Genomic DNA, 64,958 nt, shown 5'->3' with positions numbered 1-64,958 from the left:
TGTCTTCTCCCAGCAGGCATGATTAAAGCCACATCCTGAAACTCAAGAGGAACTGGCCCCAGAATGCATTGTGGGTGGCACAGCAGGGACATAAAGAGCTTAGACACACCGAGACATCGCCTCCATTCCTGTCTATTCACCTCCTTCTGTGGGCTTCCCAGAAATGGAATTTTCTAGTTATTTCCTAGTACATTAAAAAATAATAATATAAAAAAAAGACCAGAAGAAGTCAAATAAAGGGAAAAAAATAGAAAAATCTGATGTTTTTTGAGAACTTTGTTGTAGGGACCACAGAGGTTTCCTAGTGAGAACTCACTCAGGGTCTGAGAATCTGAGCTTGCTTTACTCAGCAGGGCAGTCAGAAGTTTTCCTGTATCCTGCCTGGTCCCGCAGCCACTTACAAAATAATTATACAGAGGCTTATGCTAATTACCAATTCTATGGCCTATTGGCTCAGGCTTCTTGCTAGCTAGCTCTTACAACTTAAATTAACACATTCTTATTATCTATATGCTGCCACATGGTGTGGCATTACCGGTCTGCTGGCATCTTGTTGCTCCTTGCGCTGTGGCTGGTGTCTCTCTCTCCTCTTCTTTCTTCTCTCTGTATCTCTGTTTAGATTTCTTGCCTGCCTCTAAGCTGCCTTGCCATAGGCCAGTGCAGCTTTATTTATCAACCAATCAGAGCAACACATATTCACAGCATACAGAAAGACATCTCATAGCACAGCAGGGCTGCATAAGGGGATGATTTGACCACGGGCGTGGTTACCAGGAGTTTGGAAGGGTCTGCACTTGGCTGTGCAGTATGCATTGATCTAGCAAGGGGGGGGGGTCTTTTGCCCCACCCCTTGACATTGTTATAAAAAGCCCTTTTGAAGAGGCAGAAGGGGTCGTTAAGTTTTGATCCAGGTCCCCCCGAAGTTATCCTGTGTTTCTGTCTTTCTCCTCTTTGCTATCCTTCTATCTAAAAGTTTCTTATCCCTCTCTCCTCCTCATAGGAACCCTTTTAAAAGGAGAGCTGGCCTCCCATAGTTTGTAAAGTTGCTCATTCCATAGTAAAAGCAGATGCTATGGGCTGGGGACAGTAGAGCAGGTAAGGCACTTGTTGGGTCCAGGGTCATGCAATAATGGGGAGCAGACCACCAAAGTCTATTAAACCAGAAGCAGCAACCTTTATTTCAGAATAAAACAAAGGAAAAAAATCACCACGGGGCACAAAAGCTTATCAGCTGGCTAAGACCACAGCCAGTGTTCAGGATTCTGAGGCTGTGTGTGGCAATGGGGGCCGGTTCTGGCTGCCTTTTTATAGTAAGAGAGAAAGTATCAGACATGGGTGCATGCTAGAAGTCACGTAGAAACATTTATTAAAAGTTAACTTTGAGCCGGGCGGTGGTGGTGCACGTTTTTAATCCCAGCACTCGGGAGGCAGAGGCAGGCGGATCTCTGTGAGTTTGAGGCCAGCCTGGTCTACAGAGCAAGATCCAGGACAGGCACCAAAACTATACAGAGAAACTCTGTCTTGAAAAACAAAACAAAACAAAAAAAGTTAACTTTGGTCCAGGCAGTTGTTGGCTATAAGGGGCAAGGGGGTTAAAATTTAGGTTTATAATTTTATATTTCTATATTCCTGGACCCTTTACAGGCATGAGAATGTGAGTTTTATCTCTGGAACTCACATAAAAAAGCTGGACATGGTGCTTACATGTAATCACAGCAGTGGGGAGGTGGAAACAGGAGGCAACCTCAGGCCAGCCCAGCCCACTCAGTGAGTTCCAAGCCAGTGAGGGACTCCGCCTCAACAAACAAGGTGGCCACGCACCCATGGATGGCCCCACACCCACAAGCACATGGGCAACAGAAATTGGAGTCAGTGGGTTTTTTAAAATGAGGACACGAAGTTGGGAGAGGATGAGTGTGGATCTTGGAGAAGCTGGTGGTGGGGAAGGATGAAGTTAAATATAGTCAAAATACATTACAGGAAGCTGAAGAGATGGCTCAGTGGTTACGAGTACTTACTGCTCCTCCAGAGGATCTGGGTTCAATTCCCAGCACTTACATGGTGGCTAATAACCATCCATTTTTAGCTCCATTATTCAGGGACTACACTGCCCTCTTTGGGCCACCATGGGCACTGCATGCACATGGTAGACATACATACAGGCAAACACTCATACACATAAAATAAAAATAAATATTTTAAGAAATACTTTGTGTACATGTATGAAATTTTAAAAGAATCAATAAAAATATTATATTTTTAAAAAGCAAGGTGAGTGGCTACTGAAATAATACTCAAGGTTGGCTTCAGTAGTTACTTTTCTGCTGCTGTGACAAAACGCCATGACCAAGGCAACTTATCAAAGAAAGCATTTGATTGGGCGTATCATTTCAGAGGGTTAGAGTCCATGGTGGCAGAATGAAAGCCTGGAGTCAGAGATCAGAGCTTGATCCTCAGGCAAGAGGCAGAGACAGAACTGGAATTGACCCAAGTCTTTCAAAACCTCCAAGACCACCCCCTGTGACACACCTCCTCCAAGGCCACACCCTGTCCTTCCTAAGCAGTTCCACGAACGGGGACCAAGTATTCCAATATATAAGCCCCGTGGGGGCCGTTCGCATTCAAACCACTGCATTCCACTCTCAGGCTCCCATAGGCTTGTAGCCAGCCACATCATAATGCAAAGTGCATTCAACTTCAAAAGTCCCCATGGGTCTTTCAGTCTCAACAGTGTTCAAAAGTCCAAAGTCCAAGGTCTCTTCTGAGACTCAAAGCAATCTGCTAACTGTAAGTCCCCGTAAAATCAAAAAGCACATTACATACTTCCAATACACAGTGGCACAGAGTATACACCATCACTACAAAAGGGAGGAGTGGACCCTTGGTGAGGAACTACTGAACCTGAGCAAGACTGAAACTGAGCAGGGCAAACTCCAGACTCTATAATTCTGTGTTTGAAGTCAAGGGGCTTAGATAGCTCAGCTTCACTCCCTAAAACATGCTTCTCTCGGGCTGGTTCCACTCCCTGGGTGCAGCCCTCCTTGACAGACAGCCCATGGCTCTGACATTTCTAACACCTTGTGGTCTCCAATGCAATCCAGGCTTCACTTTCACAGCTTCACACAATGGCTTCTCAGGGACTCCACTGCCACATGCCTGGCCTCAGCACCTCTCCTTAACTGTGGAGGATGATCCAATAGCCCTTACTCATGTATGATCCTACAGCCCCTTACTCATGTATGATCCTACAGCTCCCTGCTCATGTATTCTCCATGACTCTAAACTTAGAACCACATGAACGACACTGCCATGCTTGGCTGCCCACTTGGGGTGGTGTCTGACCCCTTACATCACATTCTCATCACCTTCCTTTGTGGCTACTTTTTAAGAGCAGAAAATTTCTTAGGCCTTTTTCTTTTACAACTTGGAAACTCAGCTGGTGCCTGGGGATACCCTTCCTTTTTTTTTTTTTTTTTTTTTTAATTCTTTTTTGTTGCAGTTTTTTCGGAGACAGAGTTTCTCTGTGTATCTCTGGCTGTCCTGGATCTCACTCTGTAGCCCAGGCTGGCCTCAAACTTACAGAGATCCACCTGCCTCTGCCTCCCTGAGTACTGGGATGAAGGTGTGCATTGCCACCCCCCAGCCCCCACCTCCCCTTTATTCCTCTCCTTATCACTTTCGGCACAAGCCTTGGCTCCAGTGTTGAATTCTCTGATGCTCTTATCAAACTATACATTTTTTATTCCTTTTGGCTCCACTTGCTCTTTTTTGTTGCAGACATGCCTAAAAGTGATCACTAACACCCGTGCGACAGAGTCAGGATTAGGCTGTTTTGAAATCTCCACCAAAGAAATTAGTCCGTTATTTTTCAATTAACTGCAGGCAAATTCCTAGGACAAGAGTAGAAGGCAGCCACATTATTTGCCAAAATATCACAAGAATGGTCTCTAGCCCAGTTGTTAATGTTGTCCCTTTCTCAAACCTCTTGAGCTGGGTCTCCACAGCCCACATGGCTCTCAGCTCTACTGCCCTCCACACTCCTATTCAGACAGTTCATTGAACTTTGCTTATAGTGTTGAACTGCTTTTCCACCCAAAGTTCCCCACATTCAAAACAACAACAACGAAATATGAAAACACATGATCGGACTGTCTCAGTAGCCCACTCCTGGTACCTATTTCTGTATTAGTTACTTTTCTGTTGCTGTAGCAAAACACGATGCCCAAGGAAACTTAGAAAGCGTTTGATTGGGCGTATGGCTTCGAAGATTTAGAACCCATGGCAGCAGAGCAAAGGCATGGCAGCAGGAACAGCTGATCTCACATCTCGATCTTCAGAAGGTATGGGGTGAGTTGGGGGGCAGAAGGTATGGGGTGAGTTGGGGGGCAGAAGGTATGGGCTGAGTTGGGGGCAGAAGGTATGGGGTTAACGGGGGGAGGGGAGGGAGGCACAAAAACAGTGGAAACTTCAAAGGCTGTCCCCAGTGACACACCTCCTCTAACAAGGCCACACCTCCAAATCCTTCCCAAACAGTTCTACCAACTGCAGACAAAGTACTCAAACACATGAGCCTATGAGGGCCATTTCATTCCAACCACCACAACCTCTGTCCCCACCTAGGCACACACATGCACATAAGAGTGTATGTATACACACACACACACACACACACACATATACACTAAGTAAATAAAATTTAAAAAAAGAAAGAAAGAATACTAGATTGAACTGTTAGAAATTTAAAACATGGCTGGGTGGTGGTGGTGGCACACGCCTTTAAGCCCAGTACTTAGGAGGCAGAGGCAAGTGGATCTCTAAATTGGAGGCCAGCCTGTTCTACAAGTCAAGTTCCAGGACAGCCAGAGCTGTTCCACAGAGAAAACCTGTCTTGAAAACCAAAAAAAGCTGGGCGGTGGTGGCCCACGACTTTAATCCCAGCACTCAGGAGGAAGAGGCAGGCAGATCTCCGTGAGTTCCTTGGCCAGCCTGGGCTACAGAGTGAGTTCCAGGACAGGCTCCAAAGCTACACAGAGAAACCCTGTCTCGAAAAACCAAAAAAAAAAAGGGGGGGGGGATAAAAACATGATACTGAATTACTAAAATGTTGATACAAAAGGTCAAGGAACTATATTGATATAGAACCACACACATACAAAGGTGGAAATGGAAGACTAGATAGATAGATAGATAGATAGATAGATAGATAGATAGATGATTGATAGACAGGTAGATAGATAAAAATGAGAAAGCCAGGTGGTGGTGGCAGATGCCTTTAATCCCAGCACTCAGGAGGCAGAGGCAGGCGGATCTCTGAGTTCACGGCCAGCTTGATCCACAGAGTGAATTCCAAGACAGCCAGGACTATACAGAGAAACTCTGTCCTGAGAAAAAACAAAAACCAAACCAAACAAACAAACAAAAACCAGAGAGAGAGGGAGGTGAGACTACATCATCTCAGATAAACCTGTGCTGTCAGGACTTACTAAAGCTCCAATAAGGTCGTGACCTCGAGAACAAATCAGATGACCCCTCCCCCATACACACTCTGGTTTGCTTGTTTTTTTTTCGGGGGTGGGGGTGGGGAGACACATCATCTCTCTGTGTAGCTCTGGCTCTCCTGGAACTTGTTGTATAGACCAGACTGGCCTCAAACTCACAGGCCAGCTCCAGCCTCAAGAGTGTTGGATTAGAGATACTGCAGCCACCGCCAGGACAAGAGCATGTAAAGACTCTGGTAAGCCACCAGCCACGTGGCAAGGTATAGATTTATAAAAATGGGTTAATTTAAGATAAAAGAACAGTTAGCAAGAAGCCTGCCACGGCCATACAGTTTATAAGTGGAAAAAAAAAAATGTTGGATTAAAGACCTGGGCCACCCCCGCCCGGCATCAGATTACTTCTCTTAATGGGACATTGAGTGGTGGTTAGGAGGCGGCTCCTGGCATCATTCATGGGCTCCAGTCTGTGGTCATGTCTCTCCTACCCAACAGGGCACTGTTGTCCTCTGCATGTGCTGTAGGAATCCAGCAGAACCACTGTATCCAGGGTAAATGTTATGCCCAGATCGTGGGGACCCCAAAAGACCACCATAGAGACCGAATCATGTATGTAAAAACAAAGAGCCTTTATTTTCAAGCTCCGGGGCTTGGTCTGTCTGTCCCACGCAGCAGTGAGAGCTGAGAGCCCTGAGCTCAAGCAAGGTAGAATTTTTATCATAGCAGAGGTTGGGGTGAGGGGACATCCAGGGTTCCAGACCCTGATTAGCTGACATGTCTAGGGGTATCTGTAAAACAAAAATAAGTGTGTGCTAGACTTAGGGACATCAGGTCACCTTATCTAATGGTTGGAATGTTTGGGATGTCAGGTACTTCCCCTTAGATGTAGGCCCTCCCTGGGTGGGGTCAGTTTATGGCTTCTCCTGGGTGTTGCCTGTCAGTAAGCCTGTCACAGAAGCTGTGTCTGGGCCTCTAAGCCTGTCATGGCAGCTGTGTGGTCAAGCTGTTTTAGAACCCCTCTACAGTAAACATTAGAACAGAATAGTTGTTTTCTAGAATTACTTTGACCTTGAAGAAATCTTGGTGGAAATCAGTGATTGTTTTCTGTGATTTATACAGTTGTTTTCTGAGGCAGCTTTCCAGCCTTCACATGACTTTAGTCCCCTGCACGCCTGGAGCCCCTGGATTACTGGGTACTGCAAATGGCCACAGGAAGGACCAAAGTGGCTGGGGTGTGATGCTTTCCTCAATATATACTCTTTGAACGGCTGTTCAGGGTTCAGTCCATCAGAGGCTGGACCTTCCTGATGCCACATAGGCCTAAAAATTTCATCTTACAGTGGCCTCTTTCTTTGACCGACTCACGTGACACAGGGTACCTGACATGTATGCCTGAATTTGTTGTATGGAGTTCTACCTAGCAGAAAGGAAATGTGAGTGCAGAGGTGGCCCAACCTCTTAAGGCTTGAGCCTGGAAGTCACAAAGGCCTCAAAACCTGAGTTCTACCCCAGGATTCCACAGTGGAAGGAGAGAATTGATTCCAGAAATGTGTCCTCTGACAACTACACCATCAGCTCTACAGAGACACAGCAGGTTGGTCCAGGAGCCAACCCAGAAATGTGCTAGTGAGAAAGAATTGAGGAAACGGATGAAGAAAATGACCAGAGACATGTCCTCAGAGATCCTCACTATGCTGAAGGACTTCCATCTTCAGAACCACGCCCCAAACAAGCCCAGCAAAAACCACAGAAGCGTCATTTATAATTTACCATCCACAGGAAGCAGCTGGTGACAGAGTTGACATAAACAAGAACACACATTCACAGATACACACCCAAGCCTGAGAAAGCACTGGCGAGTCACTAGGTCTCTGCCTGACCCCCAGTTTCCTGGGACTGGCCTCAGAAGAGAAACTGCCGTGAGTTCTCAAGTCAAAAAATGAAGAAACTGGCCGGGTGGTAGTGGTGCACGCCTTTAATCCCAGCACTCAGGGGACAAAGGCAGGTGGATCTAAACAGAGAAACCCTGTCTCAAAAAGCCAAAAGAAGAGGAGGAGGAGGAGGAGGAGGAGGAGGAGGAGGAGGAAGAGGAAGAAACTGCCGTGTAGTGTTCCTGACACTTAATTTTTGTCTGGTGGTTTTTTTGAGACAGCGTCTAACTCTGTAGCCCAGGCTGTCCTGGAACTCACTAAGTAGTTCAGACTGGCCTCAAACCTGTAGACATCCTCCTGTCTCAGCCTCCCAGGTTTTAGGGTTATAGCTATGAGGAACCACGCAGGGCTCTGGTATTCTGTTTTCATACAAGAACATACCTTATGCCAGTTGCAATCATACCTGGGTCTTGGTAATGCCCAGGCACCGAGTTGGCCAAACTGTCCTGAAGACAACTGTCACTCATTTCCTGTGTGCCCTTGGCAACTTTCCTCAGTTCTTCCCTTTGAAATGAGGACATTTAGCCAGGCATAGTAGCACAAGCTTTTAATCTCAGCACTGAGGAAGCAGGCAGGTTTCTGTGAGTCCAAGGCCAGCCTGGTCTATATAGTGAGTTCCAGGACAGCCAGACCTATATATCGAGACCTTGTCTCAAAAAACAAAACAAACCGAACAAAAATGAAAGTGGGAAGATTGGGCTGGAGAGATGGCTCAGAGGTTAAGAGCACTGGCTGTTCTTCCAGAGGTCCTGAGTTCAATTCCCAGCAACCACATGGTGGCTCACAACCATCTGTAATGAGATCTGGCTCCCTCTTCTGGCCTGAAGGGATACATGCAAGCAGAACACTGTATACATAATAAATAAATAAATCTTAAAAGAAGAAGAAGAAGAAGAAGAAGAAGAAGAAGAAGAAGAAGAAGAAGAAGAAGAAGAAGAAGAAGAAGAAGAAGAAGAAGAAAGTGAGATTTACCACATTATGAATTTGTTCTTTTATAACACAGACATTCAGCCAGTACCAACCATGTGTCAGGCATAGAAATATGATAACGAACCAAACACAGTCTTGTTACCAAGTAAACCTCCCGCTTCATGTGGTTTCAGATGACTTAAGAAATCACTAATGGGGGGATGCAGGAGAGATGGCTCAGTGGAAAAGCTTCCCCCATCTTGCGGTAGTCACTGCCCTTGGAGAGGACCCTGGTTCGAGTCCCAGCACCCACATGGTGGCTCACAACCATCCATAACTCCAGTTCCAGGGCATCCGACACCCTCTTCTGACCTCCACAGGTACCAGACATGCATGTGGTCCATATACATATGTGGTGATATTTTGTTTGTGCTCTAACAAGTAAAGCTTGCCTGAAGACCAGAGAGTGGAGCTAGCCATTAGTTAACCATAGAGGTCTGGAGGTCTGTATAGACAGGAGACAGGAAGTGATAAGGTGGGCGGAGACAGGAACTCAGCCTCTTTTCCATCAGAGGAGTCGAGGAGGTAAGAAGTAACGGTGGCTGCTCCTTCACTTCTCTGATCTCTCAGCATTTACCTGGGTTTTCATAATTAACACCAGTTAGAATTCATGCTATATACATACATGCAGGCAAAGTCCCCATACATATAAAAAATAAAATAAATAAATCTAAAGGTAGATTTTTTTTTTTAAAAAGCTATGGGTTTTTTTTAAAGATTTATTTATTTATTTATGTATACAGTGTTCTGCTTGCATGTGTCCCTTCAGGCCAGAAGAGGGCACCAGACCTCATTACAGATGGTTGTGAGCCACACCATGTGGGTGCTGGGAATTGAACTCAGGACCTTTGGAAGAACAGCCAGTGCTCTTAACCTCTGAGCCATCTCTCCAGCCCAAAAGTAGATTTTTAATTACTAATTTTAGAGGTCTCACAGCCAGGCAAAGCATCTCCTAGCTCTGCTGTAGTGAACATCTCCGCTGTGACAGCCTAGGTCCGTTTTCAGGGACTCGAAGGCTACTTCCACCAGAAACACCTCCAAGCTGGGGGGTGGAAGGGGATGGAAGGACCTGGCCTCTGTCTAAGTATCAGGTCTGTCTCTTGTTGACTCCACCTATAGGATAGTCTATTCGGCTGCTTTAGACCCATTGATCAGTGAGCAAAGTCCTGTCTGGAACTATACACACAGGGTCACCTTGACCTGGACTTGCCTCGCCCTCGCCTCTCTCTCCAAGGCTAAAGATGCTTACCAGCCTCATGGCCAGACCACCAGACCAGAAAGGACTGGAAGAGGCGTCCCTCCTGCCCTGAATCCTTCCACCCCAGAAAGAACATGAAACGCCTCCTGTTTCCCTGCCTGCCTGTCGAATCTTCCGAATCTGGAACTCCTGATCTGTAAGCAAAGCTTGGCCATGCCCTGGCCATTGGAAGAAAGTTTCTTTCTTCATGTCTCCAGAAGAAGAAGAAAAAAAAAATCACAGTTCTCACCTCAAAGAGAGTAAGAGACAGTCTGTTCTAGAGCTGAATTTGAGTGGCTGAGGCTTGAGAAACATGAAGCTAGTTTACCTCATATTCCACGTTCCCAGTGGAAGCAGATTCATGACATTAATAGAAAGAGGACGAAGAAGTCAAATTGAGGCAATTAAAAAATATGTGGATAGGTTTTAAAAAAAATGGTCGGGCAGTGGTGGCGCCCGCCTTTAATCCCAGCACTGGGAGGCAGAGGCAGGCGGATCTCTGTGAATTCGAGGCCAACCTGGGCTACAGAGTGAGTTCCAGAAAAGGCACAAAGCTACACAGAGAAACTCTGTCTCGAAAAACCAAAACAAACAAACAAGCAAAAAAACCAAAAAAACCAACAATACATGGATGGGTACGTTGGAGAGGCAGGTAAAGCAAGATGGGGGAAGCTTCTCTATAGATCCAAGATGCTATCTGATGACATCCTTAGCTTTGGGGCTGGTGGAAGCTAGTGGTCTGCTAAGTTAATAATTCCGGAAGGTTTTGATCTGTTACTCACAGGATGTTAGTTCCGACACAGAGGTAGGCTGTTTAGGGGCAAACAATTCCACCTCCCCACATCACTGCAGCCCTTCCTCCCCTCCCCCTCCCTCCCGCCTTCCTCTCCCTCCTTCCTTCCCTCCTTCCTCCCTCCCTTCCTCCCTCCTTCCTCCCTTTAGTGCCAGAATTAAAGAGGTGAGCTACCCTTTTTGCCCTCCAGATTTTGTGTGTTTTGCCTGCTTTTATGTCCACGCACCACGTATATGCAGTGCCTGAGGCGGCCAGAAGAGGGAGCCAGATCCCCTGGAGCTGCAGTTAAGAGTGTTCCATGCTGCCAAGCCTCATGGTGCTGGAAATCAAGCCAGTCTGCTGGAGGATCAGCCGGTGCTCTTAACCACTGAGCAACCCAGCCAGCCCCAATCACATAAGTGGTAATCAGTTAGTCAGTCTTTGCAGACAATTTCTTTCCACGAATTCTAATTTGCATCCCCAACAATTGTCCCTTGGACATGGTTTTTTCTGTGGGATGAACTCCTAGACCTAAGCTGGTGGCACCCTGACCTGTCCTTCTGGACGTGACTTCTCCTGAGAGATTCTAGACAAACATACACCGTAGGTCCTGAGGAGCAGTGAAGCAGGCAGGAAATGCCCATTCCTACAGGCAGCCCTGAGAGACACCTGAGAAGGGAGCCATCACGGGGTATTTGGAAGAAGGGAATTCCAGAGGAAGACAACTCCAATTCACAGCTCCTCAAATGGATCAGGCTTGGAATGTTCTGGGACACCCCAAAAGGGATGTGCAAGAAGGGAGGGGTATAGCATACAGGGGAGGGGAGGGGAGAGGAGGGAGAGGGGAGGGAGAGGGGAGGGGAGGGGAGGGAGAGGGGAGGGGAGGGGAGGGAGAGGGGAGAGAAGGGGAGGGGAGGGGAGGGGGGAGAGAGGACGGGGAAGGGGAAGGGAGAGAGGGGAGGGGAGGAGAGGGAGGGGGAGAGAGGAGGGGGAGGGAGGGGAGGGAAGGGAGGGGATGGAAGGGAGGGGATGGAAGGGAGGGGAGGGGAGGGGCGGGGCTAGCCAGGCAGCCTAGCAGAGTGAGTGAGCTCTAGGGTCAGGGAGAGCTCCTGTGTCACATAACAAGGTGGAGGGTCTGTGAGAGGGACGGGTGGGAAAAGGTGCCTGCAAGTCTGACAGCCTGAGTCCGATCCCCTGAGCCCACAGGGCCGAAGGAGAGAAACTGACTACTACTACAAGTTTTCTGTGGCATGGGAGCCTGCACTCATGCTCATACATTTTAAATAAATAAATAAATAAAGGTTTAAAGTAAAAAGACTAGAAAAAAAAGTTCAATTGGATGTATGTCACATTCCATATGCCTGCTAGAAACACAAGAGAAGACTCCCAGAGAGCAGGTGTGAAACTCAGGGCCTGCACCAAAGGCGGAGATTGTGGGGCACCGGAAATTGGGGAGATATTTGCCAGGTGCAGTGGCACACGCCTTTAATCCCAGCACTGGGGGTTAGATCTCTGAATTTGAGGCCAGCCTGGTCTAAATATCAAGTTTCAGCCGGCCAAGGATACATAGTAAGACCCTGTCTCAAAAAAATAAAAGCAAGCCGGGCGGTGGTGGCGCGCGCCTTTAATCCCAGCACTCGGGAGGCAGAGCCAGGCGGATCTCTGTGAGTTCGAGGCCAGCCTGGGCTACCAAGTGAGTTCCAGGAAAGGCACAAAGCTACACAGAGAAACCCTGTCTAGAAAAACCAAAATAAATAAATAAATAAATAAATAAATAAATAAATAAATAAATAAATAAATAAAAGCAAATGAAGAATCTGGCTGGCTGGAGACCAGGACCACGTGTTCCGGCTATGGCACTGCTAGCAGCCAGGACGAGCCTCTAACCTAAGTTCACACAGCCGACAATGTGCAGGTCCAGGGTTCAAACCTCAGGCTTAGTTCAGACTTTCTAAAGATTTATTTTCCTTTTCCTCGTGTGTAGGTTTGTATGTTTGTGTGAATGCATGTCCCCATCCATATTGTGTCCTGTGGAGGCCAGAAGAGGATATTGGATCTCCAGGGCCTCTGGGACCCGTGTCTTCAGCAAGAGGGACTTACCTTCCACCTCTGGAGAGCAAGCAAGGGCAACATCCATAGGCTGTAAGGTTCTGGGAGTTTCTGGGACAACACTGACTAGCTCAGGAGAGGGCTGTTCACTCACGGCGCTGGGCTTTGTTAGATGGTCTCTGGCTCCTGGACGGAGCACTGTAGCTCAAATGAGAAATTTTCATTTAAACTATGGGTGTCTATGTAAACAAAAAATTTACATGTATTTATAGGTATTTTGGGCTAGATATTTAATTTGACTAGAAATTTAATATATTAATATATAAATATTAGTATGATTCCTTATGACTTTTTCCAGACATCCTTACTATTCCTTATTGTTCCACACTCCTCAATAGGACTACCTAAACACAATCTGAACAAGGCTGACACCAATAGACAGGCTACTGTGGATGGAGGGAAACTCATGAGGGAGGCCTCAACCCTACCAAAGAACAGTAACGATGCTGAGAACAGGAATGTCTTAGTTACGGTTTTCATTGCTGTGAAGACACCATGATCACAGCAACTCCTATGAAGGACAACATTTAATTGTGGCGACGGCTTACAGTTTCAGTTCGTTATCATCATGGCGGGGAGCATGGCGGCATGCAGGCAGACGTGGCGCTGAGAGTTCTTACCCTTCATAGGAAGGCAACAGGAAGTCGAGTGACCTTCTCATTGAGTGAAGCTTGAGCAAAGGAGACCTCAAGGCCCGCTCCCACTGAGACACACTTCCTCCAACCTTTAGGCCACACCTCCTAATAGTGCCACTCCCTTTGGGGGTCATTTTCTTCCAAACCAGCGCAAGGAGGACTAGTCTTTCCCAGGGTAGAGCACACCAATTGGTTATCCAATACCAAATAGTCAGTCCCGAAAACACATATGCAAGTAACATTATAGAGACTGAGACTGTCTTTACGTATTTAGGAAATCTATGAATACATATATGCATGTAACAACAATCACTGAAAAAGAGAGCAAGGAGGGCTGTGGGGGATTTAGAGGAAGGAAATGGAAAGGAGAAATGATGTAATTACATTGTAATCTCAAAAAGTGGAAGAAAATAACTCAGTGCTAGTATTTTATGTTATTACCACTTCCTGGATAAAGGACTTTTACAGTCCAGGGGGACACCATGGAAAACCCCTTCATTTTCCCCGTCTTCCTCAGAAACAGGGTCACACCCCTATCTTCTCAAAGAGCCCCGGAAAAAAAAGAAAAACAGGAACCTTAAATTTTTTGGGTTTCTTTGTAGGCTGTCCCGGATCTCACTGTAGACTAGGCTGGCCTCGAACTCAGAAATCCACCTGCCTCTGCCTCCCAAGTGCTGGGACTAAAGGCAAGTGCCACCACAGTCCCCAAGGAATCTTAATTTGTTTGATAGAAAACAGGTGAAAATATAAAACCACAAAAAGTAGATTGACATCCTCTGCGTTTCTCTTAGCTTGCTGTTTTGTTGATCCTTCCTGGTGGGGTTGACAGGGCTCTATGGAATGTTGGTTATTTCTAACTAGGTCAGCCCCCTTTTTTGTTAGACGACATTATCTTTACTGTGGTCAGGTCATGAATACTTACTCAAAAGTAGCCCTCCCTGTGCCTGCCTGGGCTCCTGAGCCAGGCAGCAAAGGTGTCCCTAGTGTGCATCCCTTTGGACTCCCCAGACTTGAGACGAAATTGCTTAAAATAAAAGGAAAGGTAGAGATTAGCTTGCTTTGATGTACACTTGGAAGGTTAGAAAAATTTGAACTGAATTGTGATATTATGTTCCCCAAAATATTGTGCACCCTAATAAACTTATCTGGGGTCAGAGAACAGAACAACCACTAGATATAGAGACCAGAAAATGGTGGCACACACACCTTTAATCCTATCACTTGGGAGGCAAAGATCCATCTGGATCTCTGTGAGTTTAAAGCCACACTGGAAACAGCCAAGCATGGTGACTCACGCCTTTAATCCCAGGAAGTGAGCCTTAATCCCAGGAGTGATGGCAAGAGGCAAAATGGTATATAAGGCCTGAGGACCAGGAACCAGTGCTGGTTAAGCTTTTAGGCTTTTAGCAGCAGTCCAGCTGGGTCCATTTGGATGAGGACACAGAAGCTTCCGGTCTGAGGAAAGATGACCAGCTGAGGAATTGGCAAGGTGAGGTGGCTGTGGCTTGTTCTGCTTCTCTAATCTTCCAGCATTCACCCCAATAACTGGCCTTGGGTTTGTTTTTTATTAATAAAACCTTCTAAGATTCATGCTGAATCTTCACACTGAATAAAAAAGGAAAGGACATAAAAATGCCAGCTGGAGCCTGGAATAAGGAGGAACAGCTGAAGGACGGGCTGGGATAAAGCTCACTGCATTTGGAACAGGAAGTTTCCAGAGACCTTTACTTGGTGTTTCTTGTCTGAAACAGGATCTTACTCTGGAGCCAAGGCTGGTCTGACCTCAGAGCTATCCTCCTGCCTCAGCCTCCCAAGTGTTGAGGTTCCATATCTGCACTACCACCTCAGTTCTCAGTTGGTTCTGGTCCACTTGGCCAGTCTTGATTTGCTGACACTGTGGACCAGTACAGGCCTGGGCTCCATCCCACAGCATCCACTCATAGCCACCCCCCTGTCTCATGGCATCCCTTCTAAGTGTCCCTGTCAGCAAATATTTAGTGACCACCTATCACAGTGCCTGGGACAGTGCTCAGTCCTGGGGATATGTCTTCCTCCGGGGTTCCGACCTCTGAGGGAGCCTATTGTGAGCACTAGTCTGAAAGTACAAGGATTATAGGGGCCTACCCAAACCTGGGGTCAAAAAACCACTTCTAGCCGAGAAGTGGTGGTGCACTTTAATCCCAGCACTTCGGAGGCAGAGGCAGGAGGATCTCTGAGTTCAAGGCCAGCCTGGTCCACAAACTGAGTGCCAGGACAGTCATGGCTACACAGAGAAACCCTGTCTCAAAAAAATGAAGAAAGAAAGAAGGAAGAAAGGAAAGAGAGAGAAAGAAAAAGAAAGGAAGAAAGAAAACACTTCTGGGCTGAGGGTAGAGTGCTTGTCAAGAATGAACAAGGCCAGGCTGGAGAGATGGCTCAGAGGTTAAGAGCACTGACTGCTCTTCCAGAGGTTCTGAGTTCAATTCCCAGCAACCACAGGGTGGCTCACAACCATCTGTAATGAGATCTGATGCCCTCTTCTGGCCTGCAGTCATACATGCTGTATACATAATAAATAAATAAATCTTTAAAAAAAAAAATGAACAAGGCCTTGGGCTCCATCTTTGGCACTGATAAAGGAGTGGCAGGTGGGGGCTGGAGCTTTCTGATGCAGGCTGGGATGATGACGTCTGCCTGTAATTGCAGCAGACCATGTCTCCAACAACTGAGAAACTGAAATAGGTCTATGCCTCTTGCGCACAGCTATTGGCCCAAGCAAGCCTTATGTTTCCCTCAGGATGCGCTACTGGGAGGGTGACATTTATATAGCAATCCCTCCTGTCAAGAGCAGATGTGTGGTGGTATTGTGTTCCCCAAAATAATGTGCACCCTAATAAACTTATCTGGGGTCAGAGACAGAAAAGCCACTAGATACAGAGGCTAGAAAATGGTGGCACTCACCCCTTTAATCCTAGCATTCCAGAGGCAGAAATCCATCTGTTCAAGGATATAGCCAAGCATGGTGACTCACGCCTTTAATCCCAGAAAGCCAGCCTTTAATCCCAGGGAGTGGTGGTAGAAAGCAGAAAGGTATATAAGGCGTGAAAACCAGGAACTAGAAGCTTTGTGCTGGTTAAGCTTTCAGGCTTTCGAGCAGCAGTTCAGCTGAGATCCATTCTGGATGAGGACTCAGAGGCTTCCAGTCTGAGGAAAGAGGATCAGCTGAGGAATTGGCAAGGTGAGGTGGCTGTGGCTTGTTCTGCTTTTCTGATCTTCCAGCATTCACCCCAATACCTGGCTCAGGCTTGATTTTATTAATAAAACTCTTTAAGATTCACGCTACACAGATGTTCATGAAATGTGTGCAGATATGTCTCCACGCACACTACTAGGCCTAAACGCATGATCACTAGGGCACTTTCAGGAATAATCCTGTCAAGAGAGTTGGCTCAATGGTTAAGAGTTCTTGTTCTCTCAGAGAACCCAGGTTCAACTCCCGGTACTTATATGGCAACTCACAACCGCTGTATCTCCAGTGTCTAAGGACCATTCCACAGGTTTTAGACCTCCAGAGGGAGAGCTCAAATGCTCCACCTCTACATGGAGGCAGAGAGTTGGTAACAGGAAGGCTTCAGGCGGCCTTACCATGGTGGTCACAGCCAGTCTCCCAAAACTGCTTTTCTCCCCACACCTGTCGCTAGCATACACTGCAGGACATTCACAGACACGGAGAATGGCGCCCCCTGCTGACCTTCAGGGAGAACTGCAGGGTGGTCAGTGGAAAGCTGTCTCTCCCAAGCCCGTTCCTGCCGCTGCCGCCGCCGCTCGCTGACTAGGGACACAAAGCGGGGTTAGGTTTGGACACCAAAGAAATCAGTTGAAAAATAAAAACAAAGCCCAGAGGTCAGGCATGGTAATTTACACCTTTAATCCCAGCACTCAAAAGGAAGAGGCAGGCGGATCTCTGTGAGTTCGAGGCCAGCCTGGTCTACATAGCAAGTTCCAGACCAACCAAAGCTACATAGAGAAATCTTGTCTCAAAAACAAAAGCCAGGCACGGTGGCACTTGCCTCTAATCCCAGCACTCAGGAGGCAGAGGCAGGCGGATCTCTGAGTTTGAGTACAACCTGGTCTACAGAGCAAATTCCAGGCCAGCCAATGCTATGGAGAGAGACCCTGTCTAAAAACAAACAGGGCATGGAGAGAGGCTCAGCAGTTAAGAGCACTGGCTGCTCAACCAGAGGTCCTGAGTTCAATTCCCAGCACCACACAGTGGCTCACAATCATATGAGATCTGATGCCCTCTTCTGTCATGTAGGCATCCATGCAAATAAAGCACTCATATACAAAAATAAACAAATCTTTAAAAACCCAAGAAATGTGGTGGCACAGGAATCCAAGGGATTACAGAGTGGGTAAGAAGCTTGTTGCCAAAAGTGACTACCTTTCGCTACCCAGGCACACGGGGTAGAAAAGCCCCAGTTGCTGCCCCTGACTTCCCAGACACGTGCAGTAGTGAGCACATACATTGGTACAATGCACGTGTGCGCGGGCACACGAACTAGATAGACAGACAGACAGATAGATAGATAGATAGATAGATAGATAAACAGACAGATAGACAGATATATAGATAGACAGACAGATAGATAAACAGACAGACAGATAGATAGATAGATAAACAGACAGACAGACAGATAGATAAACAGATAGATAGATAGATAGATAGATAGATAGATAGATAGATAGATAGATAGATAGATAAACAAACACTTTTTAAAAATAGAGGGAGGCCAGGGAGTGGTGGTACACCCCTTTAATCCTAGCACTTGAGAGGCAGAGGCAGGCAGATCTCTGAGTTGAGGCCAGCCTGGGCTACAGAGTGAGTTCCAGGACAGCCAGGGCTACACAGAGAAACCCTGTCTCAAAAAAACAAGAGAGAAAGAGAGAATTGGGGTGACACAGAGCTGTCATTCTAGACTTGTAGGGCTGTAGCAGGAGGAACAGGAATTCTAAACCAACCCAGACACCAGAATGAGACCTTGTCAAAAAAAAAAAAAAATGAAGGAAGGAAGGAAGGCAGGAGGAGAAGAGAGAGGAGGACAAAGGAAAGACACATGAAGGAGCGAATAATTCCTGTTCCTGTGGGGAGACGGGCCGTTCTGGGAGACTGGCGGTGAGGAGGTCTCCACCACCCTCCTGTCCACAGCTGCTCTGCATCCATCCATGTGGAGGTGGGGCGTCTGACCTCCCCCAGGACCCTCGGGAGGCCATCTGTGGGCTTTGATCAGATGGTCCTGAACGTGTCTAGGTTTATTTTTACCTAGTAACTTGCCTGGCATCTTTTTTTGTTTGTTTGTTTCTTCAAGACAGGGTTTCTCCGTGTAGTTTTGGTTTTGGTGCCTTTTCTGGAACTCACTCAGTAGCCCAGGCTGGCCTCGAACTCGCAGAGATCACCTGGCTCTGCCTCCCGAGGGCTGGGATTAAGGCCTTGCCTGGCATCTTTCCTGGTCTTGTTCTGTGCTTAGGCAAACGTGCTCCCCCTGCCTACACTTGTCCATGTCATTTACCACACTCACACATACAGCGCTGCCGCACGGGACCCACTGGTGAGTGTGTAACAGGCTACACCGTTTAGGTGTGTGTGGTAACGCTCTGTAATGTCCGCACAACAAAGCAGATCGTATAAAAAAGAAAAAAGCAATCACCTAATGAGGTGCTGCTGAGATGGTGCCCCCCACTCGTTTTATCATTTTATTTTATGTGCATGGAGGTTTTGTCTGTATGGATATCTGTGTTCTTCCTGTGTGCCTGCTGCCTGTGGAGGCCGCATGGGGACCTCAACCTTACTAATGCTGTGACCCTTTAATAAAGTTCCTCATGTTGTGGTGACCCCTCAACCATAAAATTATTTTCATTGCTACTTAACTGTAATTTTGCTACTGATATGAATTGTGATGTAAATATCTCTGTTTTCTGATGGCCCTAGGTGACCCCTGTGAAAGGGTCCTTCAGCTCCCAAAGGGTCATGACCCACAGGTTGAGAACAACTGCCCTAAAGCCAGAGTTACAGAGGGTTGTGCACCTCCATGTGGGTGCTGGGAATTGAACTCAGGTCCTCTGTAAGAGCAGCCAGTGCTCTTAATCACTGTATCAACTCTCCAGCCTGACACCCCCAATTCTTTTTTTTTTTTTTTTTTTTTTTTTTGGTTTTTTTGTTTTTTGAGACAGGGTTTCTCTGTGTAGCTTTGTGCCTGTCCTGGAACTCACTTTGTAGACCAGGCTGGCCTTGAACTCACAGAGATCCACTTGCCTCTGCCTCCCGAGTGCTGGGATTAAAGGCGTGGTGGCCCAGCCTGACAACCCCAATTCTTAAATGGCACATGACTAGATAAAACTGGACAAGGCACCTCAGAAGCTTGCCTAGCACCTCAGCACGCTCAAGGCTCTGGGTTTCCTTGCAGGGAGAGGGTCCAGGTGGTGGCTTAGAGAGACAGACACAAAACAAAACAAAAGATACTGATTTAAAAAAATGAAGAGCAGGGGCTGGAGAGCTGGCTCAGCAGTAAAGAGCCCTGGCTGCTCTTATGGAGGGCCTGGGTGGCTCTCCCAGCACCCACAGGTGGCTCACATCTGTAACTCCACTTTGCAGGACTCCAACACCCTCTCCTGGTCTCCAAAGGCAGCACTACACACTCATGGTGCAGACATACATGCAAACATGTATACACATGAAAACAAGTAAAATCTTGAACAATGATTCCCCCCCCCCTCGCCCCAAACACACACACACACACACACACACACAAAACAAATATACCAAAATCCAGCAGATGAATGTCGTGGCTCTGGAGCCTCCTCATGTGGGAAGGAATGGTGAGTGTGTCAAAGACATTGACATTAAGACCCCTCCAACCTGCCTGGCTTGTGGAACAAAACCACTCATTTTTTGCTTAGTTGGGTTTCGTTAGTTTGTGGTGTTAAGGCAGATCTCATGTAGCCTAGGTTGTCCTTAAACCTGCCACGTAAACTAAGGATGATTTGATTCCTGATCCTCCTGCCTCTGAAAGGACCAAGCAGACCATAACTGGCTGTCAGTCTTCTGTCAGAGATCAGGCCTCAATTTCAGTTTCCTAGATTTGAGCAAGCAGTCTCTGGGAGGGCCATGAACAAAAGACATAGTCCTTGCAGTAACTCCATTTCTGCACGTACTCTGACTGCTCAAGGTTCAGCCAGTTGTTTACTGTCTGGGACCCCTCACCAACTTAGAGCTACATGCATGGGTCAGTGTGAATGTGCGAGGCCAGCCAGCCCCCATGGCAGCTCAAGGACAGAGCCTGGGACTTGTCCAGGCATGCCCCCAAAATGATAACTGTAACCCCCAACCAGTAAATTCAAAGGTCACATATCCTTACCCAGTCTTATGACACAAAGGCTTGTACCACCCTGCTTGTGGCTTTTCCCTTTAAAAACCCCTCACCCTGAGAGCTCAGGGCCGTCCTCCTCCACCCACTGTCAAGGACCACCCACTGACAGGGACCAAGCCCAGGCTTGCTTGTTATCAATAAAGCCCTGTGTGTCTTGCACCAGATATCGGCTCTGTGGTGGTCTTTCGACGTAGACACAACACCTCCACCTCCTTGGAACATGGGTTCCAAGCATGTGTCAGCACACTTGGTTGCTGTTTGATTTGGGGGGCTCTATAGCTCAGGCTTTCCTGAAACTCGAGACTCTCCTGTCTCAGTCTGTGGAGTGCTGGAATCACAGGTATGTCTGACCACACCCCATCCCGTTTATTTTAGCCATTCGGACACTTCCACTCTAGTCCTTGTCTCCATGGGTTCTCCAGATGCCCAAGACAGAATCCAACACCCTGGACCTCACCCAGAGCGTCCAGACCCCTGCCTCACATGGCTTGTTATTCCTTTGGTGAGAGGCAGCAGTCTGAGTTGGGTGTGTTGAATGCTATGGTGTCTCTACATCTTTGACCTTAAGCCCTTCTTGTAATTTGCTCACAGGATACTCCACGGAGTAAGTTTCACTCACTGCTAGTTTTATGTCACTTTGACGGGAAGAGGAACTCTCAACTGAGAAAATGTCTCCAGAAGATTTGCCGGTAGGCAGGTCTGGAGTACATTTTCTTGGTTGATGATTGATAGGAAGGGCCTATAGTGTAGGCCATCCCACCCCTGGGCTGCTGGTTCTGGATGCCATAAGAAAGCAGGCTGAGCAAGCCAGTAAGCAGCATCCTCCATGGCCTCCGCTTCAGTTTCTGCCCCCTGGTTCCTGTCCTGACCTCCCTCAGTGATGGAGCATGACCTGAGAATAAGCAATGAAATAAACCCTTTCCTCCAGAAGTTTCTTTTGGTCATGATGTCTTGTTGTTGGTTTTTGTTTTGTTTTGTTGTTTTTGAGACAGGGTTTCTCTGTGTAGCCCTGGCTGTCTTGGAACTTTATCCTTAGACCAGGCTGGCCTTGAACTCGGAGATCCATCTGCCTCTGCCTCCTGAATAAAGGTGTGTGCCATCATCACCTGGCTTAGGTCATGTTTTTATCACAGCAAGGAAAACATTAACTAAGACACCCACCAGTGCCCTCTGGGTTTAAACGTCTATACACCATCATCCAAACGACACCTTACCTTCCTAGTTGGCAAAGCAAACAGCCCCACAAGAACTTCGGCTCCTCATCCTCCTGCCCTGGCCTCACAAGGGCTGGGGTCACAGGTATGAGCCACACCTAGCCATCCCATTCTCTTTGGTCTGCCTCTGGAAACACGGAAGGGAAAAGCTGGCTTATCTTCTCTGTCATCAGCACTCTCCCTCTCTCTAACTAGTGGAGAACACTGTGGGGAAGGTGGTTGATAAGTTTTAGGCCTCCTGAAGGCCTCTCCACCAACACAGCAAACAGAATCAGACTGAATCAGGAAAAGCCCAGGTTTAATGGGTAAAACGTTCACAGGTGATTCCCAGCCCCTCAGAGAGGAGACAGGGCCGAGAGACGGGAAGAACCACAAGTCTGTTTTCTGCGATGCAGCTTATATACCCTGTGGGAGTGGTCTTGAGCCTCTCTGGGGGAGGAGCTGAGTTTGGCGGGCTTTGGGGAAAGAAATGTGGGAGGGGAGTGGAGGTGGTTCTTCCACCAGACTCCTTCCAAACAGTGGTTTAGTTACTGAATTACACATCTGAGTTACACACTCAGTGAAGAAACAGCCACCACGCTGGCAAGTGGGGAGTGGGAACCGGAAGCCCAGAGCTAAGTCTGTAGTTGTTTGTTTACTCTGGGGGTCCGCCATCCAGCTCCCAAATAAATACACGGAGACTTATTCTTACTTATGAATGCCCGGCCTTAGCTTGGCTTGTTTCTAGCCAGCTTTTCTAACTTAAATTATCCCATTTCTCTTTAACTATGTTTTGTCTCTGGGCTTTTACCTTTCTTTATTCTATACATCTTTCTTTCCTTCTTATTCCATGGCTGGCTGTGGCTGGCCCCTGATGTCCTCTCTCCTGCTCCTCACTCTTCCCCAGATTTCTCCTTCTGTTTAATCTCTCTGCATGCCAACCCCGCCCATCCTTTCTCCTGTCTAGCTATTGACTGTTCAGGTCTTTATTAGACCATCAGGTGTTTTAGGCAGGCAAAGTAACGGCTTCACAGAGTTAAACAAATGCAACATAAAAGAACGCAACACATCTTCACATCACTAAAAAAATATCCCACAGCATAAATGGATGTAAGACATCTTTAATGTTCCACAACGTAAGTCCCTATGGATTGGTCTTTCCCTGGTAGCTGGAGAGAACAGGCTCCTAGGTAAGCTGCTTTCTTTCAGTCTTTGAAGTTCAGCCTCACCATAGGGCCGTCCACAGCAACTGTGGGCTGAAACCTCAAAAACTGACACAAGAAAAAATCTTCCCTGGCGGTGGGGGTGGAGGGGGACAGGGAGAGAGGGAAACAGTGCCTCGGGCCAGGCTTGGGGGTCTAAAACTATCTGCTCCACTCGGCAGTCTGGGACTGGTGTGTGGTGAAGGCAAAAGAAAAGGAAAAAAAAATAAAAAATAAAAAAAAACCAGCAGCAGGGCTGGAGTCAGACAATGGAAGACTTTCTCAAGCAGCTTCTAGCTTTGGGACTTTATCTCAAGAGCAGTAGGCAGCCATTAACAGTGTTAAATAAAAAGAAAAGAAACTGGGCATGGCCCACCTCCTAACTCCAGCAGTCAAGGGGGTGAGACAGGAAGAGTCATTCAAGGGCAGCCTGGGCACTGAGAAATACAACATTTTTATAACGGGGGCCAGTAGATGGTTCGGCTGGTAAAGGTATTTGCTATGAAGCCAAACCACCTGATCAATCCCAGGACCCATGTGACTCCCATCCCGTCCTCCACATGTACAAAATGATGCGTGAGTGTGCACACACAATTAAATGTAATTTTTAAAACACAGTTAAGAGTTAGGGATGTTGCTCAGTGGTAAAGCAGTTGCTTAACACAAAGTCTTGACTATAATTCTCCCAAACCCCTCCCCACACCAAAAGGGCAAACCCACAACTGGGCTGGGCAACTCCTCGGTGGTAGAATGTTTGCCCAGCAGATGCAAATCCCTGGGTCCACTCCACTGCAGAGAGAGGGCAACACTAGCTGGACTTGATGGGGGGGGGGTGTCAAATTTGGGTGGGGAGGGAATAAGGCTGGCTATGAGAGGCATTGGAGAAGGGAAATGAATATAACTAAAATATATTGTATGAAATCCTCAATTAATTAATGTTTTTTTTTTTTTTGGTTTTTCGAGACAGGGTTTCTCTGTGTAGCTTTGCGCCTTTCCTGGGACTCACTTGGTAGCCCAGGCTGGCCTCGAACTCACAGAGATCCACCTGGCTCTGCCTCCCGAGTGCTGGGATGAAAGGCGTGCGCCACCACCGCCCGGCTAATGTTTTTTTTTTTTAAAGTCCTGGGTTCCATCTCTTGCATCACATTCAAGAATAAAAATACTGGACTGTAGGGGAAAACCAGTAAAATCCAAATAAAACATGAAGCCTAGGTAATAGTAACCTGCCATCCATCCAAACAACAAAGAACAAAGTACTGGGGCTGCCGTGGTGGCGGAGCAAGCCTTGGTCTACAGAGTGAGTTCCAGGCTAGCCAGAGCTACACAGAAAAGCCCATCCAAAAATAAATAAATAAAGTTACATACTACACCACGCATAAACTCTAAAAACAGGTATAAAAAGCGAGAGAGAAGAGATCATACACTGTATGGTTCCAATTATCCAAAACACCCACAAATCTAGTGACGGTGTTGGCGGAGGCCGCCAGGGCTAGAGAAGGAGTCGTCAGCTAAGGTCAAACAGCTCAGTTGTTTTAATTAAACAGTTTCTTTAATATTATGTGTATGGGTGATTTGCCTACATGTTGTCTGTACCACATATGTGCCTCATGCCTGCAGAAGCTAGAGAGCATGACATTCCCTGGAACCCACGTTAGACGACTGTGAGCCAATGTGTAAGTACTGAGCATCAAACCTTGGTCCTTTTAACTGCCCAGGCATCTCTCTAGCCCTTTTTTTTTTTTAATTACATTGTAGTTTTATTATTGGGGAGGGAGGGAATTTACCTAGCACTTGGGAAGCAGAGACAGGAGAACACTCTGTAAGTTCAAGACTAACCTGTCTACATAGTGAAATCCAGGACAGCCAGAGTATAGAGAGACCCTGTCTCAAAAAACTAAACACCACAAAACCAAAACCCACTCAATTACTGGCTTCGTGCTGAGCGAGTCCATGGTCATACCACTTTGACTGTTGTGTCCAATCCCAAAGCTAAGCAGGGCTGGGCCTGCCTGGTGCTTAGATGGGAGAACTACAAAGACCTCTGTGGTGAGGCACTAATAGGATTCCAAGGTGGTCGCGGCTCCCCCAAGTAGGTGTGTATTCATTTCCCACTGGTGCTTTATCAAATGACCACAACTCAAGTGGCTTACCACAGATTTATTATCTTACAATTCTGGAGGTTACAAGTCCAAAGTTGGTTTATCACTGCTGCACTGCACTCGTCTGAGAAGAACCCATCTTCTGTATTTTCCGTTTCTCCACCCTGACACATACTCCTCTCTTCCACCTTTCAGACATAGTCCTCTGCTCTTTTGCTGGGAGTCTCTCAGTTCCTTTTCCAGTATAAGGACCCAGTGACTACAATGGTCCCAACCCAATAATCAAAGGTAATCTCCTGGTTTCAAAGATTCTCAATTTTGTTCAGCCTGTGGCTCACACCTTTAATCTCAACACTTAGTAGGTGGAGGCAGGTAGATCTCTTGTGAGTTCCAGGTCAGCCAGGGCTACACAGTGAGACCCCCATCTCAAAAAATTTAAGGAAAAAAAAAAATCAACTTCACCAAACCTGCACAGCCCCCTTCCCTCTGCCACATAAAGTGTAACGTAATATTCACAGGGTCTGGGGTCAGGAGTGGGTATCTTTAGGGATTGATATTCTGCCCCCTCATGGATGTCAACAGCGAATGCACTCAGAAAGCAGTTAAGGGGAAGAAATCAGCTCCAGACGGGTCAAATCTGAGGAACCTGGAGGACACCTAGGGGAAGCACTTGGTGTCCATCTCACCAAACACTTGTGAACTCACTCGGGCTACGGACACGGCAGGATTTCACCCATCCCTAGACACCAGCTTTTCCCTTCTACTATCCCCGAAAGCAAGTCCATCCTTTAACCAGTAACACCTTACACTAACATTAAGAGATGTCTCACCACTAATGGGCTCCTCGAAGTCAAAGACACCGTGGTCTAGGCTGGCAGTACACAGGGCCTAATTGTTACAGAAGTCGGAGGTCTCTGCATCAAGCAGCCCCAACCAAGCCAAAGCCCCTATTCTCCAAGTTCCTAGCCTGGTCCTGCTAGTCTGTAGCTCTCAGGGTACCTCTCGTGTACAGGGGAGGTGGGCACAGAGCACCCTGGGTGTGCGTGTGTGTGAAGTACTGTTGTTAGGTCCCTGTCTGTCCCACAGCCCTCCACTGCACTCGGCTTCCTGGCAGGGGAAGAGTCCAGGGATGTTTCCTCAAGGCACCAGCCATACGCCAGAGATGTGGGAGCCCAGAAAATGTAAGCTGCAGGGCCTGAGAGGCCAAGGAAGCAAAGCTTTCTGCCAAGAAAGGTCAGGGGAGGCAGCTCACTGGGTCTGGGCCAGCTCCCTAATTTACTCTGTGACCTCCAGGAAGTCACTGGCCCTCTGTGCATGGGGGCCCAAGTGGCTCTGGAGGACTACTAAGTTCACACTTTACCTACGAGCTACGGGAACTACTGCAAGGGCCACAAAGATCAGACTGGGGAGAGGAGAATCCGTGTTTAAGAGGCTCCTGTGCACTGCCAATAGGATCCCAAACTCTCTCAAATGTTCCAGTTATGAGCAAGGGGGCCGCCAGGCCAGAGAATCGGAGGTCCTAAAGGCCAAAGATCAGCAGACCAAGGACTTGCAGGGGAGGCGGGAGAACAGAGTGAAGGGAATTTAACATGGCAAGTCACAGGGCACCACACGGGCCCTACCACTGCCAAGGGGGGAAAACATCTGAGGTGGTCCAAGACACCAGAGAAGCACCTGAGGCAGTCTCTTGGGAGGAAACACTCAGGACCAGGTGAGGCCAACAGGAGCTATGAAGAGCCCCGGCTTCTGGCTACCAGCACAGTCCAGGCCCTGATGCACACTCAGGCTTTTATTGGGAAAGGGAAACTGGCTGAAAAGTAGCTTCCAAGATCCTCACTCCCCAGGGCAGCTGGAGCCTCCTCTGGCAAGTCCGAGAAAGAGAGGGCTGCCACGCTGGGCCCTTAGGAGGCTCATGTGTAGAGATCAAAATCAATGCGTTTGGAATTGTAGAACTGACCGCCTGGAGGGTCCAGCTTCCGGCAATAGACACCATCCGGGAAGTAGCCTTCACTCACCCAAGTCTGCAGGAAGAGAGGACCAAGCTGAGGAAAGGTGACAGGCGAGGGGGAGGGTGGAGAGGGAGGAGGACGGAGGAGGAGGAGGAACGGAGAAGGGGAAGGCAGAGCAGGAGGAGGACGGAGGAGGAGGGACCTACCTGCATCTGGGCGCTGGTGAACGGTCCGTACAGCTCTGCGTCCCCTGTATTCTCCCACTTATACTCCCACATCACATCCATCAGACCATCTCCCACCGACTCTGCTTCTAAAACAAAGGTACTTGGGCCTCAGGCGCCCGGTCTCCTGACCACACCGCCCCTCCTGTGCCCGCCAGACTTACCTCCTTTATGGGCAGGGGTTGGGGTTTCCAGCTCCCCCTCGGTCACTTCCTCGGCAAACATGTCCAGGGAGGGTGGAGGCGTGGGGTCGTGGGAGCCCTGGGTCCGACACCCCAAGCCCTTCAGTCGCATGGCCAGCCGTTCCCTTGTCTCCTGGTATACACCGAGGTTGCCTCGGGCCACCATCTGATCGGCCAACCCTGAGAGCCGGTCCAGGCGCTGTGGGGAGCTGGGCCGCCCGGTCCCCTTGCTGTCCCCTTTGCCCCCTCCTCGGGCCCCCAGGCGTCTAAGAGCTCCGGCTACTGTCTCTCTTGGCAACAGCAGCTCCAACAGTCCCTCCAGGAGGGCCTGGGCACTCATTGGAGTCTGACCCAGGCTGTCTTCCTCCTCCGAGTCTGACACCTGGTGCTTGTCAGGTGGCCGTTCCTTGATCCTCACCTACAAGGGAAAGATAATTAGTATTTCCCACAAAACTTCCACCAGGGCCCAGGCCCGGCACCTCCAGTTCCCAGCCCAGCCAGGACCGCTCCTGGGCCACACCCAGTCAATGTTGTCCAACCAGCTGTCTCGGATCTGCGCATCCTGGTTCAGGAAGTAGTTGCCGTCAGCGTCAAAGTGGCCTTCCTCCATCTCTTCCTGTAGGTTGAAGGGTGTGATCCTCACACCTCCCTCACTAGGGAGAGTAGCTGCTTCCTGACCTGCACCAAAGACATGGGGACCCCATGCTAGGCAGTCAAAAAAGAAACAGGCCCGCCTCCCACCTCCAATATTCAGACTTGCCCTCCAGCACAGCTAACGCTTTGGGAACAGCTCACCTTCTACATCCTCGGAGGCCAGGATATCGTACTTGCTGGACCCCTCCTCATCATCATCCTCCTCGTCACTGTCCAAAGAGTGTTTGCCTTTGAAGCGGCTCCCAGGACCCCCTGCTCCAGCCACAGGGTCCACCAGCTGTGAGGAGGAAGCAGCAAATGAGAAATTCAATCGACTGGCTAGTTTCCCAAATATTCCAGGATCGGTATCCAGGCTGGAAACCTCCCAAACCCAGTGCACCCGGGAAAACTAACCCTCTATTTCCTCTCGAGGCTTTCCTCCCAGCAGACTCCTCCCTCTTATTTCCCCTCAGTCCTCCACAGAACTTAGGAGCCTGACCATCTCACCTTCTTTTTGGGGACACTGATTTCATCTTCATCATCCTCATCTCCCACACCTTGGAAAGTCACTTTCCTCTTTGGCATGACTGACAGAACCCTTCCTCCAGCGGGACCTCGGATAAAGATACGGATGGAGTCAGGAACCTAGGTGAGGAGAGTCGGCCGCGAGAGCGCCTAGGCACCAAAAACTCTTCTCTTGGTAAGCGCCAGGTCCCGTTCGAGAGGAAGGACCACCAAACCACCTGAAAGGAGAGCTGCAGGCAGGGCGTCTGGAACCGGTGTGGCAATTCAGAGCCGCGCAAAGGAGGGGACGCGAAGGATCCCCGCCCCGCGTGGACCCCGTGGGTACGCCCACCCAGGAGAGAGGGCCAGGCTCCCCCGGCGTCACCACTCCCCACCCGTCCGGAGTCCAGAACTCGGCCAGCTCGCCCACCCGAGTGCCCTCAGAGGCCGGGCGGACCCAAGAGCTGGCGCCCCAGGTGCTTCGAGCCCTCAATTCCACGCGGCGACTGCTCGACCATGTTGGATTGGGCGTACAGATTAAGGAGGGCGCAAATCCGCAGGGATTCAAACAGTCTTGCCGACTAGTGCTCACCTAGGAACCCAGGGTCAGGCGGGGAAGAAAAGGAAAGATGCTTTCGCCAGTACTACATCCGGGGCGCTCGCCTCCACCACCCGGAAGGAGATTGTGGAGGACGCCATGAGGGCCGGAAGTGGCTTCACTCCTATCCAAAAGACTGTCGGAGCGGGCGGATGTATACCTTTAGCCGGGGCAGTCTCCGCAGGAAGTGACGTAAGGTCGAAAAAAGACTCGCGTGAACTCTTGTATACCGGCTTCCCGGGGCTTTGAGGATGGCGGGAAGTGTTTGTTATTCCTCTACAGTGCAGGCTCTGGTGAGGACGTGGCGTTCTGTCTGCTTAAAGAGGTGGCCAAGGCCTGGGGGGCAGGACCAAGGCCGAGCCGAGGCTGTGGCTCCAGTTTGACATTATAGGTAGGGTTCTTTGCGCCCAGCGGCGATCAGGAGAAACCCGGCTTTGCAAGCTTGACACAATCCCAGCCCTCGGGAAAGAGAGGCAGCATTGATTGTCGCGAGATTGAGCCCAATGGGGACACAACGTGAGACTCTTAAAAAAAAAAAATCCTTTTCTTCTTGCGTCCTGTTTCTGATTGTCAGCCCTTGGGCATTTTCCAGACCCAGCTCCTTTTAGGACCCAGGAAGTCATTTGCTGCAGGTCTGTTCCCTACTCAATTCCTGGTTTCTGCAGCAAAACAGCCATCACAAGAGGTGGCACTGACACTGGTGCCCTGCACTCAGCCAGAAACCCAATGTCCTGCTCTCAGGTACACCCAGAAAAGCTCTTGAACTAATTGCAAAGTGAAGCCTACCCCACCCTTTAGCAAACTGCGAGGTGATGGAATCCGGCTCCGGCAGAGGTGGAGCCAGGTGAGGTCTTCCCCGTATAGTGAGGTCTAGATATGGAGCTCTTGGGAACGACTCAGCCAGAACACCTCCACCCCCAGGCTAGCTAGCTCAGGTGATCCTGCAGGAGCTGGATGAGGGTGGCCAGACGGACCACACCTTTCTCCTCCAGGATTTTCTCCATTCTGAATCACCATGAAATTTCACTGGAAATGTGTCCTCAGTTTCTTGCATGAGCACAGAACACAGGTCCTCGACCAGGAGGACATCTTGCTAAGGAGCCTGAAACACCAGCTCTCAGCACTGCTGGTTCATCCGGGAGGGAACTTCCTCTTCCACCTACCTGGAGACCACACACCCGGGCCTCATCCTGCTGAAGAACTGCCACCTTAGGGCCACAGAACCCCATGCCGTTACTATCCTGACCCCTGGGCAGAAGGGGGGGGGGCACAAGGTACCCACAAAAAGCACCTGCTGAGATGAACTGAAGGCAGCTAGTCCACCCTAATTTCTAATGCAGTACCAGGAACTGTGCCAAGCCGCTGACCAGGAGCTTAGCGCAGTCTGAAGACTGGTTTGCAGCCCCCTTCAGCTTCTAGGAGTTGCACAAGCATGTCGGAAAGGAGATCCCAGTGCTTTGAGCTGTCCCAGGAAACCAGTGATAGTTGAGGCAGCAGATCTCAAGCAAAGCTGAGGCAGGAGGTGCACCACTATGCTTGTCGATCAGAGATGGAGCAAGGGTCCAGATGTACCTGCTAAGGTCAGCAGACTGCACTTATGGAGACTCAGACTTTCTTCCTGGCTCCCCTTACCCCAAAGCCCTCTTTAAATAACAAGGCAGGAGACAGTTCCAGGTATAACAGCAGGTTCTTTTTCCGGTTCCTCAAAGCGCCACAAAACCACCACTGGGATGGGACCAAGACAGAAGAGAATGTAAACATTGGGTTCCACCCCTGGACTCAAGGGAAGACCCTTACTCAGAGAGGGGCTTGATGGCTGGAAAGGAACAAAATGAGACAGGCTTCCTGATGAGGCAGCAGAGAGGCCTGAGCATACAAAGCAAGTGGATTAGGAGGAGAGCAGGACACAGGTGGAAAGGAAATGGAGGACATTTCCTTGCATGTCCCCTTAAATAAACTGGAGTACAGGAGCACTGTGGAACACAGGTCAGAGCACTCCACCCCAGGCCAACCTGACCTTCTGTACATAATTACAACACAAGGATATCCAGGAGAGAGAAAACAGCCTTGGCCCCCAGAAAGACAGTGGGGTGACAGGCAGGGCCCCAAGACAGGAAAAGGAACCTAGCTCCACCATCTAAGGGAAGCCACTGGAGTGTAAGAATCCGCAACTGCTAACTGTCATTGCCAAGAGTCACCCTGTGACAAACGGCAAATGAAGACAGCACCCCAGAAGGAATTCGTAGGCCTGACAGAGACCCAAGCTGGGCCTAAGTGGACGAAGAGTCTCCAGACTTGGTCACTGCTACCTAGGAAATATAACTGTCCATGCACTGTGGCTGTCCTGGCCATGTAGGATCAGCAGCTGGCAAGGAGTCAGGGGGAATCAAGCCACTTTCCTCAGAAAAAGGAAGAGCCTGCCAAGGGAGCTGGGAGAACACCCCTGCCAGGCCATGTCATCCCGACCCAGCAAGAGGTCAGAAGTAAGCATCCTGCCGGGCTTCAGACGAAGACTTGTCCCCACCATCATGGGGTGCAGGAGGGCCATCTGCCTTTCGACGCAAGGAAAGTTTCCGGCCTTGGCCCTTCTTCTCCTGTTTCTGCCGCTCCTTCTCCTCCTGTTTCTGCCGCTCCTTCTCCTGCTTCTGCTGCTCCTTCTCCTGCTCCTTTTCCCATTTCTGCCGCTCCTTCTCCTGACGCTGACGCTCCTTCTCTCGCTCTTTCTCCTGTTTCTGCCGCTCTTTCTCCTGCCGCCGTGCCTCCTTGCTGGTGCCTAGTGGGGTGCTGTTGCCAGTGGGCGAAGGAAGTGACGGATGCAGTCCCTCAGCAGTGACGACGGCCCCAGGGACGGGGCCGGCACTCGCCCTGCGGACAGGAGGTGGTGGGGAAGGAGCCCCTCCAGCTGCCCGGGAGCCTCTGCTCTTAAGACTAGGGAGGCTGAGGAGGCTGGAGGAAGGGCCCAGGGGTGGCTGCTGCCGCCTGCGCTCCTCATGGATGGCTCGGGAGCCGTGCAGTCGCCGTGAGGGCCGGTACTGTAGTTCTCCCCTGGTCTCCCGCCACTTCTTCAGCTGGGCTGCATTCTCTCGCTCAATCAATGTTTCTGTCACTGGGAGGTTGGTTACCTAGACAGAAGACATGGGAGCCAGAGTATAGATGGGTATGGGTATGGGCTGAGGCGGATCAAGGGGTGCTGAGGCTCAAGGCCTACCTCATGCACCAGGAAGTCCTCCTGCATACACTGTTGTGGCAGGTTTCGAAGCTGCTCCATGGTTTCATACATGCCTTGACAGGAACGAAGCTTCTCCACAGTACCCAATGTGTGTCGCAGCAAGACCAGAGCCACTCGGAAGATGATCTTAACGCCTACAGGGTCAGAGGGGCGCAAAGAGAGATCAGGTCCAGGACCTCAGCCTGTCTCATGTAGAGAAGACAGTCCCTGCTGCTGTTCACTGCCCGCCTTACAGGTGAAGGAAGCTGCTACAGGTTGCAGGTTTCTAGAAGGCAAGCAGACTCTAGGCTGGAGGCTTGAATCAAGACGGGTCCTGTTTTTCCTGCCTGCAGACTGCGTATTCTGAAGCTTGGGCCCAACAATACTTTTGTCCATGGGCTACCAATAAAGTGACAAATCCTAGCCCCCCTCAGCCTAGGAGGCCACTGAAATACCTTCACAGAAAAACATGTCCCAGACACGCAGCACTGAAGCCCAGGGGAGGGTGCGGGCAAAGATGCACATGAACCATTCTGTCATGTAGAGCACGGGGTCAATGCGCTGCCGCCGAAGATGCCGATGTGCCAGCGGGGAAGCCCGGCGCAGGAGCGCAAAAAAGATTTCTCCATCCAACTGAATGGCCTCCTAGAAGTGGTGGGAAGAGCAATGAGAAACATCTTGCTAAGTTCCCTGGGGGCACAATGAAACCTAAGAGGGTGGCTGAGCCTCAGTGGTGGAGGAACAGGACAAATGAGGCAAGGCAAGGCCCTAGGGCAGCCGTGGGGAGTCACAGCCCAGCGCACCCAGCTTCCCGACACTCACCAGCCCCGCACTGTAGTAACCTGGGAGGTACTTGTCGCAGATCTGTACCAGGCACCAAAAGGCTTGCTGCGAAGGGCAAGAACAAGGAGGCAGGGATGGGGCCTGAGAAGCGGGGAGGAGGCAGCCCTCCCATCCCCACCCCCACCCCCCAGGTCCAGACGCTGACCTCAGCAGGCATGTGCATGAGCAGGACTGCGGCCACGGGGGCCTGGGCCTGGCAGTAGCCCTCGTCAGGCCTGTAGATGGTGTAGGCCTTCAGGATGCGGTACAGGTCCTGTTGCCTAAGTGAGTGATGAGATGGCAGTCGTCATACCCGCCCCAAACTGGACCCGAACCCTCACAGCAAGTCCCCAGCTAGTCTATCGAGCTTGACCACCACTTAGCCGGCTGTCTTCCCGGACCTGCCCACCACTCTAGGCCCTAGCCTTTCACCCTGGGCTGCACACCCATAAACTTCCTACCCATTTCCTTCTCCACTGCACCCACCCCCAAAGCAATCACAGTCACTTTCTCCAGGGACCTGTCAATAGTCACAGTATCAGCCCTTCTCTGGAACCACGTGTTTTTATACCCCAGGGCAGACAATCAACAGGGTTGTCTGTTTCACTGGATTTCATCAGACCTCCCAGCATGTCAGAGAATCCTGGTTCTTGGTGAAGGCCAGGAAACCAGCTGGACTTCACATCTTCTCTTATCTCTGTACTGAACCAGATCTGTGCTCCAGCCCTTCTTTCCTCTGCTGAGTTCCATCATATCCGATAGTTCCATCTACTCCAAAGCAGCTTCCCAGAGGGCAGCTACCAAGTCTGAGCCATACTGTATCCTGAACTTCAGTGACATCTGTTCTCTTCCCCTCCATAGCTTCTTCCTTCTCTGACTTCTATCTCAAAGTCAAAATATCTATGGACCTCCCAGATCTCCCTGCTTCCAGTCATAATGCTAATACTGCTTATATTAGCACCACCCCAGATCCAGTCTTTTATGTCTTATCTGCAACTACATCACTATTACTTTAAAAATTTTTTGAGGTGGGGTTTCACGTAGCCCTTGCTGGGTTCTAATCCTTTGTACCCAAAAATGGCCCTGAATCCTGATCCTCCTGCCTCCATCTCTCTAGTACCAGGATTAAAGATAGGAACCATCACACTTAGTTTTCTGTGGTGCTGAAAATCACTCAGAGCTTCATACATGCTAGATAAGCACTCTACTGGATGAGCTACATTCCCGCTCTATTTACTTACTTTGTATTTACTTCGCAAAAGTTCTAATGAAATAACATATTTGATGATGCTGATTATTTTACCTAATACATAGTAAAAGTAATCTATGCCAAACTAACACTAACAAAATACTGTAGTTAGAGAGAGGGCTCAGTAGTTAAAAAGCACTTTTTGCTCTTGCAGAGGACCCAAGTTCAGCTCCCAGTACCCACATCCATGGTGACTCACAACCATCTGTAATTCCAGTTCCAGATGATCCCACACCTCTTCTGACATCCTCTGGCACCAAACATACACAAATGTAGCCTCCACCATATGCACCCTTCTGCCTATGACTAGATCCCAGCCTTCCTTTCTGCTGTGAGTGTGCCCTCTTTTCTGCTTCATCCATTTTTCTATTAAATCATTCCCATCAGCATAGTAGTAATCTGCTTTTCAAATTATTTCTTCTGCAGCTCTAGGTTTGAACCCAGGGCTTTGTGCATGCTAGGCAAGCATTCAATCACTGAGATACATGTCCAGGCCTGCTGTTTCTTTTTTTTTTTTTCTTACTGAGGTTGTCAGGCTTGTAAATCAAGTGCCTTTATCCACTCAACCTCCTCACTGACCCTCACTCTTGTGTCCCTTCATCCCACTCTCCCCCCAAGGAACACACTTCCTCTCCTTACCTAGTCAGCCAAGCAGCTCTAGGAACTACACTCACTGTCCTGTGTCCTTCTCCTCCTGTACTTTCCGCAGGCACTCGCCTACTGCTCCCCAAAAGTTTCTTTATCAAATCATTAAGAAGCCAGCTGGAGTGGCTCACACCTTTAACTCTAGGACTCAAGAGGCTGAGGCAGGCTGAAGATTTCTGGAACTATGAGGCTAGCTCAGCTATAAATGCAAGACTGTCTCAAAAAACAGTCACTAATGACTTATATAGTGTTACGTCCAAACTAATTGACTAATTCTCAGATTTGATGTCCTCATCCCTCAGCACCGTTTCCTGAAGTGGGTCCTTGAGGCTCTTCTTCACTTTCTTTCAGAAGTCAGACTCTCCCTCCTACCTCGATACTTCTGGCCCTGGTGTCCTCTGTCATTTTGTTCATCGTCTCACCCCCAAAGCATTAGTACTTCAGGGCTCAAGCTTGCTTGCTTACCTTCCTTTTTTTTTTTTTTTTTTTTTTTGAGACAGGTCTCGCTATGCATGCCTGGCTGGCCTAAGACTCACTATGTTATAGACTGGATCCACCTGCCTTTGCCTACCCAGTACTGGAATTAGAAGGTGTGCCCACCACACCAGGTCACATCTTCCTTTTGAGTCTATACTTGTGGCTCTGTGACCTCATCTTGTTCCATGGGAGAGTCGAATCCCTCCATAATCACACTTTCAATTCCCAATTTACTGCCAATTTAAACTATTTTCCTGAAATTCAGACTTATAATTTATTGGGTACCTGGATTTTGGTACATGCCCTGGATGTCCAATAAGCAACCCCCCTCCTAGTTTGAGACAGAATCTTACTCTAGCCAAACAGTCCTGGAACTCAAGATGTAAGACTGGCCTTAAATTCATGGCAATCTTCCTGCCTCGGCTTCCTAAGTGTTGATTTGATATCCAACTCCCACCCCAACACATAAAAGTCTACCTAAGTACCTGAGACTACAGGCATGAGCTAACAGGTCTGACTCTTAAACTACTGACGTAACCCCAAACCTACCTGTCCCCACAATTCTCTGATCTTGACTAGCAAGTAGCAAGTCTCTCACACTGACTGTTCTTGTAACCCACACCATCTCCATCCTCCTTCAGTACTTCAGACCCCTCTCCACTACTTCTCTCTCTCTCTCTCTCTCTCTCTCTCTCTCTCTCTCTCTCTCTCTCTCTCACACACACACACACACACACACACACACACACACACACACACACACACGCTCCCCTTCATCTGGGACTGTCTATTCCCACACAAAGGGATTTGGGGTTTTAGCCCATCGCTGTCATCTGTGACTGGAATAGTGCTTGGCAGAAGTAGGTACTCAACTGTTATTTGTTAAAAGATGACCGTATATTTCAGCTAGGCATGGTGGTACATATCTATAATCCTAGCACTTGGGAGACTGCAGCAGAACATGAGTTCAGATCACTCTGGGCTACCCAGCAAGTTCAAGGTCATTCTAATTAAAAAAACAAAAAAAACTTCACACTGTCTATGGTAGTGGTGGCATGCTTTTTAATCTTAGCACTTGGGAGGCAGAGATAGATATGATTTTGAAGCCAGTATGGTCTACATAGTCAGACCCTGTCTCAAAGAAAAAACAAACAATACATACACATTGTTTTTTATATTACATAAAGAAAGAAAAATGTTCATCTAGGGCTGAGAACATAGCTCAGAGGTAGAAGACTTGCCTAGCATATGAGAGGCCCTAAGTATGAGCTCCAACACAACAGAAAGGCCATATAACAACCTACGATCACCTTGTATACTAATAAGGAGTGGTACCTATATTTCATCTTGAGGAAGCTTAACCTACAGAACAAAAATCCAAGTGCTTTGGCTCTTAGTGAACTGACCCAAACTTCCAGATTCAGCACTATAAAACCCCACTGTCCAGACACTGCTTATGGAACTTCTCATGGAAGAAAATCCTACCCTGTCCTAGACCCAACTATCTTTTAAAAGCCAGCACAAATACAACCTCAATAGTCCTTCATGTGCTACACAAAGGCCACATTAGAATCTCCCTAGACACTTAACACTACTTGACACTCAACCGATTAACAATCAGTCTTATAAGAACCCTAGAGGGCAAGAATTGCTTGGACCAAGCCCTGTATCTACCTGTGTCTACCCAGAACCTTCACAGACGTTTGCTAACTGACCCACACAGTCAGGCTCTTACCCATGCCCTCCTCGAGCAGCAAACATTTCATGGAAAGGGAATTGGCGATGCAAGTCCTTCTCAATCACATCCAGCCACTTGGGGTCCCCAGGGGCCCGTTCCAGCTCCTACAATAGGAGAGCAGGGATTACCTCAGGATCTGGAAGAACTGATTTCTCCTACAGAGACAGTGCCATGTGTCCCCACACCTTGGAGTTGCACAAACCTCAAACTTGCCCGGGTTCTGCTCCAAAAGCTCCTTGCTATTAGACAGGTACTGCCAGGCCTTGGCTCTGAGAGATGAGGGGATCCCTTTCCGGCAGCGAAGTTTTACCTAAGGCAGAGTAGCACCAAGGGTGACAGCTTCATGGCTGGAACATTCTCCAAGCTTTCCCCACCAGCCATTAGGCTCCCAGAGACACTCCTCCCACATGCCAGATGCGACAAAGCTGGACCTGGCCTGGCTACAGTTTAAAGCTCCTCCTTCCAAGGCCTAAAGCACCACTGATCTTCAATGTGTTAGGAGGGCCGAGTTTCCTAGGCTTTCCAGCACTGCCCCTCCCCCACCCTTGCACATTGCCCAACCCACCATACAGCCCTCAAACCTTCTGGAAACGCCGTGACAGCCACTTATCCCAGTTACTGAACATTTCCAGCCATTTGAGCTCCCTCTGCCGAGCCACATCCACAGGAATAGAGCTCTCTCTGCAGAATCAGAATCAGAGTAAGTATGGAAGAGGTCAGTGGCAGTAGTACAGAGCCCAGGCTACTGGGGAAACTGAGCCAGCCAGTTCCCTCAGGCTCAACTGAAAAACTAGAAATTGTGTGAGATCAAAAGTCTGAATATTTGGCCATCTAAAGCCTTGTCCACCACATTATAAAGGCTTCCTTTTCTACTGGATCTTTACACACAAAATTCAAATCCCATTTCTAAACTATCCAATTTTGGTAAATACTGACAAGATACATTCTGGCTAGCGACGTAGCTCAGTGGTACTGTGCTTGTCTTGCATGTGAAGGGCCCTGAATTCAGTCCCAGCACTGCAAAAATAATAATAATTAAATGTAAGTCACATTTTGTATTAAATCTGGATCTAAGTCCTAGTTTTACCATTTATCCATTGCGTGACCTTGAACAAATCACTTAACTTCTCTAGGCCTCAGTTTCCTCATTTGTAAGGTAGAGAAAAACAACAATATCTACCCGAAAGGACTTCTCAATTGCCTATAGTGGGGGCTCACTTAGTACACGTAGTGACCCCCCGTTTTTAGCCTATGAGACACGAGATTTCTTGGACCATCTGTGATTCCTCTCCCCCCCTTTGCAACCTTCCCAGATTCCCAAGCAAATGAATGCTCCTGCCCTGATACTGTTCTGTCAGCTCCATCTGTCTGGAATGGTTGGTTACTTACAGGAACCAGTTCCAGGAGACAAAATGGAAAAGCGAGCGAGCACGGGTTTTAGAAATTCCACAAACTAAGTCAAAACCCAGTTCTGCCCCTTAGAAGCTAGGAAGTCTTGACATGTGAGTGACCTCGGTGTTGTCCTCGGCTATAAACAGGATGCCACTACCTATACTCACCAGGACTGTAAGAAAAATGCATAAACTGGGTGGTGGTGGCACACACCTTTAATCCCAGCACTGGGGAGGCAGAGGCAGGTGGACCTCTGTGAGTTTGAGGCCAGCCTGGTCTACAAAGAGAGTTCCAGGACAGCCAGGGCTACTACAGAGAAATCCTGTCTCAAAAAACAAAGCCAACCAACCAACCAAGCAAAGAGCATAAAAAGACTGTTAAATATGAGCTCATCATGTATTAATTTACTTTGTGCTAGACACTCCCTAAACAGAGACATCATCTCTCATTTCTGTCAGAAATCAGCTCCACACTCTCAGAGCTGGGAAGAGTAAGTGGCCTTTCCTGCCCTTAGGAATACTAGCACTTACAAAGGGAGGGAAGGACTGGAGAGATGGCCCAGCTTGAACAGCACTGGATGGTCTGGGAGAACCAGGATTCAGTTCCCAGCACTCACATGGCAGCTAACCAAGGTCCAGAAAAAAACTGCAGTTCCAGAGGATCTGAAGCTCTCTTTGCCTCCTTGGGTACTGCACGCACATGGTGCACAGACATGAGTACAGGCCAAACACCCATCTACACAAGAACTTTGATAAATCTTACAAACAGGGGCTGGAGAGATGGCTCAGAGGTTAAGAGCACCGACTGCTCTTCCAGAGGTCCTGAGTTCAATTCCCAGCAACCACATGGTGGCTCACAACCATCTGTAATCAGATCTGGAGCCCTCTTCTGTATACATGATAAATCTTACAAACAGAATGGGTGTGCACGTCCACTAGGACACGAAAAGTGCAGTGACATGAGAGATGGTTATTACGAGGACGGCAGTATCAGGGAAGGCTTCCTGGAGGAAAGGACATCAGCAGTGTACCAAAAGGAGTGAAGAGAAACTAGGAGGCAGAGGAGGGAAGAAGGGCACTCCTGGCAGGTGGATAGGCCTGAATAATCCACTACTGATTTAGAACAGAGCCTGACACACAAAGCTTGGACTTTGCCCTGTAAGAGGAAGAGTGTTCTCGCTGGTATATTACCATCAGCCTTGTCTCGGAGGTTGTTCCTCTGCATGGAAGACAGATTCTGAAGTGACAGTTAGAGAGAGAGAAACGGCACCCAGCACCGCGCCTGACACAGGAGCAATATTCTAAAACTGAATTTGACCACGTTCCTCTGACTAGTACTGAGAAGTGTCCACTGGTCACACAGAGCCACGTTATTTGAGGGAGGCAACTCAAGGGTGCTAGTTTTGTTTCTTATAAGCTGAAAAAGGTGCAGGAGAAAGGACCAGGGCCAAACTTCAGTCAGTCAGAGTTCTGACGGTGAGTGCTGGTGCCCAATCAAGTTTTCTGAGTTTTGCTAGCTTATAAGCCCTGCCTGTATTACTCCCACCCACCTTCCTGATTGACAGCCTCTTCAGCAGAATTCTCACATCCAGGTGCTCACAAAACCCTCTGATCTCTAGGCTAACCCCAACCAACTATATTGAAACTAACTGTTGAGGCATTCCCTCCAGAAGAACTCCCTGAAAGTACTACTTCGGTCGTGCTCAGTACAGGCCTGGCTGCGGTGTCCTTGGGCGATGCTCTAGGCTGAACTAACCAGGTTACTGACTAGGGAGCAGGTTAAGAGAGCACAGGAACAATGGTCAGGATCCAGAGAGGGGGAAGGAAGAAGTCAGAGCGATCACACCCCCACCTCAGGAGTGACTCAGGCCCCTCCCTGGAAGGAACTAGGAAAGTTCGACTAGGGCAGGGGAGATGAGGAAATGGGGAAGAGGCCACCCCATCCCTTTCCTTCAGTGAAAATACAAGGCTGCTCTCTCACAGAAGCCCTGCCTTGGGGCCTCTCCTCCATCAGCCAGACTTCCTCCCCCGACCCTTCTGCCTACTGCCTTTTTGAAGGTGCCTGCATCCTTCTGACCCTCAGGGACCCAGGGTGTCTCCCAGAACCCTGGTCCAACCCACCTTCCAGAATATTTGGCCTTTTGTTAACAAGAGTTTCATACCAAGCAGCTAGCATCTCAGCTGCTTAGCAGGTATCATCTCATTCAACCCTTCAATCCACAGGGGAAACTGAGGCACGGGAACAGGGACAGCACTAGCTCAAGGACACAGACCTAGGCAAGGTCTAGGCTTAAACCCAGATAACTGCCTTGATCCCTGATTCCCCAACTCGGAAGTCACAGAAGCCCCAGGATGCTCTGAGCACTACAGATCCTGCTAATGACTCCCTGGGTCAGGACTGGCCAGGCGCATCACCTCGCCTCCCCCCACCCCAGCTTCCGCAGGCGGCCCCACGGGGGGGGGTGTCCACGGTGTACTCACAGGCTGCCTGAGTACTGGCTGCCCCCAAGGAAACCATACTTGTCCGTCTTGCGCAGGGCCAGTCCATTTATCTCCGAGTCCGAACCCATGGAGCTCACATCATCCGCCAAGGACTCCAAGGTCCCGGACATGAGGCTCACGGAGTCCAGGTAGCTCAGGGTGTCCGGGGCTTGCCCTCGAGGCCCAGAGATGCCAGGTCCGAGGCTGGACGTGGAGCCCAGGTCTTGAAAGTTTTCAACAGGCTCCGGGGCTGGGGTCACCGTCACCACAGCCACCGGAGCCTCACACGTCCCGGGGGGGCCTGCGACAGGCCCCGAGGGGTCCTCCGGCGCGGGCCCGGCCGAGGCCGATGTAGCAGCTCCATGTCCACCTGTCACCTGTCCCGCTCCGCCCCGAGCAGTCACTCCTGAAACCACTGTGGTTCCCGGCTTGGGGGCAACCGGGGGTTTGGCAGTCAGGGCTCCAGGCGCCGTTCTGGAAGGGGTCCGAGTGGGGGTCCCTGGTCCTGGGGTGGGCGAGGCTCGAGCCTCTTCCGTCTTCGGAGCGTCTGCCCCCGAAGCCAAGGCCGCCGCCGGTGCAGGGGACTCTTGCGTCTTGGCGGCTTCGGCTTCGGCCTCCAGGGTCAGCACCACCACCGTGCTGCCCGCGGCCGCCGCTGTCGTCGCCGCCGCCGCCGCCGCCGCAGCCGTCGTGGCCGTAGTCGGTGCCGCTCCTGGAACCCAGGCGGGCTGAGCTTCCCCGGGGACCACCAGGTTGACGGGGGCAGACGTGGCCGTGGTCACCGGCGGTCCCGGGGCCACCACTAGGATCGGCCCAGCCCGGGAACCCCGGGGCGGGGGCGAAGGGGCAGCAGCGGAGGCGCCGTGCCGGCGCGGCGGGGCCACCAGGGGCGCCGGGCCCGTCTCCATAGCGGTGGGCCGCCCCTCACATCCCCCCCGCCGCGGAGGCCGCAGAAGGCGCCGCCCCTCAGGCCGCCCGGAGCAGCCCGGCCGGGCTGCAGAGAGGGCGAAGGGCGCGGCCCGGCGCGCGCCGGGGCGGGGCGGGGCGGGGCGGGACCGGGCGGCGGGCGGCGGGCGGCGGGCGGCGCGCGCAGGCGGCCCAGGGGTCGGGGGCGCTGGCGCCGGGGTCTCCCGGCCTCTCGACCCTGCTCGCGCGCTCGCGCCGCCCCCTCCCAGCGAGGGGCCGGCTGCCGACGTCGCGCCTGCGCAGACGCCGAGGAGCCGCCGGAGTCCGGGCGGACTACGCCTGCGCGAGGGAAGGCCCGCCCCCCCCCCTTTTTTTTTTCTCCTCCCGCCCTCTCCAGAGGACCTGGACTGATAATAGGAGAGAGAAAACAGGGTTCCTGCCAATCGATGGAAGGGTGGGTGGGGTTGGAGGCGGGAAGAGGGCGGGCAGTCTAGAAAGAGGAAATGAGGAGGGCGGAGACAGGACGAAGAAAACAGGCAATAGGAAAGAGGGACCCTGAGCCTCCTGGCCAATAAACACGGAGGAAGCGTGAGTGATCGCGGAAGGGCGGGGAAGGAGGCCGGGGCTGGGCCGTAAGAGGCGGGGCCTAGGACCGCTCAGCCAATAGCAACGGAGAAAAGGGAACCAATGAAACAGGGTCTAGGCGGTCAGCTTGCCCGGCCGGCACGTCTATTCATGTGATGACAGCATCAGCAGTCAATAGAAAGAGCGGAAGAATTCTTAGACTTCCTGAGAAGGTCAGGAAGGAGTGACAGCTAGAGCGAGGCGGGCTGAACCTGCCCTTAACTTATCAGCCAATGACGGTCTTTCTTCACTTCGCCAAAGGGCAGGAAGATAGATAACACTCTCAGCAAATGGTAGCTTCGAGGGGCAGGGATGCTGCCAGCAGGCGGTGCCAGAGCAAGAATAGTCAGTGACAACCAGAGACAAGCGCGAGAGGAGGTGACAGCTGGGGACATCACTGAGAAGGGGCCTGGAGCATCGCTGCGGCTCCTAGCCAATAAGAGTTTCATGCTGGCCTTCTTGGGTTTCCAAAAGGGCCCCCATTCATTCAGCTCCTGAGCTGCACCACAAACCCAGTGCCCTCACCCGGTACTCGCCACCTCGGTGCCTCTAGTTAGACTACAGTCAGAGTCTTCTAAAAGGCTCATCTCTCTGAAGTCCCTGTTTCAGGCAGGAAACTCAGACCAGGTTTCTCTAAATTCTCATACATAAATTGAGCTTCTCCTCCGAACGCTGCGATTTTTCAAACTTTATCCCTCTCATTCTCGAGGGTTCCATCTCAGAACCCAAATCTAATGAATCCCCAATACCATGAACCCTCCATATCTGTATTCCTGTTCTTTGGAGGATCCCAGAACCAAGCCCTATCGTTATGACATCTCTTCAGTACTCATTATCTACTAACCTAGACTCCAATTTCATGAGCCCTCAAGGTTGCCCTCAGGCCAAAATCATAAAGACCAGACCTTATGGGAGCTAACCTAGCCTCGACACACCACTTCCTCTGTTCTCTGTTCTCTTGAGCCCCAGGATTAGTGGGCCCCAAAATGCATACAGCATCTGCCACTCTCGAATTCTAGTGAGACCCAGCTCTCAGCTTCCCGGTTCCCCACTGGCTTTTGAGTTTTGTTGCCTCACTCCCCCGCTCCCAACTCAAACCCAACCTGGACCCTGCAATGACCTGTCAGATCTTCTTTTCAACGTGCCCACTTTCCATCGGATTCAAGTTTACTGAGCATCCCCCCAATTCCATTCCCTTTCTGGAGTCTTTCTCACCTCCCAGAACCCACTAACGAGTGGGTTCCTTCATGACGTAGCCCCCCATGGTACCCATATAAGGCAAAGCAGCCGCCAACTGAGGCAGGGAGGGGCTGTGCAGGAGGCCAAGAGCAGCTGCTAAGTTTAGGGTGGCTCCTTCTCTCTTCTTAGAGACAACAGGTGGCTGGGCCCCAGTGCCCAGAAAAGAAAATGTCTTAGTGGCATTGGCATGGACTGGAGGAGGGGAAGGGAGGAGACACATTCCTCAGGACATCAGGTCCTAAAGGGAGCAGGAGGAGATGGGTGTCCTTACCAACCTAGGGGTTCCTCTGCTGCTAGTTCCCTAGACTTCTGCTGCATGGATGAGAATGTGGCACTGAGGCCCAGAACGTGATGAGAGAATACCTAAAAGTCCCAAAGTCAGCCGAGCCGGTCCCTTCCCAGGAAGGACAAGTCACTCCTAGGCTATGCTACCTAGGAGAAGGTGACAGCTAGCACTCCCCTCTGGGTGTCTTTGTCTCTTCTCTTCTGAGGTCCAGCCTTGATTCCCACTGGACCTCTTTTGTGTCAACCCTTCCCAAGTTCACCAGCATCTCTGCTTGTCCTTGAACAACCCCCAGTATCTGCTCACCAACCCTTAACATCCAGCCCCGTCACAAGTCTGGCAAACCTAACAGCCGACCTTTCACCTTTCCGGCCTCTGCCCACGTGCTGTGCCTTCTGCCTTGCGTCTCTGCCCATCACCCTCCCCTGCATCACTTGCCTACTTCCCACTGAGTCTGCTATTGGCATCCCTTGCCTACTTGCTAAAGCAAACCCGCAAAATCAAGCACATCGTAGGTCTGCGACACACGCTTTCTGAGTTTAGATCTGGGGTTCAAAGGTCTGGTTCATCTCTCCCAGAACTATGGGTTGGCTGGGGCCCCCCTGATTTCTGGCACAACCCAGTCCCCTTTTGGGAGAGAGAACACCCCTTCCTGCCTACCCTAATGAAACTCGCATCCCAAGACTTACTCCCTCCTCCCTTTCTGTGCTCCAGCTGCTGCAGGCCTCCAAGAAAGGAGAGGCCCCTGAGCCGGGCTATTTTAGTATCTGGGGTGGGTATCCGCAGGGCTAAGGTTACCATGGTATATTACGGGCTGTGAGGGCAGGACTATATAACCCCAGAAGAGCTGCCCCAAGCAGAGTCTCTGCCTTTTCCAGCTGGAGCCTCTGCCTTGCCCCCAGGAGATCTGAGACATGGTGAGTGAGAATCCCCAGCTGCAGTCCAAACTATTAGCTCAGGGTAGCCTCGCCCTTCAGGAAAAAAAAAAAAAAGTTGGTGATTCTCATTCTAAGTACAGGTAAGATATGAATCCTCTTTCAGCACCAGAACGGGGCCAGAGGATAGGGTGGTGGGCTGACTCAGTCAAGGACAGTGTGCTTGGATGTCAACCATGGGGAGGGCGTTAGACCTGCTCAAAGTCTGTGCCATCCCTTTCTGTCCTCTCTCTAAAGTCCTTGGACCAGTGAGATGATCCCACTCTCATTTTATAAGTGATAATTAGAGGTTCAGATAGGGTCAGTGAGTGGATTAAGCTAGCAGGTATGGGCGCCAAGTTAGCGGGCCAAGGATCCTGAGAAGGGCACTGGTCAGACAGGATGGGGGGACCCGGGAGCTATAGCTGGAACATAAGAGAGGCAGCCAAAAGAAGCCCCCTTAGCCAGATGGAAAAAGTTACTTTAGAAGAAGGGACTCAAAGAACGCTGATCTGATCAGGCATGGTCGTGATGTATGCCCATAATTTCAACTGCTTTTAAGCCTGAGGGGTAGGATCACTGGAGCCCAGGGGTTCAAGACCAGCCTGAGCAATATAATGAGAACTGGTCTCAAAAAGAAAAAGAAAAAAAAAAAAAAAGAAGAAGAAAGAGGAGCTAGGGATGATGATGATGAATGTCTTTAATTCCAGTACTCAGGAGCTTAATTCCAGCATCTCTGTGACATCAAGGAAAGCCAAGGTCTAAATAATGAGTTCCAAGACTAACTAGTGAGACCATGTCTATTTTTTTCCTTGTGTTTTTTGAGACAGGGCTTCTCTGTGTCAACAGTCCTGGCTGTCCTGAAACTCACTTTGTAGGCCAGGCTGGCCTCAAACTCACTGCGATTTGTCTGCCTCTGCCTCCTGAGTGCTGGGATTAGCCCACACCTGGCTGAGAGACCACGTCTTAAGAAGAAAAAAAAAAAAAAAAAGAGGGTTTGGGGATGTAACTCAGTTGCCTAGCACGTACAAGCAACCAAATAAAATCGGATGTAGCAGCTTAAGAGGATGACCCTGGTAACAGTACTTGGAGGTAGAGATGCAGGCAAGAGATCAGATGATCAAGGTCATCCTCAGCTAAGTAGCAAGTCTGGGGGGCTATAGAGACCTTGTTTTTAACAACAACACAAGTCTGGTTTATCCGAGGAGGGGGGTCCAGGAACTGGCCTGTGGACGCTTCTTCTCAACCTCCACCCTCACAGGCACCCAAGAAGGCCAAGAGAAGGGCGGCAGCCGAAGGGGGGAGCTCCAACGTCTTCTCCATGTTTGACCAGACTCAGATCCAGGAGTTCAAGGAGGTGAGCGAGGGAAGCTAAGGAAAGCCTCCCCCCACCCACCCCCACCCCCGCCCCTGGAAAGTGCACCTGTTGAGGGAGGAGAGGGTTTAGAATTCCTCCTCCACTCCTCTGAAGGGTGGAGGGGGTCAGCTGGCGGAGAGCCAGAATCTGATCTGCCTGGGGCAGTAATGCTGAAGCCATGGGCCCATCCTGGCTTCATCTGTCCCCACCCCCGCTCCCCACAGGCTTTTACCGTCATTGACCAGAACCGGGATGGCATTATTGACAAGGAGGATCTCCGGGACACCTTTGCAGCCATGGGTGAGTCCTTCCTTACTCCCATCCACAAACAGTGAAAGCTATGGGCGCTGAGGGGAGTCCAGCGGCTTTGGGCTTCAGTCTGCCCACAGGAAAAGGGAATGAGCTGGTGGTATATGTCTAGGGGAGGCATCGCTCTGGCCCCCGGCACCCAACTCCAACCCCTGTTTCTCGCCCCATTCAGGCCGTCTCAACGTGAAGAATGAGGAACTCGATGCCATGATGAAGGAAGCCAGTGGGCCCATCAACTTCACTGTCTTCCTCACCATGTTTGGGGAAAAGCTTAAGGGTGGGTAAAATGTCCTCCGCCCAAGGCCCTGGATGCCTCTTCCTCGGCCTTGGGGGGCTTGCTGAGCTCACGTGTACTCTGACCCTGCAGGTGCGGACCCTGAGGATGTGATCACTGGAGCCTTCAAGGTCCTGGACCCAGAGGGGAAGGGCACCATCAAGAAGCAGTTGTGAGTGTCCCCCACCCCACCCCATAGCTCCACTAGGGTCTCCCTAAGTCCCTAGGTCAGGGTCCGAGGTTGACAGAATGAGTGAGCAGGGTCTGAGCCCCAGGGTTCCATTTTCACAGCAAGTTAAGGAGAGAAACTTGAGACAGGAGGCCCCAGCGTTGGCGAGATGAGCCAAACTAAAAGGAGCCACCCTGGTTTCGGGGGAAGAATGGGGGGGTTGGTGGCAAGGAGAGGGGACAGGACTCATGAACCCAACCTCACCTCCCCGAATGTCACCTTCTCAGCCTGGAGGAGCTGCTTACCACACAGTGTGACAGATTTTCCCAGGAGGAGGTGAGTTGGGGAGGGCCTGGGAAGGGGAAGGACTCGAGCAATAGGAGTTCGAGGACCGGTCCTAGCCCTACTCCTGTACCTTCCCACAGATCAAGAACATGTGGGCAGCCTTCCCTCCAGACGTGGGCGGCAACGTAGACTACAAGAACATCTGCTATGTCATCACGCACGGTGACGCTAAGGACCAGGAATAGGGGACCCAAGGTCTCAGAAGACCTAGATAGGCATCCAGCCTCCCCAACTCTCACCCGACCCCCAATAAAACTCAACTGGTCTTTGTTTCTAATTGGTGGCTACTTCAGTATGTTTATGCGCGAACTCAGGCAGGAGGCTGCCCAGCAAGGCAGGAGTGGAATGACTAGTGGCCGGGAGATCCACCAACCGGCAGCTCCATTCCTGCTGGGAAGAAGACTCGGGCAGCTCGGGGTGGGTGGGGGAAGCAGTTTTTATTATATGGAGAACTTAGAGGTACAGGGATACCCTACGTGGACCGTGCCTTCAGGAGTCGGAGGGCGGTCCTCTCAGAACAGCATGAAAGGTAGATTTGGGTGGGGCTACAAACTTCCGGATTGGAGGGAACCTGTTTCAAATACAAGGGCGGGCCTACCCTCTGGGTCTCCGGATTGGACGCTGGACAGTTTAGAGCAGGGGTGGGACCGGAGATTGGCGGTGAGCAGACAGGCGGCGGTGAGGGTCTCACAGTGAGTCTGACTGCTCACCCTGGGTCTGGCTCTGCTGCATCTGAGCTTGCATCTTCTCCAACATTTCTTGCATGCGGCGCAGCTGTGAGGAGCAAGATTGCAAGCAATGGGACCGGGCAAGGCCGGAATGGGATCTAGGGAGCTGATTAGAGGGAAAGAGATGTGCTTGCTCACCTCTTCGTCTTTCTCGCGAATCAACTTCTCAGTGTCAGCCAGAGGCAGCATGGGCAGCGGGATCTCTGTGGCACTCTGCCGGGAAAGCTTGCTAGAAGTGGAGGGGGGTGGGTCAGAAAACAAGGACGGGGTCTGAAGTTGTGGGTCTAGCCGTGGGGCGAATTCTGGGTGTAGGAGGCGGGACCTCGTCCCTGAGGTTAGGGATGAGTGGGGGAGCCTTAGTTGGACCTGGGAGACGGGGTTAAGCCTGGTAGCAGGAGCAGTCAGGAAGGCTTGCCCAAAGAGTGGCGCCATGGAAGCGCCAAAGTAGCCCGGCTCTCACCTGCGGCTGGCTCGATCCCGAGCCCCAGGTCGAGCCAGACTCTGTAGGCAGCGAGCCCGATAGCCCTCGTAGAGCAGATCGTGGGTCACTTCTTTCAAGTCCTGAAGATGGGTCTGTACCAGCATCCGCCTCAGGTTTAGGAAATCGCAGTGATGTGGGTTCTCCACTAGAGGGCGGACCAGGTGGCTTTCCGTCAAACTCCAACCTTAGACTATGCCCTCTGGGACTATCTCGCTGTTGCCGCCCGAGGATCGATCCCAGGAACTCCCAGGACTTGAGCCCACCTCCAGTTTCACATAGGATGCAGACTGAGCTCTCAGCGCACGCCTGGCCTTACCTTCCACGGTACCCCAGGAGTAGCGGCGTCCCCTCACTGGCCGGGTTCCGCCATCCCGCACCACTTCACAGGAACCAACGACCGCGAAAGGGATGCTTCCCTACAGGGTCGGAATCAGGGGTCACGTTGGCTCCTCCTGGGCATACACCTCTTCCTTAACGCTTTCACTTCCACTCCTACTTTCTGCCTCCCTGCCCCTTCCACGTCCGAACCTTCATCTCTTCATTCTGCTTCTTGAACTCTTCATCCTCATCAGAGTCACATTCTGGGAACTGGTAGATGTTGATCTCCTCCTCCTTCAACTGGTCCCGGATCTCAGAGCGGACAGAGGGAGAAACTGAGGTGTGACCAACCGACATTGCATGGCCAGAAACAGTGAGGTACAGAGATACTGAGCAGTCCGAGAGAAAGAAAGATGTGAAGAACAGACTGTGAGAGGTGGCCACAGAAAATGACCCAAACCAAATCCTCAGAGACGTGATGGTGAGAAATGCAGAAAGACAGGACAGACGTCAAAATACCCGGAAGTGGGACAGGGGAAAGCACTCTAAAGACAGCGGGGCAGGGAGTCATCACCATCACTGGACCAAAGAGATGCCAGGAGTTGTGGTGGCCATCCTCTTTTCCTCAGACCGGCCCTAGCCAAGCATCGAGTTCCAGGACTGTATAGTCATTCTGTTCAGAGCTGTTACAGGCATGGCTGCAGGTTCACACACCCTTTCCTCATACCACCCACCCCCCAGTCTAGCCTAGAAACTCCTGCTCTAAAAAAGGCCACCTCAAGATTTAAAAAAAAAAAACATCCGCCGGGCGTTAGTGGCGCACGCCTTTAATCCCAGCACTCGGGAGGCAGAGCCAGGCGGATCTCTGTGAGTTCGAGGCCAGCCTGGGCTACCAAGTGAGCTCCAGGAAAGGCGCAAAGCTACACAGAGAAACCCTGTCTCGAAAAACCAAAAAAAAAAAAAAACATCCAAGCCGAGGTAAGGTTCAGTGCTGAAAGTCAGGTATCACCCATACCTTCTGCTTGAGGACCTGAGTTTCCCGAGGCATCAGGGCATCTGCTTTGCCGATGACTGGGATAATATTGACCTTTTCGTGCACTGCCCGGAGGAAAGCCACGTCCAGGGGCCGGAGCCTGCAGCAGGAATAGATCAGGGCTCGGCTCCAGAGTACAGAGGTTTATCCAGCCTCCCCAGTCCCTCGACCCCCAGGTGCCCTCCAGACCCTCTGCCGAAGGGCGAGATGAAGTAGAGGCAACAGTGGACTCTGGAGTCCTGGATGTTCTTCCGGTTGAGGCCACTCTCGTCCCTGAGGTATTGCTCAAATTGCTCCTCGATGAATCGGACCACTGGCAGCCAGCTGGAGTGTGAGGAGAGGTCTAGTCTAAGATCACAGGGCAAGGGACAGAGTGGAGCTAGCCAGGCCTGTGGGTGGGAAGAAAGTTCTTTGCTTCCAACCAAAGTCATCAGGGGCAACTGGAAAGGGCATGGGTGAGACATCAAGACGTGAGCTGGGTCCACACCTGTAATCCCAGCACCCAGGAAGCGAGTCCCAAAAAGCAAAAACAAGCAACTGGAAAAAAAAAAAAAAAAAAAAAAAAAAGCACTGAACCAGCCATGGCATAGGTCTGTAATCCTGGAAGTGGACTCTGGAGTTCTGGATGTTCTTCCTGTTTGAGTCTAAGGCCAGTTTGGGTTACAGAATGAATTTGAGGCCCCTGAGCTACACAGAGACACCTTTTTTCTCAAAAGAAAAGCACTGGACACTTTGGGCCAGACTGTTTCTAGAAACAGGTGCCTCCTCCTTCCAGGCCAAGGAGCCATGACAACCCAGGCCACAATGGACCCTTGGTCTTCCATAGTGGGAGAGCGGCTTAGCTCTTATCCATGCCCGCCTCACCAGTCGGAGCAGTCCACGGAGTCCCCGAAGCCAGGCGTGTCCACCAAGGTCAGCTTCACCTTGATACCTCCTTCCTCGATGTCCACGCCTCGGCGCTCAATGGTCAGAGTCTGTGTGGTACGAGCTGTGGGTGTGGAGAAGCTGGCTGTGTAGGGCTCTGAAGCAGGGCTCCGGTCCAGCGGAGGAAACCGTCTCAGAGAAAACCAGTGGCCACCCAAGGCCCCAGACCAAAAGAAAAAGAATACAGTCTGGTGACACAGGAAGAGGCCAGGGACACCACAGAGAGAAGACCAGGACAGCAGCAGGGTGGGGAGCCTGTAGGGGTGAGGAGCCTGTAGGGGTGGGGAGCCTGTAAGGGTGGGGAGCCTGTGGGAGTGGGGAGCCTGTAGGAGTGGGGAGCCTGTAGGAGTGGGGAGCCTGTAGGAGTGGGGAGCCTGTAGGGGTGGAGGTGGGCAGATCTTACCACTGGCATCTGGCACCTGCCGGTCCTCGTAGAGGTTGGTGAGGAACAAGCTGTTGATGAGGGTGGATTTCCCGAGGCCTGACTCCCCTGTGAACAGGACAGGCCTACTCGTCAGCTGGGAGGATGGCCAGGGCCTCCGGAGTACACCCCGACATCTCCCCAGAGCCCACAGACCTGCCACCATGAGTGTGAAGTCAAATCCCTTCTTGACAGACTTGCGGTGTAACTGGTTGGGGAGCGCAGCAAAGCCCACGTATTCCTTGTCCTGGGGGTTCAGGAAGACAGTAGGGAGGCTCCCGGGCATGGCAAGGAGTGCCCGGCATCACCTGAGCCCCAAAGCTGGGAAGTCGCTGACTGTGGGTTCACTTTGACTTGGGGACCCTCGGGGGAGAGGGCTGGGCCCCGGATGCCTAGATTCGGGGGCCCCAGAACTCACCATGGCTCTGCTGGTTGTCGCTGCACCTGGTGTTGCTCCCCACTTCCTCTGGTGGGGCAGGAAGTTGAATATATCAACCAGGGCTGGGGGTGGGGTGAGGCTGGGGGGCAGTGCAGGAAGCCGAGCTGCTCAAAGAGAGGTGAGAAACCCATACTACGTTCCCTTTCTTTTAATTCAAAGATTTTATTTTTAATCATTTGGGGATGGGGATAGGTGCCCATGAGTGCCCCAGAGCAGGGCATTGGATGCCCTGGACCTGGAGTCACAGGTAGTTGTGAACTGCCTGTAGATATTGGAAACTGAGTCCATGCTGTCCACTGCTGAGCCACCTCTACAGCCCCGAGCATCTTTTTCCTTCTCTCCCGACAGATAGCTTCAGCCCTTTCATTTTCCACAGGTCTCTATGCCAAGCCTCAGTATGGCCCCATCGTCATGGTGAGAGGTGGGGTATGAGCAGAAAGAAAGGAAGCAAGATGTTCTCCTTAGCAAGTCTGGTAAGGGATTAGCAAGATGAGCCAAAGAAAAAAGAAAAACTTCCCAGGGTGTTTGTGAACAACAACAACATTAGGATTGGAGGAAGCAGGGGCGAACAGTTCCCCAGCTCAGGCAATGGACTCTTTTCCAGGGGTGGCAATGCTGGATTGAACTCAAGTCTTGGGAACTGCTAAGCTCCATTCCCGATATACCCCCAGCTCCCTGGATTTGGGATATTTCGAGACAGAGTCTCGCCATCTATCCAGGCTGGCCTTGAATTTTCAGGCCTACCACCTTGACACCCTAAGTGTTAGGATTACAGGCCTTGATTGCCCTTATGTTGCTTGGTTTTTGAGACTGGGTCTCATGTAGACCAGGCTAGCCTCAAACTATTTGACCAAGAGTATCTTACAGAAGAAAGGATTTTTATTTTGACGTATGGTTCCAGAAGGATAAGAGTCCGTCATTAAGGGTATGGTAGCAGACACCCAGAGCAAGAAGCTAAGAAATCACACCTTCAGCCAGGGGTGGGGGTGGGGTGGGGGGATACAGGGACAGGGATGGTCACAGCAGGGATGGCACACCTCTTTAATCCCAGAACTCGGGAGGCAGAGGCAGAGGCAGGCAGATCTCTGAGTCTACAGAGTGAGTTTCAGGACAGCCAGGGCTACATAAAAAGACCTTGTCTGGAAAAAAAAAAAAAGCTGAGGGGGGAAACGATGGGGGAGGGGGAACAACTGGAAGTTGGGCCAGGCAGCAAACACTGAAAGCCCCCCTCAGGTGATATGCTTCCTCCAGCAAGGCTGGCCCACCTTCCCAAACAGTCAGCTGGGGGCCAAATCTTCAAATACGCAAGCTTATGGGTGACATTTTGTGTGTGTGTGTGTGTGTGTGTGTGTGTGTGTGTGTGTGTGTAACCCTGGTTGTCCTGGATCTCACTCTGTAGACCAGGCTGGCCTTGAACTCACAGAGATCCACCTGCCTCTGCCTCCCGAGTGCTGGGGTTAAAGGCGTGCGCCGCCGCCGCCACCACCACCTGGCATGGGTGACATTCATATTCAAACCACCACAAAGACAAGTACCCCACCACTGACCTATACAACCAGCCCTGACACTTTCTTTTCTGCACCAGGTGAACAGTCCTTCAGGGCAATCTTCCTCCGTTGTTTCTATTTTAAATTACCTGGAACCTTTCTCAGTCCCCCCCCCCCAATGCCCACATTTGCTTACCTGTGTCTGATGCCCTGGCAGAACTCTGGGGGCAGGGACTATGTCTTCCTAATTTCTACATTCTACATGCTTCATAACACTTGATCTGTTAGATGCATGTGTGCGCGCACACGCGAAAACACACACACACACACACACACACACACACAAAGAGTAAATGAGACTGGAGAGACGTCCCAGGGATTAAGAGAACTGGCTGCTCTTCCAGAGGACCTAGATTCAAGTAGGTTCAGTACCTACAAGGCAGCCTGTAACTCCTGTTCCAGAGAATCCAACACCCTCACACAGACATACATGCAGGCAATACAGAAAATAAATGCACATAAAATAAAAATAAATTTTAAAAATGAGCAAAGAAGTTAGGCAGAATAAAGGCCGGAAGTCTGCAGAACATAAACAGAGAAAGATCCTTGGTTTGGGGTTAGAAAGAGGCCCCCACAAAATCTAGATCCACCACAGACTTGCTTTGTGACCTTAGGAAGTCATTTGACCTCTCTCGACCCCAGCTTCCTCAAGGTAAAAGGAAGTACACCTATCCAGCATATCATCAGGACCATTCTGAGTTTTCTATGACCTGGACTTTCGATCCCATGAGCTAGAACAGACAAACTTTGTAACATTGAGCTGGGTGACTTGGGGTGTGTGAATGAACTCTTCTGGACCTTTAAAACTATCGGTCTCATAGTCTACATTTGCCTGTTTGATCTAGACCCTGCTCACTCTCCACTTTAACCCCATTTTAGGGTCTCCCTCTATAGCCCCAAATGGCCTAGAACTTTCCATCTTGTCTCGATCTCCCAGTGTTGGGATTACAGGCCGGGGCAGTCTAGCCTGGCTTCTCTGTTTCTTTTGATTTTACTTACTCTAGCCTTTTAGTCTCTACTATGAACTGAACTTTATGACTGTGCTCCCCTCCCCCATTTATACGTTGAAGCCCTATGGGACTCTATTGGCATATAGAGCCTGGAAGGAGGTAATTAAGTTTGGCTTAATCCTCCTTGTAAGAGGGAAAAGACCACTCCTCCCACCCCAGGTACAGGGAAAACGCGTGGTAAGGATACATCGGGCAGGTGACTCTGCAACCCAAGAGAGGACCTCGCTGCTGTTTTTCATTTAAATACAGCTGCTACCCCTTAAGCAACTCCTATGGACAATAGCAAGTCCGCAGCCCCCAGCAGCGGTTCAGCAGCAGCTGTCACAGCCAAAGGAAACTCCATCTAGATCTCTATCCCCCCAGAGAACTCAGGATTCAAAGGTTGAGGTGAAATTCTGCTCACTCAGGCTGAATAGCAAGCAGCTAACCTTTTCTCCTTGCTCGCGTCTCCCCAAATACAGGGCATCCTCCTGCTCACCCCCCACTTAAGAACCCTGGCTATGCTTAGTTCCTCCCTACCACTTCCTGTCAGCTAGTTGCTGACTCAGCCTCCTGACCCCAGGTTAATTTTATTTAATCAAACAAATGCAGCAAGTCTTTGCACCATTAAACAAATATTCCACAGCATAAACGAATGTAACACATCTTAGATTAATATTCCACGGTACCTCACCAGATACCAGCCCTGCTCACACTTGTCCTTAGACTTCCAAACCGCAGAACTGTGAGACTGGAAATGTTTGCTGTTCGTGACGCCCAGTCCATGATATTCTCGTATGACAGTGTAGTGGTTTGAATAAGAATGTCCCCACCATCGGCTTGGATAGTTAAGTCCAAGGTGCTTAGTCATTAGAGAGTGGCACTATTTGAGAAAGATTAGAAAGTGTGGCCTTGTTGGAGGAAATGTGTCACTGATGGTAGGCTTTGAAGTTGAAAAAGCCCACCCCATCTGGATAGTGGTGGTCCATGCCTTTAATCCCAACACTTGGGAGACAGAGGAAGGAGGATCTCTATGAGTTCCAGGCCAGCCTGCTGCAAGCCACAGGAAAATGTAATGGGATTCAGCTACTATCACAAAAGCTACTACTTGGAAAGGTCAAGGACTTTTCGGAAGGTCAAGCCATGGCCTAAGAAGTTTTGGTGATATTTTAGCTTTTGTATATATATTAGCCGATTCCTGCAATGATTTCCTTGTATGCTGTGTATGCTTCCAAGAACTCCTAACAGTATATTTTACCTGAAATAACTACCAAGCATCCAAGGCCAAAAGATATCCTGCATTAAGGTAAACTAAGCTCAGACCCTCCTTTCTTATACAGCCTTAGTGGTATTTATACTAACGCTAAAGACTCCTAACATTTACCTAACCACCTCTAGGAATGTAGTTTGAGCACATAAATTCTCTTTTTCTGATATATTAACTGATTTTAGCTCTTAGTTGACCTCCTCCCTTACCACTCCCCTTTTGGGTTGTAAAAGGAAGCCTGGCAGTCACTGTCTGAGGAAAACTCTTGTCTGCCTTTATGACTCTGTAAGAGTTCAAGCCTGGAGCTGGAGAGACTGCTCAGGGATTAAGAGCATTGGCTGCTCTTCCAGAGGTCCTGAGTTCAATTCCCAGTAACCACATGGTGACTCATGACCATCTATAATAGGATCTGATGCCCTCTTCTGGCATGCAGATGTACATGCAGAGCACTCATACATAAAATATAAATAAATTAAAAAAAAAAAAAAGAATTCAAGCCTGGTGAGCTTGCTTTAGCTAGATCACTGCTATTGCATGGGTATATAACTGTAAAACTCAGAGACTTAGAGAGGATTTTGACTGAAGAACTAGAAGAATGAGATGAGAAAGACCAAGATGGAGCAGAATTAAGATGAGAGAATTGGGCTGGAGAGATGGCTCAGAGGTTAAGAGGACCAACTGCTCTTCCAGAGGTCCTGAGTTCAATTTCCAGCAACCACATGGTGGCTACCAACCATCTGTAATGAGATCTGGTGCCCTCTTCTGGTGTGCAGACATACATACAAACAGAACACTGTATACATAATAAACAAATAAATCTTTAAAAAAAGATGAGAGAATTAAGATAGAACATAGAGGGGACAGCAGATAACTGTAGAGAGAAATCAGGGAAGAAAGGAGCTAGGCGCGAGAACAGAACTGAAACTTTGTAGATAGGATTTTACCCCAGAGGAATAAAGTAGATGGACCAAGAGCTCGATGTACTTAGATTCTTTTCCTGAAAATAATTCTCTATGTTTGTAGCTTCTCTTCTGGGCCCTGGGAAGAAGATAATTAAGGCTGGACCATGATAATAATCGAGACTAGCCAGGTCTACAGAGTGGTTTCTAGGACAGCCACAGCTACACAAAGAAACCCTGACTCAAAAAAAAAAAAAAAAAAAAAAAAAAAACCTAAATAAATAAATAAAACCCATACCAGGCTGAGCTTCACTCTGCCTGTGGATCAGACGTAGCTCTCAGCTACTACTCCAGCACCATGCCTGCCGCCATGCTTCCCGCCAGGATGATAATGGAGTAGCCCTCTGACACTGTAAGCAAGGCCCAGTTACGTGCTTTCTTTGGTTGCCTTGGTCATGGTGTCTCTTCACAGCAACAGAACAGTGACCAAGGCAGTCTGCAGGGAACTGTATACCACGTCGCTCCCTCCTTGCCCTAACCCTGCCTAAGGCAGCTTCAATAACACGTTGAAGTACTCTTTTCATTTGTTGTTTCCATGCATATCGGTGGCTTTGTTTTATTCTGGTATTTTGTTGTTGTTGTTGTTTATTTGAGACAGGGTATCACTATGAACCTCAACTGGCCTTAAACCTGCAGTGATCTTCTACCTCTGCCTCTCAAATTCTGGGATCACAGGTGTGCCCAATACTGTAGGGAATGGAGGGAGCCTTGAATGAACATGTCAAGGACCCAGTGCTTCAGACCTATGGGAATGTCACCATACCAACTCTGGACTGTGGAGACAAGTGGCTACCTTCCAGTTAGTGACAGACCCCGTCTCAAGGCAATATGTGGAGAGTTGTGGAGAAAGACACAAGGTTTGGCCTTGCCTGCCAGGGTCTTATGGTGGCTGGGCAAGTATTCTGGGACAGAATTACATCCTCATCTACCATACACATACCTTATTTTTGCTTCAACCACATATCTGGCACTATTCTCCTTACACAACCTTAGAAAAATCACCTCTGGGCCAGGAGGTGGTGGCGCACGCCTTTAATCCTCACACTCAGGAAGCAGAGGCAGGTGGATCTCTGTGAGTTCCAGGACAGCCAGGGCTACACAGAGAAACCCTGTCTTGAAAAACAACATAAATAAATAAATAAAAATAAATAAATAAATAAATAAAATAAAATAAAGAAAGAAAGAAAAGAAAAGAAAAATCACCCGGGGCGGCAGGTGGCGCAGCAGTAGTGTTGCCATCCTGCTGCTCAGTCATGCTGTGGAGTCCTGGCTGGCTAGAAATCAGTAACCTCCTGCCTCAGCCGCTTGAGTGTTGGGATAGGTGTGTGCTACCACACCAGGCTAATGGTGGGATTTCTTGCTTAGTATTAGTGAGGATCCTAGCTCAGTTCCCAACACGCAGGCGCGCGCGCACACGCACACACACACACACACACACACACACACACACACACACACACACGTGCGCGCGTGCAAAAGGGGAGGAAGAAGAGTGGAAAGCCGTGTCTCTGAGCTTTTCTCCTCCTTACCGATCAAATGGGATTAAAGCTCTTGCCAAATTCAACTCACAAGTTCCGTACTGTGTCCTCGTTTGCTTCCTAGAGCTGTGATAAAGACCAAGATCAAAAGTCACTTGAGGAGGAAAGGATTTGTTTGGCTTGTATGTCTCAACCACAGCCCATTTTTGAGGGAAGTCAAGTCAGGAATCCAAACAGGGCAGGGACCTGGAGGCAGGAACTGAAGCAGAGACCATGGAGGAGTGCTGTTTCTGGCTTGTGCCTCCTGGCTTGCTCAGTTTTTGTTTGTTTGTTTGTTTGTTTTTGAGTTTGAGACAAGGTCTCTCTAGGTAGCCCTAGCTGTCTTGGAACTAAATACGTAGACCGGGCTGATCTTGAACTCACATAAATCCGCCTGCCTCTGCTTCCTGAGTGCTGGGATTAAAGGCTCAACTTGCTCTCTTCTCCACCTGTGGTGGTCTGAATGAGAATGACCCCCATAAGTGCTTATATTTGAAGGTTTGTTCCCCAGTTGGTGGACTGGTTAGGAATGATTAGGAGGTGTGGTCTTCTTGGAGTAGGTTTGGCCCTGTGGGAGAAGGAATGTCACTGAAGGGTGGATTTCAAGGTTTCAGAAGCCCACACCAGGCCAAGTTGCTGCTTGTGGATCAGATATAAACTCTTAGCTACTGCTCCAGAGCCAGGCCTGTCTGCCTGGTGACATGCTACCTGCCATGATGGTCATAGACTAACTTTCTAAAACTGTAAGCAAGACCCCAATTAAATGCTTTCTTTTTTAAGTTACTTTGGTCCTTCTTGTTTTGTTTTGTTTTGCTTTTCGAGACACGGTTTCTCTGTGTAGCTTTGCACCTTTCCTGGAGCTCACTCTGTAGCCCAGGCTGGCCTCGAACTCACAGAGATCCGCCTGGCTCTGCCTCCCGAGTACTGGGATTAAAGGGGTGGCCCTTCTACATTGATCATTAATCAAGAAAATGCCCCCAACAGAATTGCCTACAGGCCAATCTGATGAAGGCAAATCCTCAACTAAGGATCTCTCTTCCCAAATGACTCCAAACTGTCAAGTTGACAAAAAACTAACCAGCACAGCTGTCCATATGACTCTAGAGACAGATGGTCATTCAGGGCTGTGTGATCTTGTGGGCTCTTCCTCTAACACCTCGGTGATTCTGTTTTGTTATCTGTTCAATAGCTTCATTGATAATTTCACTTCATAAAGACATAATGAAAGCCAGTTGGTGGTGTCGCACAACTTTAATCCCAGCACTGGGAGGCAGAGGCAGGAGGATCTCTGTGAGTTCGAGGCCAGCTTGGTCTACAAAATAAGTTCCAGGACAGTCATGGCTACACAGAGAAACCCTGTTTCAAAAAAACAAACAAACAAAATAAGCAAACAAACAGACATAATGAAGATGCTAGCATGTGGGTAGTGCACACACGTAAAGCTTTCAGAATAACGTGCCTAGGGTATGCTGTGAGCGTGTGGAGAAGTTGCTCGTTCTCTCAGAAGCGCTGCAGTACAGCGGGGGCGGGGGGGGGGGGGGAGTGTCAGCTGAAGCTAGAGACTGCTCTTCTGTAGGGACCTCCTGTTGGTTTTAAATATGGCGCTTGTGACCATTCGAGAAAGGTCACAAGGCACGACGAAACCCAGTATCAGGGGGCTGGAGCGATGGCTCAGAGGTTAAGAGCACTGGCTGCTCTTCCAAAGGTCCTGAGTTCAATTCCCAGCAACCACATGGTGGCTCACAACCATCTGTAATGAGATCTGGTGCCCTCTTCTGGCCTGCAAGCACACATGCAGACAGAACACTGTATACATAATAAATAAATAAACCTTTAAAAAAACAAAACAAAACACCCAGTATCAGAGCTTTATTGGGGGGCGGGCAGAAGAGAGTGACCAGGCCTGTGAAAGACATGTGCAGGGAGAGAGGGGGGTGGGGAAGAGAGAGAGGGGAGAGGAGGCTTTTTAAGGATTCTCCTGCACATGTGCCTGTGGGCTTACACACACATGCGCAGATTGCATGACCACACATTAGTAACCATGCAGCACGCGCATGACGTAAGACCCCTTGCTTAGCTACTGAATTGCGCATGTGCAGTCATGTAGCTGGAGGAGTGGCAGAATCCTAACACCTCTGACAACCCAGACAGGGAGAATTAGGTTAGCATCCATGGAGGAGAAAGAAAGTTATGAGCACAAGTCACAGCACTCACGATAACAGTGTCAGCAGATAAATTATGTTAGATACAAGCAAAAGAAAGATAATTACACCCTTCCTCAGGGTACTGCTGCTCTTCCTCTCTGTTTCTCAACAGGCTGAACAGGCTTGTGGGGAGTTGGAGTGTGAAGTGTGAAACCCTGGATTCTATTCCTGGCTCTGAGAAGGTAGAGACAGAAAAAGAAGCCTATGAATTTCCATCCTTGTATGTAATCCTAACACTTGGGATGCTGAGGCCAGGAAATTTTATGTTCCAGGCCAGTCTGAGCTGAATGTTGAGACTTGTCTTTTTGTTTGTTTGTTTTTATTTTTCAAGACAGGGCTTCTTTGTGTAGCCCTAACTGTCCTGGGACTGGATCTGTAGACCAGACTGGACTTGAATTCACAGAGATCCACCTGCCTCTGCCTCCTGAGTGCTGGGACTAAAGGCGTGTGCCACCACTACCGGGCTGAGACCCGTCTTAAATTAAATTATAGAGAATGAAGAAAGGAAGTAATCCAAACTCTTCTTACTCGAATCCTCCATGAATATATCTAGTTTGTTTCCACATCCCATCTATCCATCATGAGGGATTCATTCATTTCAAAAAGAGCAAAATGCAGTCAGTTGCAGTGTCTTGCACCTATAATCTCAGCACTTGGCAGGCTGAGGCAGGGGGATTGTCCAAAGTCTGAGGCCAGCCTGGGCTACACAGTGAATACCAGACAAGCTGAGGCTACATAGCAACACTGTCTCAAAAAAAAAAAAAAATCAAGAGACTGAAGAAATGAGTCAATGTTAAGAGCATCGGATGTTTCCCAGAGGATCCAGGTTCAATTCCCAGCACCCACATAGAGGCTCACAGCTTTCTGTAACTTCAGTTCCAGGGAATCAGTTAACCTCTTCTGGCCTCTGGCGACACTGAGCAAGCGTTTCACAGACAGGTGTTACAGCCTACGGTGGTGGCGCACGCCTTTAATCCCAGCACTGGGGAGACAGAGCCAGGGGGATCTCTGTGAGTTTGAGGCCAGCCTGGTATACAGAGTGAGATCCAGGACAGGCACCAAAACTACACAGGGAAGCCCTGTCTTGAAAAAAAAAAGCACCCTCCCCCACAAAAAAAAACAAACCAGACAGGTGTTACATATAGGCAAAATACTCATACATGTAAAATAATAATTTTTAAAAAGTGAAAACAAACCAAGAAGTGTAGACTGAAGTTTCTCGGTCCCGCCCAGTCCTGCCTGGGCAGCAGTTGTTTTTATAAAATAAACACACGGAGGCTTATATTAATCACAGACTGTTTGGTATATGGCTCAGGCTTATTACTAGCTAGCTCTTTCTTCTTAAATTAACCTAATTCTATTAATCTATGTTTTGCCACGTGGATTTGTGGCATTACCTGTGTTCCATTAGATCTTGCTCCCCAGCAGAGCTCAGTGTCTTCCCTGACTCTGCCTTCCTTCTCCCGGTATCTTTGCTTGGATTTCCTGCCTGGCTCTATTCTGCCTTGCCATAGGCCATAGCAGCTTCTTTATTAACCAATGGTAGCGACACATATTCACAGCATACAGAAAGACCACAGCAAAGAAGTATGTATATTCATTCATTTGTTTGTTTATACAGTCAACATGTTGTCATAGAAAAATGAGGATGTTAGGGGCTAGAGAGATGGCTCAGTGATTAAGAGCACTGGCTGCTCTTTCTCAGGACCCATATGGCAGTTAACAACTGCTTATAACTCCAGTTCCAGGATATTTGACACCCTCTTCTGGCCTCTTCAGGCACTACATGCGTGTGGTGCAAAAAAACCCCACATCTATAAAATAAAAGTAATTTTATAAAAGAAGAAGAATGAGGAAGTTAAATGAATTGGAGAAACTTAAACTTAATGCATCACTACACTGGTAGAAGCATGTTAATATTTACTCTCCTAGATTTCCCCTTTGCCTAGACATAGGCTTACATGTATTGGAATGGCTACCGTTATGTTGATGGCTCACTCTATGATTAAAAGTTTAAAATTACTGTACTTAAGAGAACTATAAAACAAAATTAGACTTCAGGGCTGTTAAGGGTTGGTTTTTGTAATTGCCTGGTCTTGTATACTTTTAACAAATCTATTGTTTATGCAAGGTCATAAGGTCAACTGCTGTTTCTGCTTCTGTAAACAAACCTTGCTTTGCGCCAAAGGACCTTCTGCTTGCACTTAGACAGACTGTAACTCTGTATTATTTGCCTTTTCAATCCCGACTGAGGTGGCTGGGCACCATACTTTGGAATCCTGAGTCCCAGGAGTAGACCTGGCACCAGTATATGCAATAAAACCTCTTCCTTGTTACAATTTGTTGATGGTCAGACTGGTGAATCTCTGAATGACCCCAGACCCATAACAGTATATTTCTAAAAGTAGTCACAATATGAATTTGTTTGAAAACCTGTTCTGTCACTTTATATGTTCTGTACATAAACTATCTAGCAATAAACCTAACCAAGGAGGAAAGATCTGTATAAGAAAAACTTGAAGACAATGAAAGAAGTTGGAGACTCTAAACCATGGAAAGACCTTCCATGCTCCTGGACCAGCAGCATTATTATGAAGATGGCTTTACTACCAATTTACATGGTGTACAGACATACATGTAGGTGAAGCCCTCATACACATGAGTTAAAATAAAGTAAAATTTAAAGATAAAATAAAACCAGAAACGTTGAAACTATAAATGAAACACCTCAGGATTTAGATATAGGAAAGAAATGTCTGGCTAGAAACCCAGTAGCACAGGAAATAGTCCCAAGAACTAACATGGTATTCTATAAAATTAGCAGGCCTCTCCATGCAAAAGAACCTACGGAGAAAGTGAATAGACAGACTACAGAATGGGAGAAAAATCTTCACCAGCTGTTTCAGCCAAGGCTTCATATCTAGAATATATGAAGAACTGCAGGAGCTGGAGAGATGGCTCAGGGGTTAAGAGCATGTGTTGTTCTGCAGAGGATCTGAATTCAGTTCCCAGCACCCACATCAGCTCACACCTGCCTGCAACTCCAGCTCCAGGAGATCCAATTCCTCAGGCCCCCATGGGCAACTGCACTCCTGAGCATATACCCACATATACACATGCATGATTAAAAACAAATACATCTTTAAAAATATTTATTGTTCCATGCACATATGAACACCTGGTCTTTGACAAAGGAGCCAAAACTATACAATGGAAAAAAGAAAGTATCTTCAACAAATGGTGCTGGCATAACTGGATGTCAATATGTAAAAGATTACAAATAGACCCATATCTGTCACCATGCACAAAACTCAAGTCCAAGTGGATCAAAGACCTGAACATAAATCCAGTTACACTAAACTTAATAGAAAAGAAAGTAGGAAGCACTCTTGAACGCATTGGCACCGGAGACCATTTCCTAAATAAAACACCAACAGCACAGACCCTGAGCACAACAATTAATAAATGGGACCTCTCAAAATTGAGAAGCTTTTGCAGGGCAAAAGACACAGTCAATAAGACAAAAAGACAGCCAACAGAATGGGAAAAGATCTTCACCAACCCCACATCTGACAGAGGATTGATCTCCACAATATATAAAGAACACAAGAAACTAGACATCAAAGTACTGAACAGTCCAATTAAAAAATGGGCTAAAGAGCTAAACAGAGAATTCACAAAACAAGAATCACAAATGGCTGAAAGACATTTAAAGAAATGCTCAACATCCTTAATCATCAGAGAAATGCAAATCAAAATGACTCTGAGATACCACCTTACACCTGTCAGAATGGCTACGATCAAAAACACCAATGACAGTCAATGTTGGAGAGGATGTGGAGCAAAGGGAACACTCCTCCACTGTTGGTGGGAATGTAAACTTGTACAACCACTGTGGAAATCAGTATGGCAGTTTCTCAGAAAATTAGGAATCGAACTACCTCAAGACCCAGCCATCCCACTCTGGGACATATACCCAAGGAATGCTGATTCATACCATAAAGATACATGCTGAGCTATGTTCATAGCAGCACTATTCGTAATAGCCAGAACCTGGAAACAGCCTAGATGCCCATCAATGGAAGAATGGATGAAAAAAATGTGGTACATATACACAATGGAGTACTATTCAGCAGAGAAAAACAATGAAAGCATGAAATTTGCAGGCAAATGGATGGAACTAGAAAAAATAATCCTGAGTGAGGTAACCCAAACCCAGAAAGACAGTCATGGTATGTACTCACTCATAAGTGCATTCTAGATATAAAATAAAGAACAATCAGACCACAACCCATTGAACCATGGAGGCTATATATATAGCATGGAGGTCCCTAGGATGACTGTGGCTTATAATAAATTTCGGTTCTACTCAATTATTGAAAAAAAATAGTCAAATTAATGGAAACACATGAACTATGAACCAAAGGCTGAGGGGCCCCCAGCTGGATCAGACCCTCTGAATAGGTGAGACAGTTGATTGGCTTGATCAGTTTGGGAGGCAACTGGGCAGTGGGACCAAGTCCTGTGGCTCATTGCATGAGTTGGCTGTTTGAAACCTGGAG

General features: G+C 49.4%; 4 protein-coding genes across 6 annotated transcripts; 1 reads left to right on the top strand and 3 right to left on the bottom strand.

The window, feature by feature from the left end:
- Positions 1-25,091: 25,091 nt before the first annotated feature.
- Positions 25,092-29,229, bottom strand: Cd2bp2 (CD2 cytoplasmic tail binding protein 2). 2 transcript variants are annotated; one of them, XM_028885554.2, is made up of 7 exons: positions 29,133-29,229; positions 28,544-28,650; positions 28,199-28,334; positions 27,924-28,081; positions 27,386-27,821; positions 27,204-27,310; positions 25,092-27,069 (listed from the first exon to the last, which is right to left on the bottom strand). In XM_028885554.2, the coding sequence occupies exons 2-7, from the start codon at positions 28,619-28,621 to the stop codon at positions 26,959-26,961; spliced, it is 1,026 nt and encodes a 341-aa protein (XP_028741387.1). In that variant the 5' UTR covers positions 28,622-28,650; positions 29,133-29,229; the 3' UTR covers positions 25,092-26,958. The 2 variants fall into 2 exon arrangements, with proteins under 2 accessions (XP_028741387.1, XP_037066345.1); XM_037210450.1 differs by lacking the exon at positions 29,133-29,229 and having other exon boundaries at positions 28,544-29,065.
- Positions 29,230-30,806: 1,577 nt separating this feature from the next.
- Positions 30,807-57,974, bottom strand: Tbc1d10b (TBC1 domain family member 10B). Of its 2 annotated transcripts, XM_037210441.1 has the most exons (11): positions 57,965-57,974; positions 44,469-44,474; positions 41,150-41,723; positions 37,859-37,958; positions 37,480-37,587; positions 37,275-37,381; positions 33,335-33,449; positions 33,169-33,234; positions 32,802-32,991; positions 32,347-32,501; positions 31,616-32,260 (listed from the first exon to the last, which is right to left on the bottom strand). In XM_037210441.1, exons 3-11 carry the CDS (start codon positions 41,278-41,280, stop codon positions 31,616-31,618), a joined length of 1,617 nt encoding a protein of 538 aa, XP_037066336.1. In that variant the 5' UTR covers positions 41,281-41,723; positions 44,469-44,474; positions 57,965-57,974. The 2 variants fall into 2 exon arrangements, with proteins under 2 accessions (XP_028741389.1, XP_037066336.1); XM_028885556.1 differs by lacking the exons at positions 44,469-44,474; positions 57,965-57,974 and having other exon boundaries at positions 30,807-32,260; positions 41,150-42,057.
- Mylpf (myosin light chain, phosphorylatable, fast skeletal muscle) lies at positions 44,969-47,846 on the top strand. The gene is made up of 7 exons (XM_028885561.2): positions 44,969-45,118; positions 46,377-46,472; positions 46,697-46,772; positions 46,954-47,058; positions 47,149-47,227; positions 47,512-47,560; positions 47,650-47,846. Exons 1-7 carry the CDS (start codon positions 45,116-45,118, stop codon positions 47,752-47,754), a joined length of 513 nt encoding a protein of 170 aa, XP_028741394.1. The 5' UTR covers positions 44,969-45,115; the 3' UTR covers positions 47,755-47,846.
- Positions 47,988-55,286, bottom strand: Septin1 (septin 1). Its single transcript, XM_028885560.2, has 12 exons — positions 55,139-55,286; positions 51,893-52,017; positions 51,631-51,721; positions 51,457-51,543; positions 50,994-51,117; positions 50,319-50,453; positions 50,112-50,229; positions 49,307-49,408; positions 49,095-49,194; positions 48,758-48,923; positions 48,436-48,526; positions 47,988-48,343 (listed from the first exon to the last, which is right to left on the bottom strand). The coding sequence occupies exons 2-12, from the start codon at positions 51,893-51,895 to the stop codon at positions 48,257-48,259; spliced, it is 1,104 nt and encodes a 367-aa protein (XP_028741393.1). The 5' UTR covers positions 51,896-52,017; positions 55,139-55,286; the 3' UTR covers positions 47,988-48,256.
- Positions 57,975-64,958: the final 6,984 nt, after the last annotated feature.

Source organism: Peromyscus leucopus, chromosome 1 (genome assembly GCF_004664715.2).
Source record: "Peromyscus leucopus breed LL Stock chromosome 1, UCI_PerLeu_2.1, whole genome shotgun sequence".
Lineage (NCBI taxonomy): Eukaryota > Metazoa > Chordata > Mammalia > Rodentia > Cricetidae > Peromyscus > Peromyscus leucopus.
The sequence above is the reverse complement of the archived record's forward strand: the minus strand, read 5'-3'. Positions and strand labels throughout refer to the sequence as shown.

What these genes read in the sequence shown, in the direction of transcription:
- Cd2bp2 (XM_028885554.2), bottom strand. Translation starts at nt 28,621, where the DNA reads ATGCCAAAGAGGAAAGTGACTTTCCAAGGTGTGGGAGATGAGGATGAT. An exon ending in GGCCTCCGAGGATGTAGAAG is followed by an intron (nt 28,082 to 28,198) that starts GTGAGCTGTTCC and finishes TCTTTGGTGCAG; the next exon opens with GTCAGGAAGCAGCTACTCTC. An exon ending in GGTTGGACAACATTGACTGG is followed by an intron (nt 27,822 to 27,923) that starts GTGTGGCCCAGG and finishes TTTCCCTTGTAG; the next exon opens with GTGAGGATCAAGGAACGGCC.
- Tbc1d10b (XM_028885556.1), bottom strand. Translation starts at nt 42,057, where the DNA reads ATGGAGACGGGCCCGGCGCCCCTGGTGGCCCCGCCGCGCCGGCACGGC. An exon ending in TGTCACGGCGTTTCCAGAAG is followed by an intron (nt 37,588 to 37,858) that starts GTTTGAGGGCTG and finishes ACTCTGCCTTAG; the next exon opens with GTAAAACTTCGCTGCCGGAA. An exon ending in GGACATGTTTTTCTGTGAAG is followed by an intron (nt 32,502 to 32,801) that starts GTATTTCAGTGG and finishes CTGACCCTGTAG; the next exon opens with GCGTTAAGATCATCTTCCGA.
- Mylpf (XM_028885561.2), top strand. An exon ending in GGACACCTTTGCAGCCATGG is followed by an intron (nt 46,773 to 46,953) that starts GTGAGTCCTTCC and finishes CGCCCCATTCAG; the next exon opens with GCCGTCTCAACGTGAAGAAT. An exon ending in GTTTGGGGAAAAGCTTAAGG is followed by an intron (nt 47,059 to 47,148) that starts GTGGGTAAAATG and finishes CTGACCCTGCAG; the next exon opens with GTGCGGACCCTGAGGATGTG.
- Septin1 (XM_028885560.2), bottom strand. An exon ending in ATCTCGCCCTTCGGCAGAGG is followed by an intron (nt 50,230 to 50,318) that starts GTCTGGAGGGCA and finishes TTCCTGCTGCAG; the next exon opens with GCTCCGGCCCCTGGACGTGG. An exon ending in TTCGCGAGAAAGACGAAGAG is followed by an intron (nt 48,344 to 48,435) that starts GTGAGCAAGCAC and finishes TGCTCCTCACAG; the next exon opens with CTGCGCCGCATGCAAGAAAT.